We start from the raw sequence: 72,089 nt of genomic DNA, 5'->3' as shown, positions 1-72,089 counted from the left end.
TTCTAATACCTTGTTCACATTAGACTCGAAATATATTAAAAGTAGATTTGAAATCCATTTTTTATAAAGCAAATTATAGTTAAAATGTAGTTAAAGTGGATTTTGGAAGTGTAATGTGGATTTTGGAAGAGTATAGAATAAAAGTCTAATGAATCTTAAATAAAATTCTTATTTCAAATGAAATTCTATTGCATTTTTGGGAAAGTATACAAGCAAATGGGACTAAAGTCAACGGAAAAAGAACAGGCAAAAAATTAAATTCATGTTAGAATTTATTTCCGTTCTCAATATAAACATCGATCCACAAACACTCGCACACATCTTTAAGCAAACATTTAAGTAGTACCCGTACACCTGACTGAACATATGCTGCAAAATTTACTTCAAGTTTTTGAATGAGCTGACAAGTTTCTTTAATGAATTCTAAAATTTGACAAGATTCCGTCATCGCATTGAGGTGGGATGCTTGTAATATGTGTAAATTTGATAAGCTAAAGAAAACTAGTTCACCGCAAGTAAAATACGCTAGGGAGGATATGGCCATACGGAAGATAAGGAGATACGAAGTAAAGCCCTCATATCCTCTGGTATAACACACAATGTTAATATACTCGTACTCTCCCCTTCACACACACACACACACACATAAACACGCCACTTGTGCCAAGCGGAATGTTCGCGCCAACAAACATAAATCAATCAATTTTTAAGCTGTCAGAGTATCCTTCTTCTTGAGTTCGCATATATCCTTATACCTCGTGTATAAATCTGTAAATATGTGTTTAAAGATATGTTTGAATATTGGAGTGGAATGTGTCAGTCTGTGTGTGGTGGGGGGAGGTTGAGGAGTATTCCAACAGTTTTGTTGATTTAGCTGATTTGGCTGAACCAAAAGTTTTCCCAACACTGATGATACCCTTGGCAAGAAGCTCCTATACTGGGGATTTTTTAACATCAGCTTCTCTTTTACAATTTTCCTTTACTCTTTTTCTTTCGATCAAATCCCTGTTTTAAGTTTTTATTTCTGTTTTTTTTTTTTCAGTTTTTGCCCTATCATCGAGAATCACTTCTTGCAAAATGTTGAAGAATTTTCCACTTTTTCATATGCAAACTTATGAAATATTTTATTAAGCGTTAAATGGAAATAAATGAATTTTCAAAAATGAGAAGTGTATATCTCGTTGCATGTGAAACTTTCTAAATGTTGTGAGTTTTTGTTATCGCTTCATATATCGTTTATTGGTGAAGCGGGCGAAACAGATATTTATGGCTTATCAAAATTTTGTTCAATGTTGAAAGTTTGATAGCACAAAAAAAGTTTGCATCAATTTGGAGCAATCATTTTTTTTTTCTTAAGAGGAAAGTAAATTGTTTAGATTACTAATTACAATATATATATGTACTTCATAAATTTTCTATAAAACTAAAATTTTGGCAAAATTATCTCAAGAAACAAAATATTGGCAAAAATTTCTATAGAAATAAAATCTTGACAAAATTATCTAAAGAAATAAAATTTTGAGAAAATTTTCTATAGAAATAAAATTTTGATAAAATTATCTAGAAAAATAAAATTTTGAAAAAATTTTCTATAGAAATTTACTTTTGACGAAATTTGCTATTGAAATAAAACATTGGAAACAGTTTCAAAAGAAATAAAATGTTGACAAAATTTTCTATAAAAAAATTGACAAAATTTTCTATAGAAATAAAATTTTGAGAAAATTTTCTAAAGAAATAAAATTTTGTGAAAATTTTCTATTGAAATAAAATTTTGACAATTTTCTATAGAAATAAAAAGTTGCACACATTTTTTATGGAAATTAAATTTTGACCACATTTTGTATAGAAATACATTTTGAGAAAATTTTCTATAGAAATCTAATTTCGACGAAATTTTCTATCGAAATAAAATTTTGACTAAATTTTCTGTAGAAATAAAACATTGAGAAAATTTTCTATAGAAATAAAATTTTGACAAAATAAAAGAAATAATTTTTTTAGAAAATTTTCTATAGAAATAAAATTATGACAAAATTATCTACGGAAATAATTTCGACGAAATTTTCTATTGAAATAAAATGTTGACTAAATTTTCTGTAGAAATAAAACATTGAGGAAATTTTCTATAGAAATAAAATTTTGACAAAATAAAAGAAATAAATTTTTTAGAAAATTTTCTATAGAAATAAAATTATGACAAAATTATCTACGGAAATAAAATATTGCGAAATTTTTCTATAGAAATAAAATTTTGACAACATTTTCTATAGGAATACAAATTTGACAAAATTTTCTAAAGAAATACAATTTTGGCAAAAATTTCTATAGAAATAAAATTTTTTGACGAAATTTTCTCAAAATAAAATTTTGAGAAAAAATTTTATAGAAATAGAATTTGGACAAAATTTTCTATAGAAAGAACATTTTGACACGCTTTTCTATACAAATAAAATGTTGATAAAATTTTCTATGGAAACAAAATTTTAACAAAATTTACTATAGAAATAAAATATTGACAAAATTTTCTATAGAAAAAACATTTTGACAAAATTTACTATAGAAATAACATTTTGACAAAATTTTCTGTATAAATAAAATGTTGACATTTTCTATAGAAATAAAATTTTGAGAAAATTTTCAATAGAAATAAAATTTTGATAAAATTTTATATTGAAACAAAATTTTCTATAGAAAAAAAATTTTGAAAAAATTTTCAATAGAAATAAAATGTCGACAAAGTTGTCTATAGACAAAATTTTCTATAGAAATAAAATTTTGACAAATTTTCAATAGAAATAAAATTTTGATAAAATTTTATATTGAAACAAAATTTTCTATAGAAAAAAAATTTTGAAAAAATTTTCAATAGAAATAAAATGTCGACAAAATTGTCTATAGACAAAATTTGCTATAGAAATAAAATTTTGGCAAAATTTTTTATAGATAAAATTTTCTATAGAAATAAAATTTTGAAAGAATTTTCTATAGACAAAATTTTTTACAGAAATAAAATTTTGACAAAATTTTTTATAGACAAAATTTTCTATAGAAATAAAATTTTGACATAATTTTCTATAGACAAAATTTTTTATAGAAATAAAATGTCGACCAAATTGTCTATAGACAAAATTTTCTATAGAAATAAAATTTTGACAAAATGTTTCTATAGAAATAAAATGTTGACAAAACGTTCTATAGAAATAAAATTTTGACAAAACTTTTTATAGAAACACAATTTTTACAAAATTTTCTATTGAAATTAAATTTCGACAAAAATTTGATGAAAACCTTCCGCCCCGCACATCTCACAGTAGCAGTGCAGGATTAGATCAAGCCACGCTTCTTATGCTGAATCCATAAATAAGGAAGAGTCAAAACGAAATTAAACTCTTTTAGCCACTCAGGTCTTCCAAATGCAACATTTCTGTGACGAACCCGCTCCCCTGAGAGTATACCCCAGCTCGGCTATAAAAAGACAGGGAACTTCGTCTTTGAGCTAAATATAGAATCGGGTAGTATTCACTGATAAAAGAGAAGTTCACCACGTATGGTATAAAACTGGACTGAATAGTCTAAGAAAGCTAAAATAATTAACTGCCACTAGCCTAGGGCGTGTTACAAGACGACGATAAATTTTAGACATTTATATCCTTTTTCAATCTCCACTACATCTTTTACTGCAATATTCTAAATTTGGCGCTCTTCATTCCTAATCCAGGTTTCCTTATTTGTGACCGCAATTTTATACTCGCCCAGAAGAAAAGCTTAAAAAATTATTTCTATAGAAAATTTTGTGAAAATTTTATTTCAATAGAAAATTTTGTCAAAATTTTATTTCTATAGAAAATTTTGTAAAAATTTTATTTGTATAGAAAATTTTGTCAAAATTTTATTTCTATAGACAATTTTGCAAAATTTTATTTCTATAGAAAATTTTGCCAAAATTTTATATCTATAGAAAATGTTGTCAAAATTTTATTTCTATAGAAAATTTTGTTAATATTTTATTTCTATAGAAAATGTTGTAAAAATTTTATTTCTATAGAAAAATTTGTAAAAATTTTATTTCTATGGAAAATTTTGTAAAAAATTTATTTCTATAGAAAATTTTGTCAAAATTTTATTTCTATAGAAAATTTTGTCAAAATTTGATTTCTATAGACAATTTTGCAAAATTTTATTTCTATAGAAAATTTTGCCAAAATGTTATATCTATAGAAAATTTTGTCAAAATTTTATTTCTATTGAAAATTTTGTCAAAATTTTATTTCTATAGAAAATTTTTTCAAAATTTTATTTATATAGAAAAGTTTGTCAAAATTTTATTTCTATAGAAAATTTTGTAAAAATTTTATTTCTATAGAAAATTTTGTCAAAAATTTTATTTCAATAGAAAATTTGTCAAAATTGTATTTCTATAGACAATTTTGCAAAATTTTATTTCTATAGAAAATTTTGCCAAAATTTTATTTCTATAAACAATTTTGCAAAATTTTATTTCTATAGAAAATTTTGTCAAAATTTTATTTCTATAGAAAATTTTGTCAAAATTTTATTTCTATAGAAAATTTTGTCAAAATTTTATTTCTATAGAAAATTTTGTCAAAATTTTATTTCTATAGAAAATTTTGTAAAAAATTTATTTCTATAGAAAATTTTGTCAAAATTTTATTTCTATAGACAATTTTGCAAAATTTTATTTCTATAGACAATTTTGCAAAATTTTATATCTATAGAAAATTTTGCCAAAATTTTATATCTATAGAAAATTTTGTCAAAATTTTATTTCTATTGAAAATTTTGTCAAAATTTTATTTATATAGAAAAGTTTGTCAAAATTTTATTTCTATAGAAAATTTTGTCAACATTTTATTTCTATCGAAAATTTTGTCAACATTTTATTTCTATAGAAAATTTTGTAAAAATTTTATTTCTATAGAAAATTTTGTCAAAAATTTTATTTCAATAGAAAATTTGTCAAAATTGTATTTCTATAGACAATTTTGCAAAATTTTATTTCTATAGAAAATTTTGCCAAAATTTTATATCTATAGAAAATTTTGTCAAAATTTTATTTCTATAGAAAATTTTGTCAAAAGTTTATTTCTATAGAAAATTTTGTAAAAATAGAACATTTTTTCAAAACTTTATTTCCATAGAAAAATTTTGTTAAAACTTTATTTCCATAGAAAAAGTTTGTCAAAATTTTATATCTATAGAAATGTCAAAATTTTATATCTATAGAAAATTTTATCAAAATTTTATTTCTATAGAAATTTTTGTCAAAGTTTTATTTTTATAGAAAATTTTTTCAAGATTAGGGTTTTTCCCGGGAACGGGATCCCGGGAATTCCCGGCAATGTGGAATTTTTTCGCTCCCGCTTTCCCGGAATGAAGTGCGGGAATTCCCGAGAAATTTTCTTTACAATATTTTATCTAAAGGGTGGTTAAATTGTAAGGGCCGATGTTGAATGTGAACCACACCTAAACGCCAAGTTTTTTTCCGAATTTTATTTGACATTTCTCTATTTCTGACTTACTCAATTTGAACCATGGAGAGATACACAATCCAACAACGTGTTAAATGGTTCCAAGAAATGGCAACAGTGGATGATCAATTTTCGAAGAAAATCATCTTCAGTGATGAGGCACATTTTCACCTCAGTGGATTCGTCAATAAACAGAATTGCCGCATTTTGGCGAATGAGAATCCAAGAGTGATTGTAGAAAAACCAATGCACCCACAAAGAGTGACTGTTTGGTGCGGTTTATGGGCTGGCGGCATCATCGGGCCGTATTTTTTCCAAAATGAGGCCGGTCAGGCAGTTACTGTGAATGGTGTTCGCTATCGTGAGATGATAACGAACTTTTTATGGCCCGAATTGGAAGATATGGATGTGGACGATATGTGGTTTCAGCAGGACGGTGCCACTTGCCACACAGCTAACGAAACAATGGCTCTTTTGCACAACAAATTCAATGGCCGTGTTATCTCACGTAATGGCGATGTCAATTGGCCGCCAAGATCATGTGATTTGAAACCGTTGGACTTTTTTCTTTGGGGTTATTTGAAAGAAAAGGTGTACGTCGATAAGCCAGCAATAATTCAAGAGCTAAAGGATGAGATAATTCGGCACATTTACGGCATAGAACCTCCATTATGCCTCAGCGTCATCGAAAATTTGGACCATCGGATGAAGGTATGCCACCGAGGTCGCGGCGCCCATTTGGCCGATATTTTGTTTCATGCATAATTGAGTAATACCAATATATCGTAATAAAATAAAATTAACAATAATTTCTTAAATAGTTTGTGTTTTATTTAAAATCAACATAGGCCCTTGAAATTTTAACCATCCTTTATAATAGAGGGTTCTATATGGCAAATGACAGTTGAAATCTAGTTAAAGTGAATTTTGGAAGTGTAATGTGAACGACTATGGTACCAAGTAGTAGTAGTTGCTTTGTGGGACATAGAAAGTCGTATGTGCTAGCCCAGATTCTAACGGGCTCCAAATTGTTAGAAAGAAGATTGCACTTCCTAATTTATGATTGTCATATTTCTGTAAACCGACATTCCGATATATGTATAGACTGAGTAAAGCTTTAAAAACAACGGGACATTTTACAGTATTTAACCCACGTTTGCAATTGTATAATTTCAAAATTTCATAATTATTGCAAGGATGTTTTTATGAAATGTGGAAATTCTATCCTTTATTAAAATAGTTACTTTAATTTCAAATTTATACATCATACACATTAGGCTCGAAATCTATTAAAAGTGGATTTTAAATCCCTTATTTATAAGGCAAATGACAGTTGAAATCTAGTTTAAGTGGAAAATTTTCTCAAAGTTTTATTTCTACAGAAAATTTGGTCAAAATTTTATTTTTATAGAAAATTTTGTCAAAATTTTATATCTATAAAAATTTTTGTGAAAATTTAATTTCTATAGAAAATTTTGTCAAAATTTTATATATATAAAATTTTTTTTGAAAATTTTATTGCTATAGAAAATTTTGTAAAAATTTTATTTCTATAGAAAATTTAGTCAAAATTTTATTTCTATAGAAAATTTTGTCAAATTTTATTTCCATAGAAAATTTTATCAAAATTTTATTTTTATAGAAAATTTTGTCAAAATTTTATTTCTATAGAAACTTTTGTCGAAATTTTATTTCTATAGAAACTTTTGTCGAAATTTTATTTCTATAGAAAATTTTCTAAAAAATTTATTTCTATAGAAACTTTTCTAAAAAATTTATTTCAATAGAAAATATTCCCAAAAAAAAATTTTTTATCTATAGAAAATTTTGTCAAAATTTTATTTCTATAGAAAATTTTGTCAAAAATTTATTTCTATAGAAAATTTTCTAAAAATTTTATTTCTATAGAAAATTTTTTAAAAATTTTATTTCCATAGAAATTTTATATCTATAGAAAATTTTGTCAAAATTTTATTTCTATTTTATTTCTATTTTATATTTATTTTTATATTTTATCAAAATTTTATTTTTAAAGAAAATTTTGCAAAATTAATTTTCTATAGAAAATTTTGTCAGTTGAAATCTAGTTTAAGTGGATTTTGGTAGTGTAATTTGAATGAGGTATTACATGATAGTGTTTCGCTTTTGGAAATATTGACCGATATAGTGACCCCGTTTTACGATGGTGAAATCGAAATAAATTTCTTCCATCTCCAAACAGTTTTTTAATGTTACGAAAAATCCCACTATATTAATAATGTCATTCCGAAAACTATACCGAAAGAGACGGTTTTAACCATTGTAAAAAATTTTTGTATTACAAAATTTTTCGTATTTTAGTATGATTTATGGCTGATATAAGAGATCAACACAATATATATTGTTAGTTGTCCAGGCAGCGCCTTATAACCGTAGTTTTGGGCGATTTCTAATTTATTCAAATGTCTTAATGTATGCCATATCAAAGTAGGTTTCCCTTTGACCGGGATCCCGGGAAAAAATTACCGCTTTCCCGGGAATGGAAAAGACCGGGAAAAAGAAAATCTTGACTCAAGATTTATTTCTACCAACTGTAGCAACCGTGATAACAGCTGAAATCGTTGTTTTAATATTCACGATAGTTATACAATGCACGCTAAATTCATTGTCCAAAGTAGCACAGCTCATCATTATCAATGGCCATTTTGAACAGTCCTCACAAGGTATTCCAAATGAGACCATTATGGTTTTAGATGCACTACTTCTAAATGAGATTGTTCGATGGTCATTGGGCAAAATATGGACTCAGAAACAAGTGTAGTAATAGTAGCTGTGGTAGTGATAGCTTTGGGCCATTCTTATGCTTCGCCACCCCTGCCTGCACGTTGTGTTATTGTTGTATTGAAATTGAAGTTGGTTTAAGTTGATAACAATGTCCTTGGACAAAATGCCAACAAAGCAAAAAACGCATTGTTGTTAGTCCACCGGAAAATGAGGTTTTCGCCAAATCATTTGAACAACCTCAGTGATGGTGGTAATGGTGGCAAACTATTCTCCAAAATTGACCAATGGATATGTGTGAAAGTGTTTGTGTGTGTGTGTGTGTATGGCAAACTTCTTGCAACTTTTTTCCAGGATATTTCATTTTAAGCACTTAATTGAAAACATTTATACTGATTTTCACCTGCATTTACGTGGTTGAGTTGGCGTTCATTGGTTAGTTTTTATTTCCCCCATCCGACATTTCCATTCAAAAAATCCATAACATCGACCAATGACCATGTGTGAGCCATACATGCCAAACCGAATAGAAAATGAAAATGTTTTAATTTTCGTTTGTGAAATTAGTTGGCGCGCTTTGTTTCCATGTTGTTTTGCATGCAATTTTGAGGTTTCTTGGTTTGTGTGTAATTTTTTCTTTTTTTTGGAAGATTGCCATAGAACAAAGCTTTTGCATTGGATTGAATGGAATTTGATTATAAAAGCGGGGAATTGCGGATTTAAATAAGACATTCATTTAAATGTTTGTGCGGAACATGGTAATATTTGCAATTCTATGAGCAAAGTCATAAATTGTAAGCAAGGAATATATCAAGGATAGAAATAAAAAATCGAATTTAAATTCTACATAAATATTGAAACCCTTAAATTTATTAGAAAACAAAAAAGTAAAGTAGAAAGTCGGGCGGAGACGTCTATATCATACCCTCAACCACGGAATTAGTAAACGTAAGCATTTCTGGGGGTATATCATTGAAATATGTTTTGGATATAAACCGTATTTGCATATGTAAGAAAATTAAACGGTACGTGATTATGGGAACTTTATCTCAATCTGAACAGAGATGACTGAATGGGACCCAAAAGCCAATACTGGGCGCGGGAGACACATAAAGCAATGTGCGATACAACGGTCGGAAGGATGACGAAAATACTATGGGGTAATCACACACAAAAAAAAATCTAAGTCAATCACGAAATTAATTGATCCAATTAATTTTTATACCCTCCACCATAGGATGGGGGTATATTAACTCTGTCATTCCGTTTGTATCACATCGAAATATTGCTCTAAGACCCCATAAAGTATATATATTCTGGGTCGTGGTGAAATACTGAGTCGATCTGAGCATGTCCGTCCGTCCGTCTGTTGAAATCACGAACGAAACAAGCTATCGACTTGAAACTTGGCACAAGTAGTTGTTATTGATGTAGGTCGCATGGTATTGCAAATGAGCCATATCGGTCCACTTTTACGTATAGCCACCATCATAAGCGTAGGAAGGCCTCTGGGGAGGGGGCTTAGACCCCCCCAGAAAAAATTTAGCCCCCCCCAGAATTTGAAAACCTATTTACGATTTTACATTTTTATAAAAATTAAACAAGTATATACAACCGCACAAAGTTCCGCTAAAGACTTTCGTGCACAATCGAATTACTTGGGTTATGGTAGCAGTTGCCGATGGAAATGTTTGAAGTCTGATATTTATGAAATAGAGCTGTGATTGAACTTAGGGTTTAGTTGAATAACTAACAGCCTGTTTCTGTATGTCGAACGAGTTCAATCGATCGACTGAAATGCATAGAAACAGCTGTTTTTTGGTTATAAATTCAGCTATTTGTTTCCATTTTAGTCGATCCACAGAGCTCATTCGACATACATAAACAGGCTGTAAAGCTTCTTTAATTAAAAAGTAGTAATTGGTATTAAAACTATTCTTTCATAAATTAATATCTTAATAATGCTGCAAAAAAGAGGCGCCCAAAAAAGAAGTGAAAATGTTCTTTTTGGGTACGGAAGTGGTGCAAAATTGGCGGAGAAGCGATGAATGTAATAGGAACTCGTCATAGAACGAATGTCCACCGTTTCAACAGCCGTTACAATAAATTTGCATCACTTTTTACGGTGTGATCCATATCGTTGTGTGATATTTTCCCAAATAAATAATTTTTATACCCTTCACCACTACTGTGGTACAGGGTATAATAAGTTTGTGCATTTGTATGTAACGCCAAGAAGGAGTAATCATAGACCAACCTTTTAGTATACGGATCGGCTTAGAATTAAATTCTGAGTCGATTTAGCGATGTCCGTCTGTCTGTCTGTCTGTCCGTCTGTCTGTCCGTCTGTCTGTCCGTCTGTCTGTCTGTCTGTTGATGTATTTTTGTGTGCAAAGTACAGCTCGCAGTTTTAGTCCGATTGTCCTAAAATTTGGTATAGGGTCCTGTTTCGGCTCAAAGACGATCCCTATTGATTTTGGAAAAAATCGGTTCAGATTTAGATATAGCTGCCATATATATTTTTCACCGATCTGGTCATAATTGGCGTGTATATCAACCGATCTTCCTCAAATTCCGTACATCCGAATATTTTATGAGTCTCGAAAAACTTGCAAAATATCAGCAAAATCGGTTCAGATTTAGATATAGCTTCCATATATAGCTTTCGCCCGATTTACACTCATTTGCCCACAGAGGTCAATTTTTTGCTCCGATTTAGTTGAAATTTTGCAGTAGAATTAGCGTTGTAACTATGCGTGCTAAATTTGCTTGAAATCGGTTCAGATTTGGATATATCTCCCATATAAAGCTTTCGCCCGATTTACACTCATATGACCACAGAGGCCAATTTTTAACTCCAATTTAGTTGAAATTTTGCACAGGGAGTAGAATTAGCATTGTAGCTATGCGTGCCAAATTTGGTTGAAATCGGTTTAGATTTAGATATAGCTCCCATATATATGTTTTTCTGATTTCGACAAAAATGGCCAAAATACCAACATTTTCCTTGTAAAATCGCCACTGCTTAGTCGAAAAGTTGTAAAAATGACTCTAATTTTCCTAAACTTCTAATACATATATATCGAGCGATAAATCATAAATAAACTTTTTCGAAGTTTCCTTAAAATTGCTTCAGATTTAAACGTTTCCCATATTTTTTTACTAACATTGTGTTCCACCCTAGTGCATTAGCCTACTAAAATTTTGAGTCTATAGATTTTGTAGAAGTCTATCAAATTCTTCCAGATCGAGTGATATTTAAATGTACGTATTTGGGACAAGCCTTTATATATAGCCCCCAACACATTTGACGGATGTGATATGGTATCGAAAATTTAGATCTACAAAGTGGTGCAGGGTATAATATAGTCGGCCCCGCCCGACTTTAGACTTTCCTTACTGGTTATTTATTTGATTTTTGGTCGAACTTTTGTTAGAATTATATAAATATTTATAAAGACCTCGAGCTTCAAGAAACATTAATTTATAATAATTTTTAAATTTTTTTATGATTTTTAATGCATTCTAACGCTTGTTTGAATATTTTCAAAAATTATCAATTTTTCTATAATGGATTAACGTTTTTGTGGCAAAATTTGAATAATTTTTACCATTTTATTTATTCGTACTCTTTTTTTAAACTATTTGAAAAAAGAAAACATAAATTACGCATTAAAATATGAAAAAAAAACTTAAGTAAAAAACTTCCTGCGTAGTTAATATAATTAACTTCTTTGTGAGGACATTTTTGGAAGTGCTTTTAAAGTTGTGCCTTTAAAACAAATTCCAATTTTTATGCTGGGAAAAGTGTGGAACTACTTTTAGTTGCTTTATTATATATTATTTTGATGTCTATTTTTATACCCTCCATCATAGGATGGGGGTATATTAACTTTTTCATTCCGTTTGTAACACATCGAAATATTGCTCTAAGACCCCATAAAGCATGTCCGTCCGTCCGTCCGTCCGTCTTTTGAAATCACGCTAACTTCCGAACGAAACAAGCTATCGACTTGAAACTTGGCACAAGTAGTTGTTATCGATGTAGGTCGAATGGTATTGAAAATGGGCCATATTGGTCCACTTTTACGTATAGCCCCCATATAAAGGGACCCTCAGATTTGGCTTGTGGAGCCTCTAACAGAAGCATATTTCATCCGATCCGGCTGAAATTTGGTACATGGTGTTAGTATATGGTCTCTAACAACCACGCAAAAACTGGTCCATATCGGTCCATAGTTATATATAGCCCCCATATAAACCGATCCCCCGATTTGGCTTTCGGAGCCTCTAAAAGAAGCAAATTTCATCCGATCCGTCTGAAATTTTGGTACATTGTGTTAGTATATGGTATTTAACAACTATGGAAAAATTGGTCCACATCGGTCCATAATTATATATAGTCCCCATATAAACCGACCCCAGATTTGGCTTGTGGAGCCTCTAAGAGAAGCATATTTCATCCGATCCGGCTGAAATTTGGTACATGGTGTTAGTATATTGTATCTAACAATCATGCAAAAATTGGTCGACATCGGTCCATAATTATATATAGTCCCCATATAAACCGACCCCAGATTTGGCTTGCGGAGCCTCTAAGAGAAGCAAATTTCATCCGATCCGGCTGAAATTTGATAAATGGTGTTAGTATATGGTCTCTAACAATCGTGCAAAAATTGGTTCACATCGGTCCATAATTATATATAGCCCCCATATAAACCGATCTCCAGATTTAGGTTGCGGAGCCTCAAAGAGAAGCAAATTTCATCCGATCCGGCTGAAATTTGGTACATGATGTTGGTATATAGTCTCTAACAACCATGCAAAAACTGGTCCTCATCGGTCCATAATTATATATAGACCCCATATAAACCGATCTCCAGATTTGGTTTGCGAAACTTCAAAGAGAAGCAAATTGCATCCGATCCGGCTGAAATTTGGTACATGGTATTGGTATATGGTCTCTAACAACCGTGCAAAAATTGGTCCACATCGGTCCATAATTATATATAGCGCCCATATAAACCGATCCCCAGATTTGGTTTGCGAAGCCTCAAAGAGAAGCAAATTGCATCCGATCCGGCTGAAATTTGGTACATGATATTGGTATATGGTCTCTAACAACCGTGCAAAAATTGGTCCACATCGGTCCATAATTATATATAGCGCCCATATAAACCGATCTCAAGATTTGGGTTGCGGAGTCTCAAAGAGAAGCAAATTTCATCCGATCCGCCTGAAATTTGGTACATGATATTGGTATATGGTCTCTAACAACCATGCAAAAATTGGTCCGCATCGGTTCATAATTATATATAGCCCCCATATAAACCGATCCCCAAATTTGGCTTGCGAAGTCTCCAAGAGAAGCAAATTTCATCCAATCCGGTTGTAATTTGGAACATGGTGTTAGTATATGATCTTTAACAACCGTGGCAGAATTGGTCCATATCGGTCCATAATTATATATAGCCCCCATATAAAACGTTCTCCAGATTTGACCTCCGGAGCCTCTTGGAGGAGCAAAATTCATCCGATTCGGTTCAAATTAGGAACGTGGTGTTAGTATATGGTCGCTAACAACCATACCAAAATTGGTCCAATCACACAAAAATTGGTCCATATCGGTTCATAATCATGGTTGCAACTAGAGCCAAAAATAATCTACCAAAATTTTATTTCTATAGAAAATGATGTCAAAATGTTATTTCTAGAGAAAATTTTGTTAAAATTTTATTCGGTTCATAATAAAATTTTCATCATTGTCAGAATTTTATTTCTATAGAAAATTTTGTCAAAATTTTATTTCTATAGAAAATTTTGTTCAAATTTTATTCGGTTCATAATCATGGTTGCCACTCGAGCCAAAAATAATCTACCAAGATTTTATTTCTATAGAAAATTTTGTCAAAAGTTTATTTCTATTGAAAATTTTGTTAAAATTTTATTTCTGTAGAAATTTTTGTCAAAATTTTCTTTCTATAGAAAATTTTGTCAAAATTTTTATTTCTATAGAAAATTTTATTTCTATAGAAAATTTTGTTAAAATTTTAAAATTGTGTAAAAATTTTATGTCTACTTTGTCAAACTGAATTATATACGTATTGGATCGATCTTTTTTGACTTAATAAAAAATTAATAAAATTTGAGGTTTTAAGATACCTTGCCATCGGCAAGCGTTACCGCAACTTAAGTAATTCGATTCTGGATGGCAGTGTTTAGAAGAAGTTTCTACGCAATCCATGATGGAGGGTACATAAGCTTCGGCCTGGCCGAACTTACGGCCGTATATACTTGTTGTGATTGATTTTTGTTTCAATTAAAAAATTTGTTGAATAATTGAATATTTTTATATCCACCACCATAGAATGGTGATTGAGATATAATAAGTTTGTCATTCCGTTTGTAACGCATCGAAATATCGATTTCCGACTATATAAAGTATATATATTTTCTTGATCAGGGAGAAATTCTAAGACGATATAAGCATGTCCGTCTGTCTGTAATCATGCTACAGCCTTCAATAATGGTGCTATCGTCCTGAAATTTGGCACAGATTCGTTTTTTGTTTGCAGGCAGGTCAAGTTCGAAGATGGGCTATATCGGTCCAAGTTTTGATATAGTCCCCATATAAACCGACTTCCTGATTTGGGGTCTTGGGCTTATAAAAACTATAGTTTTTATCCAATTTGCCTGAAATTGAAAATCTAGAGGTATTTTGGGAACATAAAAAGGTGTGCCAAAAATGGTGCCCAACGGTCCATGTTTTGGTATAGCCGCCATATAGACCGATTTCCCGATTTTTATTCTTGGGCTTCTAGAAACTGTATTTTCTATCCGATTTGCCCGAAATTGAAAACCTGGAAGTACTTTGGACCTTAAAGAGGTGTGTCGGAAAAGGGGTGTATTGGTCCATGGTTTGGTATAGCCTCCATATAGACCGATCTCCCGATTTTACTTCTTGGGCTTCTAGAAACTGTATTTAATATCCGATTTGCCTAAAATTGGAAATCTAGAGGTATTTTGGCACCATTAAGAGGTGTGTCGAAAATGGTGCCCATCGGTCCATGTTTTGGTATTGCCGCCATATAGACCGATCTCCCGATTTTTATTCTTGGGCTTCTAAACTCCGTAGTTTTTATCCAATTTGCCTGAAATTGAAACTCTAGAGGTATTTTAGGACCATCAAAAGATGTGCCGAAAATGGTCCGTATCGGTCCATATTTGGGTATAGCCCCCATATAGACTGATCACTCGACTATACTTCTTGGGCTTCTAGAATTCGTAGTTTTTACCCAATTTGTCTGAAATTGGAATTCTTGAGGACCATTAAGGGAGCTACCGTGGTGCAATGGTTAGCATGCCCGCCTTGCATACACAAGGTCCTGGGTTCGATTCCTGCTTCTACCGAATACCAAAAAGTTTTTCAGCGGTGGATTATCCCACCTCAGTAATGCTGGTGACATTTCTGAGGCTTTCAAAGCTTCTCTAAGTGGTTTCACTGCAATGTGGAACGCCGTTCGGATTCGGCTATAAAAAGGAGGTCCCTTGTCATTGAGCTTAACATGTAATTGGGCAGCACTCAGTGATAAGAGAGAAGTTCACCAATGTGGTATCACAATTGACTGAATAGTCTAAGTGAGCCCGATACATAGGGCTGCCACCTAACATAACCTAACCTAACCTAACCTAACTTAAGAGGTGTGTCGAAAATGTTGAGTATTGGTCCATGTTACCTCCCGAAATTATTTCTAGGACTTTATTTTTATTTCTAGGACCGAATATGGTGTGTGTCGAACCATGTTTTGGCTCGACACACACCATAGACCGATCTCCCGATTTAACTCCTTCGGCTTCTAGAAACCGTAGTTTTTATCCGATTTGCTCGAAAATGTAAATATACTGGTATTGTAGACCCTCGCGTTTATTTTTCCGGTCCATTTGGTAAGGCATCGATATAGACCGATTTCTCTTCGTGAAAAAATATTTTCCTCCGGAATAAAATTTTAGACAACCGAAATTACCCTTTCGTATAAAGTATTTTCGTTTAGAGCAAATTGTCTCTAAGATTTGTGTCAAAAGGAAACTTTGCTTGTCTAAAATTTCGTTCCACAGAAAAGATAATTCTTTTTTCAGTGTATAGCAGGCGCACTGCTCATGAAAATGGCTTGCAACTGAAAGTACAATTTCCAGATTTTACTACTCGCAATCATTTAAATAATGACGGTAAAAATCTACAGATTTAAGATTTAAAATCAAGGCGTTATTTCATCATTTGCACGATATGCACGATTTTTCTAAAACTCAAACAAAAATGGTTCTTCCAAATCCAGAATCTGATCTAGTCTTCATAGGTAGAATCTTTTAATTTATCTTCGGGAAGCGTACTGGATGAACTAACGTGCTACGACGAAGAGTTTTCAAAGGCAACTATTATATTTGATTCATGGTGGTGGGTATTTAAGATTCGGCCCGGCCGAACATACTGCTGCATATACTTGTTTAAAACTTAATTAGGACTTTAATTGAAAAAAGCTTCGTGAAAATTTTTTCTGTGCAAGACAAGAAAAAGTCAGGAGAACTACTCAAGGAGAGTAAGACGATAGTCAGGTGGCTAGGTACCCGCGGGACCGGGCACCTAGAATTGAGAGCACATCTGTGTCGAATATGATTAACAGAGGATGATGAGACCTTGACGCCCTACTATTGTCAATGTCCTGCCTTTACTAAGCAAAGAATTAACCATAGTGGGGAAGAGGTGATACGGGACCCGTCCCAGCTTGGAGACGGGGAATTCGTTAAGGGCACAGAGTTCATGGAATAAAAGAAGGCTAATACAGTCTTGTATGTACGCTTTCCGAATGGGAGCACATCTGTGTCGAATATGATTAACAGAGGATGATGAGACCTTGACGCCCTACTATTGTCAATGTCCTGCCTTTACTAAGCAAAGAATTAACCATAGCGGGGAAGAGGTGATTCGGGACCCCTCCCAGCTTGGAGACGGGAAATTCGTTAAGGGCACAGAATTCATGGAATAAAAGAAGGGTAATATAGTCTTGTATGTAACATATGCTATCCGAATTAAAACGGGGAAACCTGGATCCGCTTTTAAACCAAACATACTCGTAAACGCTTCGGCAGCTAGTTTACTTCCGCATTAAATACTTTGGATTTTAACTTGCTTCCGCACTCAGTACGTTAGCAACATGCTTACATCCGCGAGAATTGCTTCGAATTTTAGCTTGCTTTTAGCGGCTTTTATGCCGTGGTTTACGTTCGCTTCTGCACTAAATGTTGGAGTTTTTATATTACAGCCACATGAATTCCTTACCCAAAAATGTTTCGGAAATGAAGTAGTGATTTACTTCCGCACTGTTTGCTAGTTTGCATCCGCAGTAAATTTTTGGTTTACTCCTGCGCCAATTCTTCGTCTTATAAATTGCTTCCGCATTGAGTTCTTGGTATTTAGCTTGCTCTAAGAACTTCCGCAACTGATTGCTTCGGTAAATAGATAGCCTCCGCACTATCTTCTTCGACAACTAACTTGCTTTAAGTATTTCTGCATTTATAATATTGTTTACTTCTTACAGAATTACTTCACATTGAGTAATTCAGCGTTTAGCTTGCTTCCGCAAAAAGTGCTTGCTTCCCCTCTAATCAATTTGGCATTTAAAACTAATTTCCTTGGAATTTAGATTGTTTCGTTATATTCGTTAAGGTCCGTTGCTTCCCAATATCTAACGTCGCCAGTGGAATTATAGATCTCGAAGTGTTCTGTTGTGTCGACGGCGTTTGACACCTCCTTGTGGGCTCCAAGTGTCGATTTCCATATTGTCTCGCGGATAGACCCCCAAACGTCCTGATAGCCTCTTCAAGTCTTGATTTGATAAGTCGTTCGAATAGTTTTCCAGCTTTGCGCAACATACACAATAATCTGTAGGACGATGGCGACGATTGGTCGCACTTGCTCGCTTGGTTGCCCTTGGACTCGAAGAATATAGAAATTGTATTGATATGGAATCACCAATATTGCCTATGATTTGAACTATAAATCGGAATACAAGCAACGAGTCGACAGTTGTGGCATTTTGGTACCTGAGATTGTCATCTCAGGAAAATGGCTTTCAAGCTAATGGCACAACTGCCCTTGACCCGTCAAACCCCAAACAAGGTTGGGAGAATGTTCTGTGTCATTTTATGTTATTTTTAAATTAACAATGCAGGTTCTAGTGATACGTAAACCAGATTTGTGTCCGACCTGGACATCCACTGCTTGCATAGGGACTCTGCTTACTCCAAAGAGCAACTGTATTATAGGACACAGATAACGGTTCCAAGTTGGGACCCATATTGTATGAATACCCCAACAAACAATGCAACCGGTGGGAGATAAGGAGCTAGCGTCAATCTTTAGAAGCAGCAGAAAAAGACTGTCGCCGGTTAAAACGACTAGTTGGTGTAAATACACCACGCGAGATTATAGTAGATCCCTGTACCAAGGAACGCGAAAATATTTAGTGTCATAAAAAGATAGTTTGAGCTCTATCTTCTTCTGATTGTTATAGCACGCTCTTTCACTCTCCCTTTCTCGTCACCTCTCTTAAAAACTTCCCTGGATCTTTCCGCATACATGGTTTCGGTAACTAGCTTGCTTCCGTATTAAGTGCTTCGGAACTTAGAATATGTTTTACTTCCGCTATAATTCTTCAACTTTTAGTTTGCTTCCGCACTAAATACTTCGGAAATTAGCTCGCTTCCGCATTTACCTTGCTTCCCCACTAAGTATTTTGGAATTATAGTTTTTTTCGAAAAAAATCTGTACTTACCTTGTTTGCACATTGATTGCTTTCACTATAACTGCTTCGGCAACTCAATTAGTTCCACTGCAATTTCTTCGGCTTTCATATTGATTTCGTTCTAAGAGCTTCGGCACTTAGCTTGCTTCCGCACTAGGCGCTTCAACACCTCTCTTGCCTAGACACGAATTGTTTAGGCTATCATCTTGCTTTTCCCCACTAAGTAGTACGTCATTTAGCTTGCTTCCGCACCTCTCGGATTTTAACTTGCTTCCGCACTAGTTTCTTGCACCCATTGCGTGCTTACGCACAGAGTGTTTTGACATTTAGATTAGTTTTAGCGTTTAGTTTGTTTCCGCACTAATCGACACATAGTTTCTTCCGCGTTAAGTGCTTCGACAGCTAGCTTTCAGGTTTCTGGTCTTATTACATACGCATCCGCACACAGTCCTTCGTTATTTATGGTAGTTTGCTTCGGTATTAATTACATCGGTATTTAGCTGACTTGTGCTCAAATTGCTTCGGAACTGAGCTTGCTTCGTACTAGTTGTTAGGGTACCCATCTTCACCACTAGCAATTTCTCCATCTTTGTTGCTTCCTCTTGCTACTGCACTAGCTTCTTCGACCTATTGCGTGCTTACGCACATAGTGTTTTGACATTTAGATTAGTTTTAGGGTTTAGGTTGCTTCCGCACTAATCGACATATAGTTTCTTCTCGTCAAGTGCTACGACAGCTAGCTTTCGGCTCGTTTAATTACTTACGCATCCGCACACAGTGCTTCGTTATTTATGGTAGTTTGCTTCGACATTAATTACATGGGCATTTAGCTGACTTGTGCACAAATTGCTTCGGGACTGAGCTTTCTTCGTACTGAGCTTGCTTCGCACTAGTCCTCACCACGAGGAGTTTTCCCATCTTTGTTGTTTCCGCACTCTACGATTTTAACTTGCTTCCGCACTAGTTTATTCGACCCATTGCGTGCTTACGCACAGAGTGTTTTGACATTTAGATTAGTTTTAGCGTTTAGTGTGCTTCCGCACTAACCGACACATAGTTTCTTCCGCGTCAAGTGGTACGACAGCTAGCTTTCAGGTTTCTGGTCTTATTATATACGCATCCGTACTCAGTGCTCCGTCATTTATGGTAGTTTGCTTCGGCATTAATTACATGGGTATTTAGCTGACTTGTGCACAAATTGCTTCGGAACTGAGCTTGCATCGTACTAGTTGTTAGGGTACCCATCTTCACCACTAGCAATTTCTCCATCTTTGTTGCTTCCTCTAAGATTTTAACTTGCTACTGCACTAGCTTCTTCGACCTATTGCGTGCTTACGCACAGAGTGTTTTGACCTTTAGATTAGTTTTAGTGTTTAGTTTGCTTCCGAACTAATCGACATACATATAGTTTCTTTCGCGTCAAGTGCTACGACAGCTAGCTTTCAGCTCGTTCAATTACTTACGCATCCGCACTCAGTGCTTCGTCATTTATGATAGTTTGCTTCGGCATTAATTACATCGGTATTTAGCTGACTTGTGCACAAATTGCTTCGGGACTGAGCTTGTTTCGTACTAGTTGTTAGGGTACCCATCTTCACCATGAGGAGTTTCTCCATCTTTGTTGCTTCCTCTAAGATTTTAACTTGCTTCCGCACTAGTTTCTTCGACCCATTTCATGCTTACGCACAGAGTGTTTTGACATATAGCTTAGTTTTAGCGTTTAGTTTGCTTCCGCACTAATCGACACATAGTTTCTTCCGCGTCAAGTGCTACGACAGCTAGCTTTCAGCTGGTTTAATTACTTACTTACGCATCCGCACTCAGTGCTTCGTCATTTATGGTAGTTTGCTTCGACATTAATTACATGGGCATTTAGCTGACTTGTGCACAAATTGCTTCGGGACTGAACTTGTTTTGTACTAGTTGTTTGAGTACCCATCTTCACCATGAGGAGTTTCTCCATCTTTGTTGCTTCCACACTCTACGATTTTAACTTGCTTCCGCACTAGTTTATTCGACCCATTGCATGCTTACGCACAGAGTGTTTTGACATTTAGCTTATTTTTAGCGTTTAGTTTGCTTCCGCACTAATCGACATATAGTTTCTTCCGCGTCAAGTGCTACGACAGCTAGCTTTCGGTTCGTTTAATTACTTACGCATCCGCACACAGTGCTTCGTCATTTATGGTAGTTTGCTTCGGCATTAATTACATGGTTATTTAGCTGACTTGTGCACAAATTGCTTCGGGACTGAGCTTGCTTCGTACTAGTTGTTAGGGCACCCATCTTCACCACTAGCAGTTTCTCCAACTTTGTCGCTTCCTCACCTTTATATCGGCAATTTGGAATCGATTATAGATTTATCTAATCCAACATTTAAACACTGCTTATAACATCCTGGTCCCCTTTGGTTGAACTAATATCGAATTTTCGGCCAAACGATTTTCACCAAAAAAAAAGTGGAAAAATAAGGGTTGCCTTTGTTAAACTTTCAAAAAAAATAAAATTTTCAAGCTTGCAAAACGACTTTTCCAAATTTTAAACATTCAACTTTATGATATTCATTACAATCCCTTTTATTTACTTCATTAAATAAAGTGATTCCTATGTGCTCATTTCAAGTAAGCAATATTACTTTCATAAAATTTCCTATGTAAAATATTTCAAACATTTGTGAAAATTATTCCTAATACCCATTTCACGGTGATGAAACCGCACTAAGCTTTCGTCAAGATTTTGTGAAGACACTCCCCCCTCCCCCCCTCACTTTCGTAACAGTGACATATCAGTGCAATCAAATTTCGCTTGCAGTAGTGCGAGTTGCTGAAATTAGAACAAATGTTTTCCATTCATTCCCTAAGTCCACGTCCATCTTATTTTCAATTTTAATTTGCTATCTGTCGTATTTGTGTCATTCATAAATCAGGCGCATACATCTGTGACAGTAGATACCAATGAGAGAAGAAAGATGTAGCACTACATACTTTGGTGGTATCTTGCGAACAATTTTCTAATTTAAAAATTTTCCCCCAATGGAAAAATTCCTCTAGATCCTGAACAATACGCTCTTTGCTCGTGCTTGCACACACATAGCTTCTTTGGCAAACAAATTTCATTTAAAATGTATTAAAACTAATAGAAATATATATTTGTTGGAAACATACTAGTGATGTCACACACAATACGCTAATGTTTGTATCTTTTGGCAGAAAGATGCAGAGAGAGAAATAAAAATGGAAGAAAAAACTTGTTCAGTAGCAAGCATTAATTTTCCAAAGATGGAAGGTTTTTAGTTTTTCTTCCCTTCAGTTAGTTAGGGTCTGCACTTCAATCAATGAACTCTTCCAGACAAACTGTGAGAACTTCGGGTCTGCAGTCCAACCACTTAGATTTTCGGATCTGCAACATCTTTTGTCTGCATCTGATATCTTAGGCCTGCAGTAAGATTTTCGAATCTGTAGTCCAACCACATAGATTTTCAGATCTGCAACATCGTTATTCTGAATCTGACATCTTCAGTCTGCAGTACGATTTTCGCATCTGTTGTTCAACCAATGAGGTCTTTGGGTCTGCCGTTCAATAAGTGCGATTTTCGGATCAATCGATTTCAATCAATGAGATAGGTATAGCTGATTAATTATTGAGCAAGGGTCTGCGATAAAGCCAACTCGAATTTAGAGTTGAATCACTGAGATCTTCGGAACTGCAGTTCAATGTCTGAAATACTCGGCTCTGTGGAATAACCACTGAAGTATTTGAATTTACAGATCAATCGCAGAGGTCTTGTGGTTAATACTTGTACCTAAAATCATCGGTTCTACTTTTCAACCGCTGACATTTTTGTATTACTGTTCATCCACTGAAGACTTCAGGTTTGTAGTTCAATCATTGAGAGCTTTGTTTCTGCAGCTCAATCACCCAGATCCTTCCACATTCAATCATTGAGAACTTCTTTGATATTCAGTCACAGAAATCTTCGGTTCTGCAGTTCAACCATTGAGCTCTTCTGGTTTCCAATGCAACCACCATTTATTCTGATCTACAATTCCACAACTGAGGTATTTAAATTTCTCAGAAATCCTGGGGTCTGATTGACATGTTCAGTTCAACATAGTGGTTGAACTCAATTTTGTTCAAGTTCAACCACTGAAATTTTCATTTCTGCAGCTCATTCACTCAGATCTCCTGATCTTTAACCATTGTGACCTTCGCAGATATTAAATCGCAAAGATCTTTGGATGTACAGATCAAACAGGGGGATTTTCGGTTCAAGAACATGGTTAGGTTGTAGAGGATGACATCAATTTTGTGTTGAATTGATGTCCACTTAGACCCATATAGGTCCATTGTGATTCCTCGATGTGATCTTTACATCTTCTTCCTTCCGATGCGGTCCCCTTTGGAATAATCCCAGAACATCCACCTGTCCGTTTTCTTTAAAAGAAATCTTGGAAAAATCATCCAGAGTACCTGATAAAGGTAAATATGTTCCTTAAGCTGCACTCCCGCAGATCAGTGAGAGCTTGGAAGTAAAAGGAGCCCACTATCTTGTTTCTTCTAAAGGATAATGCTGGACACTGACACAGGAAGTGGAACGAATCTTCCGTAATTTCCGAGTCCAGGCACCAGATACCATCATCTTTAAGGCCTATTCCTAACATGTGTGTTATGTCCTGTTGTGATGCCAATTAATGGCCGCAATTCCTCTCTGTTAATCGGCATTAATATTTCGAAGTTCCTTCCGTTCTTTTAGTCCCGTGCAACTTGGTTTGCTCGAAACCATCCGAAGAGACCAAGCGTCTTGGCCATAGTTCATCATATTTGAACTCTATTCTGCAATGATAAGAAGATAGTGGAGGAAAAACGTCCGCTAGGACAACATAGTGCTTGCGATTTTTGGATCTTCTGATCAATCTCTTAGATCATAATCATGGCTGATTAACTACTGAGCCAGGGTCTGTAATAGAGCCAGTGATTTTTTGAATCTAGAGTACAATCACTGAGATCATAGGAACTACCATTCAATCTCTGAGATACTCGCCCGTTCAGGACAACCCCTGAGATATTTGAATATACAGATCTAGGGCAGAGGTCTTGGGGTCTGTATTTTAATAATTGTATCTGCAGTCAAAATACTATGATCTTCCAGTTTGTAGTTCTTCTGGTCTTCAACAATTCATTCACTGAGGTCTTCAGGTTTGTCATTCAGCGACTCATATCTTCGGGTCTATAATTCAACAACTGAGTTTCTTGCATTTTTTTAATTCAATGACAATGATTTTCCGGTCACTGAGTGCAATTCAATATCTGAGATATTGGAGTCTGCATTTTTACCACTAAGAATGTCTGAAATTTGCTGGACTGCAGAAGAATCACTTTCGAATTTTGATCTAGAGATCTCCGAGTCCGATTTTCAAACACTGTACTAAGATCCTCGTTTAAAACACTGATATCTCCGGCTCTGCAGTTCAATCAATTCAGTTTTCTTATCTCCAACCATTGCGATCTTCGGTTCTACAGTCGAACCATTGAAATATTCGTACCTGAATAGATTTTCAGGTGTACAGTGCACACAAGGAGTTTCTATGAGTTCGATTTCGGGTTTTTACTGAAATTATCGTATCTGCTGTTCAATCGCTCAGATCTTCTTATCGTTGAGATTTTGGGTTCTACAGTTCAACCACTGAGATCTTCATCTTTGTAGATGAATCACTGAGACCTTCGTGAATGCATTTAGTGCAGTTCAACCATCACGAAGATTGAGATCTTAGGGGAAGGAATTAAACCAGTGAGATATGTTTGTCTGTTGTTCGATCTCTGTGCAGAGATCTCAACCTTTGTGATCTTAAGGTTTCAAAATCGGGCCTACAGTTCAACAACAAAGATTATTGGGTACATTTTTCAATCACAGTGATCTTCCGAGCATTGAGAGCAGTTCATTCTTTGAAATATATGGGTCTACATTTTCACCACTAAGAATTTTGGAATTGTAATCCGAACACTGATATTTTCGGTTTCATATTTCAGATCCCCCACTCAAATATGTCGAATTAACTGAGATCTTCAACTGGTGATATCTACAATCCTATAGTTCAATCATTGAAATATTCTGGATTCCAACTATTTAGATCTTCGGTTTCACAGTTTAATCACCGATTTCTTCGCATCTGATGTTCAATCACAAAAATGTTCGAGTGTGCCCTTCAAACATTGAGTTCTTTCGGTGCGCAGTTCAGCGTCCTCACCATAGAAATGTTTGTACCTTATGTTCGGACATTTTCTTCTTAAGATTTGTAGTTCATTTAATGCGTTCTTCAATTGTGCAGTTCAATTACTCGGATATTTCGATCTGCAGTTCAATCATTCAGACTTTCCAATTTTCAAGCATTGACATCTTGAGTCCGTAATTCAAACTCTAAGATATTTGGATATTTAATTCAGGCGCTATGATCTTCGGGACTGCATTTCAATTAATGAGAAATTCGACCTTGCAGTTCAATCAAATAAGGTCCGCAATTGAAATCTTGAGGTCTGCAGTTCAATCGCTTAAATCCTCCGATTAGCAATGCAATGACTATGTTTTTTTGTTATGCAGTTCATTCACAGGGATCTTCCGCCTTCAGTTCTGTCACTAAGATTTGTGGCTCTGAAATTGAATCGCTTAGATTTCTTCGCTTACAGTTCAATCATTGAGTTCTTCTGTTGATCAATTTAATCAGATCTTCCGATTTACTGTTCAACTATTTGGATCTTTAGATGTTCAGTTAGGATTAATGTGGCAGCTCGATTTATTTTCAGGTTCGTTTAGACTATTCAGTCCATGAGATGTTCAGTTCAGAACCTGCTGGTCATTCATAGAGATGACTGTCATACTGGAAACTTCTATCAAATCTGGAACTAATATCATATCCAAAATTATAACCATAACTGAAACAATTTCATACGTGAAAGTTCTCCAACGAAACCGTGTATTACCGAACCTGAAACTGCACATCTGATACTATAAACGATTACCAATGACCACAAGTGTCGAAGCTGAAGTTCTAGCTTTCAGTTACTTATCATCCATTTATTAAAAAACTTCTTATTATTACCGATCATCTGTGAAATGATGGATTCTCCAATCATGATTATTCGTCCTCTCTCCAATCATGCTTATTCGTCCTCTCTCCCCGTTTTTTTATTATAAGAAGAATTATATTATTATGTATCTTGAATCGTTATGAAATTCGGAACAGATCCTAGTTATTTTCCACAATGTACATTCCATCATCTGTGTTCTTCTTAACTATGTCTCCTGTTGCTGTGTATGAGTATGGGCAAAATTTCAATGTCCCTATAAGGATTCATGTTTATATGCATTGCTAGGGGTATGTGATATAGTCTGTGCCGTATGTTTGTGTAGAGGGGGAGGGGGCTTTGCATAATGTTGTCGGAGCATAATATAAAATATTAATTTTTCACATAGGTATGCCAAAACTAAGCCAACACAGCCACATACATGTATACGAAACGCACACACCGAGTTATTCACACAAATATGTGTACATGCATGTGCATAAATACACAAGCATATATATGTATATGGATATGAAGTTCTAGTTTCACCAAAATCACCATCACCACCACATTCAACCACAGCTGTTGACATGCAACTTGAAATGCAAATACAGAATGCAGCAATCACATACTCACAACAAATTGTCATCCTACATCCTACTGGTTGCTTGAAATGGGTTAATCGAAGTGAACTTCAAGATGTGGTATGTATATCAACGTGAGAGTGTTTAGTGAAGATTAATACTCAATATGGTATTTTCATTAGAAGTAAGCATATAAAACCCGATATGACTCATCTCGCTCAGCCAGATCTATACATAAGGCCATGGAAATTTGTAATAGCCATCGATGAAACCTGTATGGCTAGGCTCGTGTAGATTGGTATCTTGCATTTGCTTTCCACCACCTGGTATGTTATTTTCATTGAAAAATTTTATTTCTATAGAAAATTTTTTGAGAATTTTATTTCTATAGAAAATTTTCTCAAAATTTGATTTATATAGAAAATTTTTGTCAAAATTTTATTTGTATAAAAAATTTTCTCAAAATTTTATATCTACAGAAAATTTTGTCAAAATGTTATATCTATAGAAAATTTCATCAAAATGTTATATCTATAGAAAATTTTGTCCAAATTTTATTTCTATAGAAAACGTTGTCAAAATTTTATTGTTTTAGAAAATTTTGTCAAAATTTTATTTCTATAGAAAATTTTGTCAAAATTTTATTTCTATAGAAAATTTTCTCAAAATTGTATTTCTATAGAAAATTTTCTCAAAATTTTATTTCTATAGAAAATTTTTTCAAAATTTTATATCTACAGAAAATTTCATCAAAATGTTATAGCTATAGAAAATTTTGTCAAAATTTTATTTCTTTAGAAAATTTTGTCAAAATTTTATTTCTAAAGAAAAATTTACTATAGAAAATTTTCTTAAAATTTTATTTCTATCGAAAATTTTCTCAAAAGTTTATTTCTATAGAAAAATTTGTCAACATTTTATTTCTTTAGAAAATTTTGTCTAAATTTTATTTCTTTAGACAATTTTGTCAAAATTTTATTTCTATAGAAAATTTTGTGGAAATTTTATTTCGTTTTGTTTTGTTATTGTTGGTTTATTCTTAACCCTTCTGTGCGTGATGAGGTCCCGCTGGACCTTTTTGATTTTTATTCATACAGAACTTTATCTTTTATATGAATTTCAGCTTGATGGTTTATGACTTCTTGTACTGAAGTGTTTTAAGTTGAAAACTTTAAATTTTTATGTGATTGAATCATTAAATCGGTTTTGTAGGTATTTGAAAAAGTTTAGTGCGATTCTGCGTGATGAGGTCCAATGGGACCTATTACTAATTACATTAGTGGTTTTAGCACAGTTTAAAGAGCAGTGTAAAGATATTGCGATTTTCGTATTTGGAACAATTAATAACACTAACATCCATTCAGAAAATAACGTTATTTGGAAGAATTTGTCATTTTTGAAGTTTCTATTGGTTTCGTTGCTTGGTAGTATATAATTTTATATCTTCCGTTGATATATCCAATATAGTGAGAGTAAAAGTGCAAAAAAAAGTAATTTGAACTTCATGGAAATCGTGGTCGAAATAAGTTTTTATATTTCTATACATTTTCTAGACCTATCGGCTCCTGGAATTTGGCAAGATGTGTCTCAATTTGGACCAAGTTTGAAACAACCACTGTGCACATAATACTGCGAGTAAAACGAACGCCACTAAAAAAATCGTATTGTTTTTCCTTCAAAAATCCAGTTTGCTAAGAACATTCAACTACAAAAACAATATATTGTTGCTTGGTACGTATAAGGATACTTATAGGTACCACGCCTGCGTCAAACATCAGGGCCACTAGTATACTAATCAAAAATTTTAACATGATCTGTATCCTATTAAAAATTAAATAAAACTCTATATTTACAACCAAATGTTTATATATGTAATTTGTGCATTATAGAAGAGTCCACCTACAGTAAATGATCGAAAAACATCGTAGGGATAACCTCTCTACCATCCTTTTTTATTGTAGGTCCCACGGGACTTCATCACGCTGGTATCACATCCAGTGTTATCACATACACAAGGGTTAAATCATTTTGTTGTTTTTGATTTCAGCTTAAAACTATGCATTGACTAAACTGCAAGTGTAACTTAACCCTCTAATGCCCAAGCCCGCCTTTAGGCGGTCTTCATTTAATAAGGAAGCTTTTAGTAAAACACACTTTAAGACAACAATAATGGGCAAAATAAAAAGAAACCTTAGTTAAAACTGTTCAAGAGGCTTTGCAGCATATACTGAATGTTATCGTATAATTTTTTTTGTATAGGTTTCTTGCTTTCGTGTCGTTAACATTGAAAATTTAATCAGCTGGCAAAAAATTTGGGGCATTAGAGGGTTAACCAACAGAGGAAAATAATGTTTGTCAAATTTATTTGGGCAAAGCCTTACAGACCGCATGATGGCTAGATGGACGCACGTTTCGGAATTACCACATTCTTCATCAGCATCCTCTACTTGCAGCAAAACTATCAACAAATTATCAGAATAAATTCAGGCAGTTCAATAAACCCAAAGTGCACCGCACTTGAACCTTCCGAAAAAAGGTTTATGAAACGTGCGTCCATCCAACCATCTTGCAGTCTATAGGGCTTTGCCAAAATAAATTTGACAAACATTCTTTTCCTCTATTGGTTAAGCTACACTTGTAGTTTAGCCAATGCATGGTTTTAAGCTGAAATCAAAAACAACAAATTTTATATCTAAAGAAAATTTTCTCAAAAATTTATTTCTATAGAAAAATTATTCAACATTTTATTTCTTTAGAAAATTTTGTCAAAATTTTATTTCTATAGAAAATTTTGTCGAAATTTTATTACTTTAGAAAAATTTGTCAAAATTTTATTTCTTTAGAAAATTTTGTCAAAATTTTATTTCTATAGAAAATGTTCTCAAAATTTTATCTACATAGAAAATTTTGTCAAAATTTTATTTCTATAGAAATTTTTGTCAAGATTTTATTTTTTAGAAAATTTTGTCAACATTTTATTTTTTAGAAAATTTTAACAACATTTTATTTTTTAGAAGATGTTGTCAATAAGGTTTATGAAACGTGCGTCCATCCAACCATCTTGCAGTCTATAGGGCTTTGCCAAAATAAATTTGACAAACATTCTTTTCCTCTATTGGTTAAGCTACACTTGTAGTTTAGCCAATGCATGGTTTTAAACTGAAATCAAAAACAACAAATTTTATATCTAAAGAAAATTTTCTCAAAAATTTATTTCACAGAAAAAAAAGTGTCTTGTAAGTTTATGGACCATTTTGACTTCCACATAGTTCAACAAATTTACTGTAATATAGTTCATTTTTCGTAACCACAACGAAAATTAACTTAGCTAAAGCAAAACTTATAAAAATTCAGTAAATGTTTTTTAGTTCACTAACTACGAAATGGGAAGGATTTTTCCTTAAATAAATTTCTAATACAGTAGTTAATGCATCGTTGATTCTATTATAAAAATACATAGGCAATATAAAAATCTTACTACGAAATGTGGACAATTTACTAAGACAAAATTTTGTATGGAAAAAATTTTTTTTAGTAAAATTTAACTTAACGACATTACCGATTCGTACGTTGGTTACCTACAGATTATTTCCCTTTTTATTATATGTTGGAGTGTTTTTAATCACATTGAAAATTTTAGTTAAAATAGAATAAAAATTATTTAATATAATCCTTGACAGGTGTATATAATTTTTATAGATTCCTCATAGATTTGGTATATATTTTACCTTAACTTATAGATAGAATTCCTACTAATCAATAAACGTGCTACTGGAAAATGTGAGTGCATCATGCGAGGGAGTTTTTAGAGACATTTTGTGTATATCTCGTATGATTGTTTGTATTTGTTATTGCGTCATTTATGCTGTTGTTGGTTGTTTTGATTCTAGAGACAATGGAATGTTCCTTGTGTGTTGTTGGTATCTTTTGTGGTGAGAGTTGTTTTTTTGCAATAGCAAGATCAGAAAGGGATCGTGTGTGTGTGTGGAGTTGTTTTTCTTTACGGCAGGTATGTATCCCTTATGACTATTTGTGTCTTTGAGTTTTATTGTTGCATTCAGTTATGTTGATGCATTTATGAAGTGCGCACGTGGATTTAATTTTGCAAAATTGTACGTGCGGTATTGGTGTTATTAATGAAAATACATTTATTTCGAAACATTTTAGAAACTGAGAAGTGAATGATGTGATGTTAGAGGAATCAAAAACGCTTTTTATTGATAAAAAACAAATAACAGATTAAGGAACTGTATATTTCTGTTAATATGTTAGTTTAAAATTAGTGCGGATTTTAAATTGATTTACATAAAAAATATACAACATGAGTGGTAATAGGATGATTTATATTTATTCTATATCTGGATCACAGGTTGAGAAGCAACCATTTTTTTGAATCTATATTTTTTATGTTACAGCAATTCCTACAGGTGAGTACTAAGTTCGAGTTTAGCCGCTAAAATTAAAAATAAATCACTAAGCAAAGTATAAAATTATACGTCTTCGATACAAATTTAAATATAACTTGATGAAGAATAGCCCAAATCAAGTTTTTTATAAAGATTATTTTTATACCCTCCATCATAGGATGGGGGTATATTAACTTTGTCATTCCGTTTGTAACACATCGAAATATTGCTCTAAGACCCCATAAAGTATATATATTCTGGGTCGTGGTGAAATTCTGAGACGATCTAAGCATGTCCGTCCGTCCGTCCGTCTGTTGAAATCACGCTAACTTCCGAACGAAACAAGCTATCGACTTGAAACTTGACACAAGTAGTTGTTATCGATGTAGGTCGGATGGTATTGAAAATGGGCCATATCGGTCCACTTTTACGTATAGCCCCCATATAAAGGGACCCTCAGATTTGGCTTGTGGAGCCTCTAACGAAAGCATATTTCATCCGATCCGCCTGACATTTGGTATATGGTGTTGGTATATGGTCTCTAACTACCATGCAAAAGTTGGTCTACATCGGTCCGTAATTATATATAGCCCCCATATAAACCGATCCCCAGATTTGGCTTGCGAAGCCTAAAAGTAAAGTAAATTTCATCCGATCCGGTTGAAATTTGGTACATGGTGTTGGTATATGGTCTCTAACAACCATGCAAAAATTGGTCCACATCGGTCCATAATTATATATAGCCCCTCTATAAACCGATCCCCAGATTTGGCTTGCGAAGCCTAAAAGAGAAGCAAATTTCATCAGATCCGGCTGAAATTTGGTACATGGTGTTGGTATAAGGTCTCCAACAACCGTGCAAAAATTGGTCCATATCGGTCCTTAATTACATATAGCCCCCACATCAGGCTGAAATTTGGTACATGGTGTTGGTATATGGTCTCTAACAATCATGCAAAAATTGGTCCACATCGGTCTATAATTATATATAGCCCGCATATAAACCGATCCCCAGATTTGGCTTGCGGAGCCTCAAAGAGAAGCAAATTTCATCCGATCAGGCTGAAATTTGATACATGGTGTTGGTATATGGTCTCTAACAACCATGCAAAAATTGGTCCACATCGGTCCATAATTATATATAGCCCCCTTATAAACCGATCCCCAGATTTGGCTTGCTAAGTCTCCAAGAGAAGCAAATTTCATCCAATCCGGTTGTAATTTGGAACATGGTGTTAGTATATGATCTTTAACAACCGTGCCACAATTGGTCCATATCGGTCCATAATTATATATAGCCCCCATATAAAACGTTCTCCAGGTTTGACCTCCGGAGCATCTTGGAGGAGCAAAATTCATTCGATCCGGTTCAAATTAGGAACGTGGTGTAAGTATATGGTCACTAACAACCATACCAAAATAGGTCCAATCACACACAAAATGGTCCATATCGGTTCATAATCATGGTTGCCACTAGAGCCAAAAATAATCTACCAAAATTTTATTTCTATAGAAAATTTTGTCAAAATTTTATTTCTATAGAAAATTTTGTCAAAATTTTATTTCTAGAGAAAATTTTGTTAAAATTTTATTCGGTTCATAATAAAATTTTCATCATTGTCAAAATTTTATTTCTGTAGAAAATTTTGTCAAAATTTTATTTCTACAGAAAATTTTTTTCAAATTTTATTCGGTTCATAATCATGGTTGCTACTCAAGCCAAAAATAATCTACCAAGATTTTATTTCTATAGAAAATTTTGTCAAAAGTTTATTTCTATAGAAATTTTTGTCAAAATTTTATTTTTGTAGAAATTTTGTGAAAATTTTCTTTCTATAGAAAATTTTGGGAAAATTTTTATTTCTATAGAAAATTTTGTGAAAATTTTATTTCTATAGACAATTTTATTAAAATTTTATTTCTGTAGAAAATTTTGTCAAAATTTTATGTCTACTTTGTCAAACTGAATTATATACGTATTGGATCGATCTTTTTTGATTTAATATATACCACGTATGGACTTACATACAATTTAGAAGATGGTGTTAGGAGGTTTTAAGATACCTTGCCATCGGCAAGCGTTACCGCAACTTAAGTAATTCGATTGTGGATGACAGTGTTTAGAAGAAGTTTCTACGCAATCCATGATTGAGGGTACATAAGTTTCGGCCTGGCAGAACTTACGGCCGTATATACTTGTTTATAATGGATTATTAAAGAAAACTTATCATGGAAATTGCAATTGTAGCCGCTAAACTCGAACTTAATATCCACCTTAAATACTAAATGCTATACTGACAAGTGAAAATTATGTCTAATTTTATAATATTTTTTATTTCAAATATATTCTGAGAATAATTTCAATAACGTCCCATTTGTCCATGGATATGATTCCAATAATGTACCTACTGGATGGATTTTTCAATGTGGTAAGTTTTTCTATAAACGGTATTTTGTCCGTTTTTAATAAAACCAAAATTTCAATTTATTAAAAATTATTTTTTTCATTTGCAGGTAGACAGGTCTCGTAATGGTAATTTTTTGAATATTCTTACTGTTTAATACTAATTAAGCTGATATCCTTATTGACTCTAGGAAATACTCTTGAAAACCGTAAGTTAGAGATCAATATGAACGATAGAATTACTTAATTAATAATAGTTTTCTTATATTTTGTATAACTTTGCAGTTTCAGATGCTTATAAGCCAAATCCGCCCAACAAAAGTTAGCCAAAATCGATGAAATTGGACAATTCAATTGAATATAGCAACTTATGCCACATATATCTTTCATATGAATAGAAAACATGGAAATTTAAATTAATTAGTTTAGTCCTAATAACATAGAATATTACTCTTTTGAAGAAGCAATTACTAACTACCGACAAGTAAATGCGTCCAACGTACTAATAAAAATATTTCCTTTATTGTATATCATAAGCCATAGTTTTGTGTAATATAATAATAATTCTTTGAAATAAAATACTGGTGGTTATAGAAAATTGACTTGTTTTGTACGAAAAATTTCTTAGTTGTATACAGGCTTTTTGTACTTTTGATTCCTCAATTTCTCTACTTTTTTGAAAATTATACCGACAAACAGTTTATTTCAAACCAATTTCTTAATACAGGTTTCCCAAAAAATTGTTAATTTTTCCGGATAGCAGGAATATTTTGAATGAGTTTAACTATATTCTTCCCACAGCATAGTAATAATGAACTAAAATACGATGTAATACATGAACTAATTTATAAGAAAATCATGAACTTATCTAGATGAAAAAAATCTTTGGCGCCAAATCATGGTCATTCTTACTATGGGTTAGTTCATTTTTCATAAAAAATAGTAAACTTTTTTTTCGGTGTTCTATAGAAAAATTTGTCAACATTTTATTTCTTTAGAAAATTTTGTCAAACTTTTATTTCTATAGAAAATTTTGCCGAATTTTATTTCTTTAGAAAATTTTGTCAAATTTTAGTTCTATACAATATTGTATTTATTTATTTATTTATTAAACTTGTAGTAAATATAAGAATAATAGAGAAAAATCTAGCATTAGCTACTTAGGCTATCAGCTATACAAAATTTTAACAACATTTTATTTTTTAGAAATTTTTTTTCAAAATTTTATTTGGAAATAAAAATAAAAGAAAAACATCATATCTATGTTTTTTAATCGACCTATAGCCGAAACTATGAAAAATAGTTCTTAAATATAGAAATTTTTGTCAAAATTTTTTTGATATAGAAAATCTTGTGAAAACTTTATTTCGATAGAAAATTTTGTCAAAATTTTATTTCTTTTGGAAATTTGTAAAGATTTTATTTCTATAGAAAATTTTATTTCCATAGAAAATTTTGTCAAAATTGTATTGCTATTGAAAAATTTGTCAAAATTTTATTTCTATAGAAAATTTTGTCAATATTTTTTTTTATATAGAAATTTTTCAAAATTTTGTTTTTATAGGAAATTTTGCCAAAATTTCCTTTCTATAGAACATTTGGTCAACATTCTATTTCTATAGTAAATTTTGTCAAAATGTTATTCCCATAAAAATTTTGTCAAATATTTATTTCTACTTGCCAAAATTGTATTTCTATAAAAAATTGTGTCATCATTCTATTTCTGTGGAAAATTTTGCCAATATTCTATTTCTAGAGAAAATTTTGTCAAAATTTTATTTTTATAGAAAATGTTATCAAAATTTTATTTTTATAAAATATTTTATAAAAATTTTATTTTTAAAGAAGTTTTTGTTAAAATATTTTATTTATAGACTCTTTTTCAAAACTTTATTTCAATAAATTTTTTTTGTTCAAAATTTTATTTCACTAGAAAATTTGTTTCAAAATTTCATTTCTATAAAAAAATTTTCCAAAATTTTATTTCTAATAAAAATTTTTCAAAACTTTATTTCTATAGAAAATTTTGTCAAAATTTTATTTATATAGAAATTTGTCAACATTTTATTTCTATAGGATTATTTGCCAAAATTTTATTTCTATAGAACATTTTGGCAACATTTTATTTCTATAGTAAATATTGTCAAAATGTTATTCCCATAAAAAATTTTTCAAATATTCATTTCTATAGAAGACTAGCGTAACCCGGCTCGTTTTGCTGCGCCTTCCGAAGCGTATTTGTAGGAACATTGTGCGTTAACTTAGTCAACCATATCCTTCGTGCTGAAAACAAATTCGAAAAGATTTGAATTCTTTCAAACAAATCGGACTACTTGCTTTTTCAAATACGGCTGATATGCATATGTCAGAACACCAAAACTTTTTTTCCGTGCACCCTACGACCCCCCGAAATACAATTTATTGTGCTGTGTCGTCATTTGAAGTCCAATCGAAAAGAAACGCATATCGTTATTCGTGGTTGATCAGGGGCTATATTTCGTGCATTGGTCATTTTTGACTCCGACGTCAAATTTGATTTTTAATTTTTTTATTTCGCTTCGTATACCACTATGATGCCCATTTATGATAACCATTATAAAGATCTTAACAAAATATGAAACTTTTGCTTTTGAAGTATATACTTATATTCATAAACAAAAAAGTTACAGAGATTTTAAAAAGTCAATAGGTCACCCTACACACCACCAAATAGTTTTTGCTGTCATGATCGTTATGCTGCTTACACATTGGCTGCATTTCTGCCTTTCAACATCTGACTACGACGTAATTTCAAATGACGACACAGCTCAATAAATTGTATTTCGGGAGGTCGTAGGGTGCACGGAAAAAAAAGTTTTGGTGTTCTGAAATTGTCTTCGAATATGCTACAAAACTTGGGGGTGACCGCATCAACTTTTTTCCTTTAGGCCGTGACCCTATCTATTGGACAATCTTCTATATGTCTTGTGAATTTTAAGTGTGGTTTGTCAAGGAAAGGTATCTTTCTCCTCAACATATCTGAAAATTAAGTACTATATTATAATAACATACAAAGAATTACTGTTTCCCATCCAATAAATCGGAAAAAGCAAAAGTAGTAAACATTTTTACTACATTAACATTTGCTAAAATGTTGGAAAATGATGCACCCTCTACGTTGGCTGTCAATTTCATGTAAATTTAAGTTCTTTACTAAAAAGAAGTCTGGCAGAAGCCTGTGCAAAAATCATAAAATTATGTACCGAGTTCCCATTTGGCAATGGTCCCTATAAATTCTATCGAAGTAAATCGACAAAGTTTTTTTCACTTTTCCTCTTCCCCAACCAGATATCAGAAAATCGTGTACTATTTTGAAAATCATGTATTAATTTAATCACATCCTCCCACGTTCCCTGTAAATTTCAAGTAGATCGGAGATGTTTAAATTTTGCTCTATTGTTTTAAAGGGACGTCACTTTCCCCCACAGCCATTGTAAATTTCAAGAAAACTTAAGAATTTTTTTTTGCAGTTTTAGAAGAGGACCTCCTCCCCTACCAAATATCGAAAAGTGATGTAGCGTATCTTTTGTAAACGTCCCAGAAAATGTCAAGCAAATTAAAAGCCTGAAGGGACGAACTCTCTTCCGTCCAAATATCACAAAATCAGATATCAACTATTAATATCGTAACCTTTCCCCAGTCCTCTGTAAATTTCAAGTAACTCGGCAAAGTTTAATTGTTTCTCTGTATGTACTTAGGAGAAGCAGATGTCTCCATATGCCCTTTTATTTTTATTAAAAAATCAGGAACCTGATATAAATTTCATAACCTCACCCACTTTTTCCGGAAATTTTCAGTTGGGGGAGTTTAGTTTTGTTTTCACTGTACTTTTAAAAAAAGTAGGGCAAACGGGGTGGTCCCCCTCCCCGACCAAATATCGAAAAATAATGTAGCGGATTTTTGTCTAGATGCCAACCACAACATTCAATGAAAATTTCAAGCAAATCGGACAACTTTGGTCCAATTTTCAAAAAGTACGACAAAGGGGAGGTCCCCCTCCGCGACCAGGCGTCAAAAAATGAGGTACCCTATTTTCACCACATGAACGCCCTCTACGATCTCTGAAAGTTTCAAGTAAATCGGTTCAGCCTCGGAACATACAAACAAACAATCAAACAAACATAGATTGAATTTTATATATATATATATAGATAGATTTTGCCAAAATTTTATTTTATACAAAACTTTGCCACAATTGTATTTCTATAGAAAATTTTGTCATCATTTTAGTTCTGTATAAAATTTTGCCAATATTCTATTTCTAGAGAAATTTTTGTCAACATTTTATTTTTATAGAAAATGTTGTCAAGATTTTATTTTTATAGACTGTTTTTTGTAAAATTGTTAGTTTTATATCAGTTTTTGTTAAAATATTATACTTATAGAAATTTTTTTCAAAATTTTATTTCAATAGAATTGTTTTTTTTTTTTTTCAAAATTTTATTTCACTAGAAAACTTGTTTCAAAATTTATTTCTATAAAAAAATTTTTCCATTATTTTATTTCTAAAGAAAATTTTTGCAAAATCTTATTTCTTTAGAAAATTTTCTCAAAATTTTATTTCTATAGAAAATTTTCTCAAAATTTTCTTTCTATAGAAAAATTTGTCAATATTCCATTTTTATAGAAAATTTTATTTCTGTAGAAAATATTGTCAAAATTTAATTTCTGTAGAAAATATTATCAAAATCTTATTTCTGTAGAAAATTACCCTAAAATGTTATTTTTATAGAAAATTTTGTCAAAATGTTATTGCTATAGAAAATTTTGTCAAAATTCCTTTGCTATAGAAAATTTTGTCAAAATTCCTTTCCTATAAAAAATTTTGTCAACATTTTATTTCTATATGTAGATAATTTGGCAAAATTTAATTTTTTCGGGAATGAAAATTTAAAATTTATTCAAAATTTAAAATTTATTTCTATAAAAAATTTTTCCAAAATTTTATTTCTAAAGAAAATTTTTTTCGAAATCTTATTTCTATAGAAAATTTTCTCAGAATTTTATTTCTATAGAAAATTTTCTCAAAATTTTATTTCTATAGAAAAATTTTTCAAAATTCCATTTTTATAGAAAAATTTATATCTGTAGAAAATTTTGTCAAAATTTTATTTCTGTAGAAAATTTCGCTAAAATGTTATTTCTATAGAAAATTTTGTCAAAATTTTATTGCTATAGAAAATTTTGTGAAAACTTTATTGCTATAGAAAATTTTGTCAAAACTTTATTGCTATAGAAAATTTTGTCAACTTTTTATTTCTATATGTAGATAATTTGGCAAAATTTACTTTTTCGGGAATGAAATAGTTATGCACCAATTTCATAACCCTAATAACTTCATGACGCATTAACTCAAACCTAGTAAATATCATTTGCTATTATGTATGCATGATGCATAAACGTTCGTAGCCTTTCTAACAATACAAATATTACATTGCTCAAATGAAATAGATGAAGAACTTTTAATTACGCCATAGCTAAAGTGAATTCACCAAGGCGATGCGAACACAAAAAATCTCAGCAATGTAACGCAAGCAAGAGGCACTCCAAGCAAAAAGAAAAACATCCACAAATGCACTGATCCTAAAATTCAAAGAAAGTGTCTAGAGGTGATGGCACAACAGAAGTGTCGTAATATAGTGTGTTGGAAAATTCTTTGTGGGCCGGTGGGGGTGGTGAGGAAAACAGAAATACATTTTAATTTCAACCAAAAAATCTAACCAACCAACCAACCAATGGTAATAAGGATGACAACACCAAGAATCTTTTATTGCATGGCATACCATCTGCATTTGCCATTTTGGTGAGTGTCTTTGTAATAAAGCTTTCAGCGTAACTACGCTAAAGGAACTACTCATTAGTTTGGTTTTCTATAGCCAGAGTTGGGAAAGGGGATTAGAGATATCATTGGAGGCCTTAATATATCGGTGAGTGCATAACACTAGAGAGTAATTAAATAAGAAAGTCAAATACCTGATGGTGACCATAGGGTCGGACAAGTAAATGCACTCAAAAAAAGTTTACTTGGATCCAAAGATTTTGATCTTCCCTTAAAGATTTTGGTATTGATTCCGAGCCAAAGAAGCGACTTCTTTAAAATAAAGAAATTTTTTTAACGACCTATCTAGCTTTAAATCTAGGAACAATAAAAGTAAAATTGGAATACACATCTCTTTTGTCAAATTTTCATTCTCTTATCGCGTTTTATTAATAAAGGTACTCACATACAAAAAAATGCCACTTTAAAAATTCAAATTATAACGAATGCTTGAAAGTAAAAAATGCTTTCTTAATTCCAAAAAAAAATTTAAACCAAAGACGCTAAATCCTCAAAATAAGTCTTAGCCTATATTTTAAGCGTTTTTATCTTAAATCTAAAGTTTCAATATTTCAGTTAATTTAAGGACAATTTCTTTAAATCAAAAATGTGTTTCTTTACTTTAAGGAAAATTAGCCTTAATTCAAAGACACGCAACTTTAACGGAGGGACACAAATTTACAAAATGTGTTCCCTAAATTTAATGAAAAAAAATTTTTGAAGCAAAGATTATAAACTTTATTTTAACTAAAATTTCATTATTTTAAAGAAATTTGTCTTTAATATTTTGTAAATGTCGCATCCCAAAAATTAGGTTACGCAATCTTTAATATCACATAAATATTTTTTTCAGTGTGACGGTAAATAAAATGTGTTTGAACCACTACCACAAGTCCCTTAGCGTTTAAATTTGAATAAATCTTCTAATTTGGAGAGATAGTTGGTGAAATGGCGGGTGCCGCAAAACCCCATGGTCCTCTATATTGGGTGGACATAGCTGTTGAGTGTGACATTCTGACGACAATAAGAATGTCCTGGGAGAATGGAAGCCCCAGAAAAGATACCACAGGTGTATAACTACTACATCGATACATCCAAGATGGGTGAAAAGACGGGACTGGGCTATATGTGGATAACACAAACACTGAGATCCTATTCAGATTAACGAGCCACAGCTAAGGTTGCCATTCGAGCAAAAAATTATATACCAACATTTGGATAAAATTTTACCACAAAACCTACCAAATAAAAAAAAAAAATGTTATTTTTTAATTGTCTATGGAAAACTTTATTTCCAAAGAATGTTTTAACAACATTTTATTTCTATAGAAAATTTTCTCAAAATTTTATTTCTATAGAAAACTTTGTGGCCATTTTATTACAACTATTTTTTTAATTTTATTTCTATAGAAAATTTTATCAAAATTTTATCCCTATAGAAAATTTTTTCAAAATTTTAATTCTATAGAAAATTTTGTAAAAATTTATTTCTATAGAAAATTTTGTCAAAATTTTATTTCTATAAAAATTTTTGTCAAAATTTTATTTCTATAGAAAATTTTGTCGAAATTTAATTTTTATAGAAGAATGTTCTTAACATTTTATTTTTATAGAAACTTTTCTCAAATTTTGTTGGTACACAAAAATTCAAAATTTTATTTCTATAGAATTTTTTTTTTTAATTATATTTCAATAAAAAATTTTGCAAACTTTTATTTCTATAGCAATAATATTGTCAAAATTTTTATGTCGAAAGAAAATTTTTGCAAAATTTTATTTCTATAGAAAATCAAAATTGTATTTTTGTAAAAAATTTTCACAAAATTTTATTTTTATAGAAGAATTTTCTCAACATTTTATTTCTATAGAATTTTTTCTCAAATTGTGTTAGTACAAAAAATGTTGTCAAAATTTTATATCTATAGAAAATTCTTGCAAAATATTGTTTCTATAGAAATAATGTTGTCATTTTTTTTTAGAAAATTTTCGCAAAGTTTCATTTTTTATAGAAGAATTTTCTCAACATTTTATTTCTATAGAAATTTTTCTCAATTTTTTTAGTACAAAATTTTATTTCTATAGAAATTTTTCTCAATATTTTATTTCTATAAAAAATTTTATTCCTATAGAAAATCAAAATTTTAGTTCTATAGAAAATTTCCTCAAAATTGTATTTCTATAGAAAATTTTGAACAAAGTCTTATTTTCTCAAAAATTTTTTTCTATAGGACATTTTTTCAACATTTTATTTCTGTAGAAGATTTTGTCCAAAATTTAATTTCTATAGAAAATTTGTCAAAATTTTACAGAAGTTCGGTGAAACGATGTTGGCTGATGCTATATGGACTGAAGACCTACTCAAGGAGAGTAGGACGATAATCAGGAGAAAATTTTATTTCCATATAAATTTTTTGCAAATTTGTATTTCTATGGAAAATTTTCTCAAAATTTTATTTGTATAGAAAATTTTCTTGATTTTTTAGAAAATTTTCGCAAAAATTTATTTTTATAGAAAAAATTTCTCAACATTTCATTTCTGTAGAAAATTTTCACAAAATTTTGTTAGTCAAAATTTTATTACTTTTATAGAAAATTTTGTCAAAATTTTATTTCTATAGAAAATTGTGTCAAAATTTTATTTCTATAGAAAATTTAGTCAAAATTTTATTTCTATAGAAAATTTTGTCAAAATGTTATAGAAGTTCAATAACACGATGTTGACCGATGCAACCCATATAAGAAAACGAGTGAAGTATGACAATAATCAGGAGAACCTTGGGAAAAAGGGCTCCTAGAATTGAGGGCACATTTGTGCCGAATAGTAGCACGAGAGAATGGTAGGACATGTTTTGAGGATTATGAGACCTGGGAACTCTACTTTGTCACACTCCCGTATTTACGATATTTCCATATAAATTTTTTGCAAATTTGTATTTCTATGGAAAATTTTCTCAAAATTTTATTTGTATAGAAAATTTTCTTGATTTTTTAGAAAATTTTCGCAAAAATTTATTTTTATAGAAAAAATTTCTCAACATTTCATTTCTGTAGAAAATTTTCACAAAATTTTGTTAGCACAAAAAATGTTGCCAAAATTTTATTTCTATAATTTTTTTTTTTTAATTTTATTTTTATATTGTCAAAATTGTATTTCTATAGAAAAGTTCGTTAAAATTTTAGCAAAATTTTATTTTTAATTCGTCTATTCCCTCAACATTTTTTTCTATAGAAACTTGTCTCAAAAAATTTTGTCAAAAAAAAATTTTTGTCAAAACTTTATTTCTATAGAAAATTTTTGCCAAACTTTATTTCTATAGAAATAATGTTTTCAAAATTTTATTTCTATAGAAAATCAAAATTTTAGTTCGATAGAAAATTTTCTCAAAATTTTACTTCTATAGAAAATTTTGTCAAAATTATATTTCTATAGAAATTTTTCTCAAAATTCTACTTCTATATAAAAATTTTGTAACCATTTTATTAACACAAAAATTATTTTCAAAATTTTATTTTTTTTCTCAAAATTTTTGAAAAACTTTATTTTTATAGAAAATTGTTCTCAATATTTTATTTTGTAGAAATTTTTCACAAAAAACACAAATTATTTTGTCAAAATTTTATTTTTATAGATTTTTTTTAAATTTTATTTATATAGAAAATTTTGTCAAAAATTTTATTTTTGTTGCAAAATTTGTCAAGATTTGATTTTTGTAGAAAATTTTGTTTCTATAGAAAATTGTGTCAAAAAAATTTTCTGGAAATTTGATTTTTCAGAAAATTTTCACAAAATTTTATTTTTACAGAAAAAATTTCTCAACATTTTATTTCTGTAGAAATTTTTACAAAATTTTGTTAGCACAAAAAATGTTGTCAAAATTCTATTTCTATAGAATTTTTTGTTTTAAATTTTATTTTTATAAAGAATTTTGTCAAAATTTTATTTTTGTAGAAAAGTAAAAAAAAAATAATTTCTGTAGAAAATTTTGTTACCATTTTATTTCTACCAAAATGTCTTTTCAAAATTTTATTTCTAAAGAAAATATGCTCAAAATTTTATTTCTCTAATTTTTTTTTTCAAAATTTTAATTCTATAGAAAATTTTGTCAAAATTTATTTCTATAGAAAAATTTGTCAAAATTTTAATTCTATAGAACACTTGTGTTTTATAGAAAAGTTTGTAAAAATTTTCGCAAAATTTTATTTTGCGAATTTTCTCAACATTTTATTTCTATAGAAAATTTTCTCAAATTTTGTTAGTACAAAAAATGTTGTCAAAACTTTATTTCTATAGAAAATTTGTTCAAAATTTTAACATTAACATTATTTCTATAGAAAATTTTTGTAAAACTTTATTTCTATAGAAATAATGTTGTCAAAATTTTATTTCTATAGAAAATCCAAATTTTAGTTCGATAGAAAATTTTCTCAAAATTGTACTTCATAGAAAATTTTGTCAAAATTTTACTTTTGTAGAAAATTTTCTCAAAATTCTATTTCTATATAAAAATTTTGTAACCATTTATTAACACAAAATTTTTTTCAAAATTTTATTTTTTTCCCAACATTTTTGCAAAACTTTATTTCTACAGAAATAATGTTGTCATAATTTTATTTCTACAGAAAATCAAAATTTTAGTTCGATAGAAAATTTTCTCAAAATTGTACTTCTATAGAAAATTTTGTCAAAATTTTATTTTTGTAGAAAATTTTATTTCTATAGAAAATTTTCTCAAAATTGTATTTCTATAAAAAAATTTTGTAATTTTACTAACACAACACTTTTTTCAAAATTTTATTTGTTTTTTCTCAAAATGTTTGCTGAACTTTATTTCTATAGAAATAATGTTGTCAAAACTTTATTTATATAGAAAATCAAAATTTTAGTTCCGTAGAAAATTTTCTCAAAATTGCACTTCTATAGAAAATTTTGTCAAAATTTTATTTTTGTAGAACATTTTCTCAAAATTTTATTTCTATATAAAAATTTTGTAACCATTTATTAACACAAAATTTTTTTCAAAATTTTATTTGTTTTTTCTCAAAATGTTTGCTGAACTTTATTTCTATAGAAATAATGTTGTCAAAATTTTTTTTATATAGAAAATCAAAATTTTAGTTCCGTAGAAAATTTTCTCAAAATTGCACTTCTATAGAAAATTTTGTCAAAATTTTATTTTTGTAGAAAATTTTCTCAAAATTTTATTTCTATAAAAAATTTTCTCAAAATTCTATTTCTATAAAAACTTTCGTAAAATTTTGTAATTTTATTAACACATTTTTTTTTCAAATTTTTATTTGTTTTTTTCTCAAAATTGTTGCAAAACTTTATTTGTATAGATATAATGTTGTCAAAATTGTATTTCTATAGAAAATCAAAATTTTAGTTCGATAGAAAATTTTCTCAAAATATTACTTCTATAGAAAATTTTGTCAAAATTTTATTTCTATAGAAAATTGTGTCACCCTATTGTTTCTATGGAAAATATTGTCAAAATTTTATTTCTATAGAAAGTTTTGTAAAAATTTTATTTTTATAGAAAATTTTGTTAAGATTTTATTTTTGTAGAAAATTTTGTCAAAATTTAATTTTTGTAGAAAATTTTCTCAAAATTCTATTTCTATATAAAAATTTTGTAACCATTTTATTAACACAATTTTTTTTCAAAATTTTATTTTTTCTCAAAATTTTTGCAAAACTTTATTTCTACAGAAATAATGTTGTCAAAATTTTATTTCTATAGAAAATCAAAATTTTAGTTCGATAGAAAATTTTCTCCAAATATTACTTTTATAGAAAATTTTGTCAAAATTTTATTTCTATAGAAAATTGTGTCAAAATTTTATTTCTATAGAAAATTTAGTCAAAATTTTATTACTTTTATAGAAAATTTTGTCAAAATTTTATTTCTATAGAAAATTGTGTCAAAATTTTATTTCTATAGAAAATTTAGTCAAAATTTTATTTCTATAGAAAATTTTGTCAAAATGTTATAGAAGTTCAATAACACGATGTTGACCGATGCAACCCATATAAGAAAACGAGTGAAGTATGACAATAATCAGGAGAACCTTGGGAAAAAGGGCTCCTAGAATTGAGGGCACATTTGTGCCGAATAGTAGCACGAGAGAATGGTAGGACATGTTTTGAGGATTATGAGACCTGGGAACTCTACTTTGTCACACTCCCGTATTTACGATATGGCAATGAGTAACCCATATCGATGAAGAGGTTCTTCGGGGCTTGGAAACAGGGACTAGAAACAAGGCTTTCCATCCGAAAACCCTTATAAAAGTCCCCACTTCACACCAACTTGACTTTTATGTGGGTTTGCAAATATGCGGTAAAACAAAACAAATCAGTAATGAAACACTGGTGCTCTTTTCAATGAATCCCACAATTGCGAGTGAGTTGCTGACAAATGTTGTTTTGTTCCATTTGAAGAATGAAAATAGCTCTCAGCTGCAAAATCGCAAAAATATATCATGTCTGACAAATGCATCCTGCAGAACACAATCACCTATCCCAACTATGGAAAAAAAGGCAATCTCCATCATTAACATTTTATTATTTGGATATGGTTGGTGTTCACGTTGACAATAAGAAAGTCTGAAATTCCCCCAAAGGATTTGTATAACCTGCTTATTCATTGGTAAATATATTTATTTGGTATTTAAGTGTGCTTGTGGTGTTATAATGAAACGATAAAAAAATGCAAACATTTTCACCATACGGTTTGGATTGTGTTAAAGGATTTCGTTTTTGGATCGCCTAGAGTAGACCCGTTACAACCAAAACAATTAAAATTTCTTATGTAAATTTCAAAAAAAAAAAAAAAAATTAATTGAATCAAGTAATTTTTTATAGACGTCGGAGATTGATATGTTTGAAGTAATTTCAATACAGTTTTAATTTGATGATATATTTAAATTACATTTTGATTGGATAGTTTATTCTAGGGGACGCATTTTTGTATTACACAATTAATTTCCAAACTGATAGTATCTATTACCAACGTCAATTAAAAAATTAATTGACCTTATTAAAAATATAATTGATCTATCAAAATCCTCTGATTGATTTCTGTTTTGATTAAAAAATTAAATGAATCAATTAACATTTTAATCGAATATCTTATTGCGTTGAATGAAAAATTTTAATTAAAAAAAAAATAAATAAATAAATTCAATCAAAAATTTATTGTTTTATTTTTTTTCAAATTTTATTATTTTTTTTTTTAATTACATTAATATTAGAGAATTTTTTTCGGTGTATATATTTATATAACATTTTTTCTTCCCCCAAACATTCTCGAAGTTCAGGCATTCTTGCAAGATTTTAATCCCAAACTTCTGCTTGTCACACACACACACTTTATTATGGACTTTTAATAGGAATTCCTTAGTTATTCCTAGTATTTCCTGTATTTTGACATCAATTCGAAAATTATCTCTTCTGGTTTCTGCATGATGGAAACCACTACAAAATATTGTCCAAAAGCAGCAAAACAATTAATTAAAGTTTTCCTAATGTCTATAAAACATGGCAGGCTGGCTGGCTGGTTGAGTGGTTGGTTGGTTGGTTCGTTGGCAAACAGTAAGCCTTCCAAATGAGCTCTGGCCAGGGCTGCCAATTTATCCGATTTATCGTAATTACGACGATTTTTTACCCAAAACATAGAAAATGCCGATTTTCCGATTTTTGCCCCAAAAATGATGACATTAGATCCGTTCAAAATTTTTGACTAGAAACAGTTCGTTTACATATTTAGAGCCAGTAGAAAAGAGAATGCATTTGACAGTTGTCAGATAGAGAAATTGCAAGTTTTTGCTAGAGATTTCATACACATAGGAACAATACCTCTTTTTACATCTACAGTATTAGTATCACTGTTGCCACTCGTACAAAAAATAATCAACCAAACTTTGAAGAAAATTTTACCAAAAATCTACTAACTTAAAAAAAAAAAAAACAAGTAAGGAAAGTCTAAAGTCGGGCGGGGCCGACTATATTATACCCTGCACCACTTTGTAGATCTAAATTTTCGATACCATATCACTTCCGTCAAATGTGTTGGGTGCTATATATAAAGGTTTGTCCCAAATACATACATTTAAATATCACTCGATTTGGACAGAATTTGATAGACTTTTACAAAATCTATAGACTCAAAATTTAAGTTGGCAATGCACTAGGGTGGAACACATTTCACAAATTTCAACCAAATTGGGGTAAAACTCTGGCTTCTGGGACCGTATTAGTCCATATCGGGCGAAAGATATATATGGGACCTATATGTAAATCTGAACCGATTTCTTCCAAAATCAATAGGGTTCTATTCTGAGCCAAAACACATACTTGTGCCAAATTTGAAGTCGATTGGACTAAAACTGCGACCTACAAACTTTGATTACAAAAATGTGTTCACGGACAGACGGACATGGCTATATCGACTCAGGAGCCCACCCTGAGCATTTTTGCTCAAAGACACCCTGTGTCTATCTCGTTTCCTTTTGGGTGCTGCAAACATATGCACTAACTTCCCAGCAAAAAAATTTGGAATTCCTTACAAAGGCACAAATTTAAAATCACTTCCAGAAGATGCACTCCCAATGATGTTTTTTATTTTAACTACCCAGGAAGTTCTTTTAATTCAATTTTTTATAACTTGTTTTTTTTCATACTTTTAATGGGTAATTTTAACTTTTTTGTTTCAATTAGGTTAAAAACAGAGTAAGGATTCATAAAATGGTACAAATCATTTAAATTTTGTCGAAAAAAAATGCTGAATCCAATCTGAAAAAATTGTGAATTTTTGAAAATATTTGAGGTCAAACGTTTCCGACAAGCGTTAGAATCCATTAAAAATAATAAAAATTATTTATTTGACAAAATATCACAGAATTTTTTAATTTACACCCAAAACATTGAATTCGGATCACACCTTTTTTTGCTGGGTTATAATACCCTGTTCCACAGTGTATAAATATTTTGAAGTTGTTGATGAAAATTTTGTGGTTATTATATACAAAACTGTTGTTTTATTCGAAAGAAATGTTTTATATTGAATTTGTAGAAAATTTTGTCAAATATTTATTTCTATAGAAAATTTGTCAAGATTTTATTTCTATAACAAATTTTGTCAAAATTTTATTTCTATAGAAAATTTTGTCAAATATTTATTTCTATAGAAAATTTTGTCAAAATTTTATTTCTACACCAAATTTTTTAAAAATTTTATTTCTATAGAAAATATTGTCAAAATTTTATTTCTATAGAAAATTTTATTTCTATAGAAAATTTTGTCAAAATTTTATTTCTATAGAAAATTTTGTCAACATTTTATTTCTATAGACAATTTTGTCAACATTTCATTTCTATAGACAATTTTTTTCAAAAGTTTATTTCTATAGAAAATTTTGTCAACATTTCATTTCAATAGAAAATTTTGTCAAAATTTTATTTCACAGAAAAATTTTGTCAAAATTTTATTTCTATAGAAAATGTTGTCAACATTTTATTTCTATAGAAAATTTTGCTAAAATTTTATATTTATAGAAAATATTATTTTTATAGAATTTTTTCTCAACATTTTATTTCTATTGAAAATTTTGTCAAAATTTTATTTCTATAGAAAATGGCAAAATTTCTTTTTATTTCTATAAAAAAATTGTCAAAATTTAATTTCTATAGAAAATTGTATTTCCATAGAAGATTTTGTCAAAATTTGATTTGTGTGGAAAATTTTCGCAAAATTTTATTTTTATAGAAAAAATTTCTCAACATTTTATTGCAGTAGAAAATTTTCACAAAATTTTGTTAGCACAAAAACTGTTGTCAAAATTTTATTTCTATAAAAAATTTTGCCAAAATTTTATTTCTATAGACAAGTTTGTCAAAATTATATTTCTATAGAAAATTTTGCTAAGATTTTATATCTATAGAAAATGTTATTTTTATACAATTTGTTCTCAACATTTTATTTCTATAGAAAATTTTGTCAAAAATTTATTTCTATAGAAAATTTTGCCAACATTTTATTTCTATAAAAAAATTTTGTCAAAATTTAATTTCTATAGAAAATTGTATTTCTATAGAAAATTTGTCAAAATGTTATTTCTATAGAAATTTTTGTCAAAATTTTATTTCTACAGAAAATTTTTTCAAGATTTTATTTCTATAGAAAATTTTGTCAAAATGTTATTCCTATAGAGATTTTATTTCTATAGAAAATTTGTCAAAATTTTATTTCTATAGAAAATTTTGTCAAAATTTTATTTCTATAGAAAATTTTGTCAAAATTTTATTTCTATAGAAAATTTTGTCAAAATTTTATTTCTATAGAAAATGTTGTCAACATTTTATTTCTATAGACAATTTTGTTAACACTTTATTTTTATAGAAAATTTTGTCAAAATTTTATTCCTATAGAAAATTTTGTCAAAATGTTATTTCTATAAAAAATTTTGTCAAAATTTTATTCCCAAAAAAAATTGTCAAAATTTAATTTCTGTCAAAATTTTATAGCAGTAGAAAATGCTATTTTTATAGAATTTTTTCTCAACATTTTATTTCTATAGAAAATTTTGTCAAAATTTTATTTCTATGGAAAATTTTGCTAAAATTTTATTTCTATAAAAAAAAAATTTACAAAATTTTATTTCTATAGAAAATTGTATTTCTATAGAAGATTTTGTCAAAATTTGATTTTTGTAGAAAATTTTCGCAAAATTTTATTTTTATAGAAAAATTTTCTCAACATTTTATTTCAGTAGAAAGTTATCACAAAAACTGTTGTCAAAATTTTATTTCTATAGAAATTTTTGTTAAATTTTATTTCTATAGAGAATTTTGTCAAAATTTTATTTTTGTAGGAATTTTTGTCAAAATTTTATTTCTATAAAAAATTTTTGATCAAAATCTTATTTCTATATAAAGTTGTGTAAAAATTTTATTTCTATAGAAAATTTTGTCAAAATTTTATTTCTATAAAAAATTTTGTCCAAAATTGTATTTCTATAGCAAATAGTGGCAAAACTTTATTTCTATAGAAAATTTTGTCAAAATTTAATTTTTATAAAAAAATTTGTCAAAATTTAATTTTTATAAAAAAATTTTGTCAAAATTTTATTTTTGTAAAAAATGTTGTCAAAATTTTATTTTCATAGAAAATTTTGTCAAAATTTCATTTATGTAGAAATGTTATAGAAGTTCAATAAAACGATGTTGACCGATGCAACCCATATAAGAAAACGACTGAAGACTTACTCGAAGAGAGTTGGGCGATAATCAGGGAAACCTTTAGAAAATGGGCTCCTAGAATTGAAAGCACATTTGTGCCGAATGGGAACAGCAGAGAATGGTGCATGTAGGACGTGGTTTGAGGATTATGAGGCCAGGGAACACTTCTTTGTCACTCTCCTGTATTTACGGTATGGCAAGTAACCCATATACTGCGTGGCTTAGCTGGGAAACATCGACTGGAAACAAGGCTTTCTATCCGAAAAACCTTATCAAAGAACATTTTGCCAAAATTTTATTTCTATAGAAAATTTTGTTAACATTTTATTTCTATTGAAAATTTTGCTAAAATTTTATTTCTATAGAAAATTTTGTCAAAATTTTATTTCTATAGAAAATTTTGCTAAAATTTTATTTTTATAGAAAATTTTGCTAAAATTTTATGTCTATAGAAAATGTTATTTTTATAGAATTTTTTTCTCAACATTTTATTTCTTTAGACAATTTTGTCAAATTTTTATTTCTATAGAAAATTTTTTCAAAGTTTTATTTCTGTATTTATTCTATAAAAAATGATGTTAAAATTTAATATCTATAGAAAATTGTATTTCTATAGACGATTGTGTCAAAATTTGATTTTTTGTAGAAAATTTTCGCAAAGCTTTATTTTTATAGAAAAATTTTCTCAACATTTTATTTCAGTAGAAAATTTTCACAAAATTTTATTAGCACAAAAACTGTTGTCAAAATTTTATTTCTATAGAAAATTTTGCTAAAATTTTATTGGTATGAAAAACTTTCCCGAAGCTCTTTATCTGTAGATTTTTTTTTTACATTTCTGTAGAACGTTCTTGAAAAAATGTATTTCTATAGAACATTTTTGACAATTTTTTATGTAGTAAATTCTTGCTAAATTTTATTTATATGAAAATTGTTGCAAAATTTTATTCCTAAGAAAATTTTTGCAAAGTTGCATTTTTATAAAAAATGTCATCGAAAATTTATTTAAGAGAAAATTTTGTCAATTCTTTTGTTTCTATAGAAAAAAGTTATATTGTCAAATTTTGGAAAATCGGGAAAAACATACGTAAATATGATGATTTTTATTTTTAAATAAAAGTCTTACTGAATTAGTAACTATATATTAAAAAATCAATTTAATTATTATTTTAGTTATTATGCTATTTTTATACAAAACTGAATTCATTATGCTTTTGTTGTGGAAATGCATAGTTATGCATGTTCATATTCTGTTCTTTACATGAAATAAATACTTTTGGTTTTAACCAAAAATTCCGTTAGTTTTTAATATTATTTTGCTGATTTTTTTAATGATTTTTAAAATGGAAGTGACAATTATGACGATTTCTTCGGAAAATGTGACGATTTTTCTTCAAATTTTATTGGCAGCCCTGACTCTGGCAATAACATCATTTGACCTTTTCTCTCTCTCCCTCTCTCATTCTCTTTTACTTTGCCGCTCAATCTCCGTAAATTATTTCCCAACAAAAATGACCAACAACAGACCAAAATCTTTAGCTATAGAACTATGGATAACATTTTCCAGAATTGTTGATTTAATTTCTAGAGTTTTTCTCAGTTGCAGTTGCAGTTTCTGAGTTTGAGTTTATTTTTATTCCTTCAGTCACTGGTTGTTCATTTAGTGGATGCGTTTAAAAATAGCAGATTAAGATAAATGAGGTTAATTAATAAATGAGTCCAGAACAACTTTGCATTAGGACATGATTTTCATTTTTTTTTTTTTTCAAGAGTAAAGTAGATAAGTGGAATTAATTAAAAGTACTCACAAAAATAAAACTTTCATACTAAATACCAATAAATGCATACGAAAGGATTTTTATACCCTCCATCATAGGATGGGGGTATATTAACTTTGTCATTCCGTTTGTAACACATCGAAATATTGCTCTAAGACCCCATAAAGTATATATATTCTGGGTCGTGGTGAAATTATGAGTCGATCTAAGCATGTCCGTCCGTCTGTTGAAATCACGCTAACTTCCGAACGAAACAAGCTATCGACTTGAAACTTGGCACAAGTAGTTGTTATCAATGTAAGTCGGATGGTATTGAAAATGGGCCATATCGGTCCACTTTTACGTATAGCCTCCATATAAAGGGACCCTCAGATTTGGCTTGTGGAGCCTCTAACAGAAGCATATTTCATCCGATCCGGCCGAAATTTGGTATATGGTCTCTAACAACCATGAAAAATTGGTCCACATCGGTCCATTATTATATATAGCCCCCATATAAACCGATCCCCAGATATGGTTTGCGGAGCCTAAAAGAGAAGCAAATTTCATCCAATCCGGCTGAAATTTGGTACATGGTGTTGGTATATGGTCTCTAACAACCATGCAAAAATTGGTTCACATCGGTCCATAATTATATATAGCCCCCATATAAACCGATCCCCAGATTTGGCTTGCGGAGCCTCAAAGAGAAGAAAATTTCATCTGATCCGGCTGAAATTTGGTACATGATGGTGGTATATGGTCTCTAACAACCATGCAAAAATTGGTCCACATCGGTCCATAATTATATATACCCCATATAAACCGATCTCCAGATTTGGCTTGCGAAGCCTCAAAGAGAAGCAAATTGCATCCGATCCGGCTGAAATTTGGTACATGGTATTGGTATATGGTCTCTAACAACCATGCAAAAATTGGTCCACATGGGTTCATAATTATATATAGCCCCATATAAACCGATCCCCAGATTTGGCTTGCGAAGTCTCCAAGAGAAGCAAATTTCGTCCAATCCGGTTGTAATTTGCAACATGGTGTAAGTATATGATCTTTAACAAACGTGCCAGAATTGGTCCATATCGGTCCATAATTATATATAGCCCCCATATAAAACATTCTCCAGATTTGAACTCCGGAGCCTCTTGGAGGAGCAAAATTCATCCGATCCGGTTCAAATTAGGAACGTGGTGTTAGTATATGGTCGCTAACAACCATACCAAAATTGGTCCAATCACACAAAAATTGGTCCATATCGATTCATAATCATGGTTGCCACTAGAGCCAAAAATAATCTACCAACATTTTATTTCTATAGAAATTTTATTTCTATAGAAAATTTTGTCAAAATTTTATTTCTATAGAAAATTTTGTCAAAATTTTATTTCTAGAGAAAAGTTTGTTAAAATTTTATTCGGTTCATAATAAAATTTTCATCATTGTCAAAATTTTATTTCTATAGAAAATTTTGTCAAAATTTTATTTCTATAGAAAATTTTGTTCAAATTTTATTCGGTTCATAATCATGGTTGCCACTCGAGCCAAAAATAATCTACCAAGAGTTTATTTCTATAGAAAATTTTGTCAAAAGTTTATTTCTATAGAAAATTTTGTTAAAATTTTATTTCTGTAGAAAATTTTGTCAAAATTTTATGTCTACTTTGTCAAACTGAATTATATACGTATTGGATCGATCTTTTTTGATTTAATATATACCACGTATGGACTTACATACAATTTAGAAGATGGGGTTAGGAGGTTTTAAGATACCTTGCCATCGGTAAGCGTTACCGCAACTTAAGTAATTCGATTGTGGATGGCAGTGTTTAGATGAAGTTTCTACGCAATCCATGATGGAGGGTACATAAGCTTCGGCCTGGCCGAACTTACGGCCGTATACACTTGTTAAGATTTTGTATGTGAATCCTTTAAAATTGGGACACTCCTATAAGTGGACACCATTCAAAACGGGGTAAATTTGTGTACGATCTTTGCTATAGTATTACATTAAATTCAGGCGACGGTGGGTGGTCTCGGCAAATCGGACAAAGTAAAAGTAGTAAATAATTTTACCAAATTAACATTTGCTAAATGTTGGAAAATGATGCACCCTCTACGCTAGCTGCCAATTTCATGTAAATTTAAGTTCCTTACTAAAAAAAAAGTCTGACAGAAGCCTTTGCAAAAATCATCAAATTATGTACCGAGTTCCCATTTACGGACAACCCTCTACTTTCAATTTAAAAAAAAAAACGGACCAAAGGGAACCCTTTCCCCACCTTCGCTCCACTCCGACCTGATGTCGGACTATCACGTACTCTATGTTATATTAATTTCACAATTAACTCAATGGTCCCTATAAATTCTATCTAAGTAAATCGACAAAGTTTTTTTTTTTAAATTTTCTCCTCCCCCAACCAGATATCGAAAAATCATATACTAATTTAAAAATCATGTATAAATTTAATCACCTCCTCTCACGTTCCCTGTAAATTTCAAATAGATCGGAGATGTTGAAATTTTGCTGTATTGTTTTAAAGGGACGTCACTTTCCCCGATACAATATCGACAATCACCGTAGTGAATAGCACCCCTAACCTTCCCTGAAAATTCTTGAAACTTTCCTTCAAGGGTGGGAGCAAGAAAGGTTGCCTCTTCGTTCATAACCTTCCCCCACTGCCTCTGTAAATTTCAAGAAAACTTAAGAATTTTTTTTTGCAGTTTTAGAGGAGGACCTCCTCTCTGACCAAATATCGAAAAGTGATGTAGCGTATCTTTTGTAAACGTCACAGAAAATGTCAAGCAAATTATAAGCCTAAAGGGGCGGCCTCTTTTCCGTCCAAATATCACAAAATCAGGTATCAACTATTAATATCGTAACCTCTCCCCAGTCCTCTGTAAATTTCAAGTAACTCGGTAAAGTTTAATTGTTTCTCTGTATGTACTTAAGAGAAGCGGTTGTCTCCCTATGCCTTTTTATTTTTATTAAAATAAATTTCATAACCTCACCCATTTTTCCCGTAAAATTTCAGTCGGAAGAGTTTAGTTTTGTTTTCACTGTACTTTAAAAAAAAGTCGGCAAAGGGGTGGTCTCCCTCCCCGACCAAATATCGAAAAATAATGTAGCGGATTTTTGTCTAGATGCCAACCCCAACATTCTATGAAAATTTCAAGTAAATCGCATAATTTTGTTCCAAGTTTCAAAAAGTAGGGCAGTGGGGAGGTCCCCCTCCCCGACCACATATGAAATCATCAGGTACTCCATATTAATTCCATAACCTCACCGCATGTTCTCTGTAAATCACAGATAATTTAGAGAATTTTAGTTTTTTCACTGTACTTTAAAAAAAGTCGAACAAAGGGGAGGTCCTCCTCCACCACCAAATATCGAAATGTAAAGTAGTGGATCTTTGTGTAGATGCCAACCCCAACCTTCAATGAAAATTTCAAGCAAATTGGTCAACTTTGGTCCAATTTTCAAAAAGTCCGACAAAGGGGAGGTCCCCTTCCGCGACCAGGTGTCAAAAAATGAGGTACCCTATTATCACATACAAACAAACAAACAAACATAACATAGATTGAATTTTATATATATAGATATATATTCTTGATCAGGGATAATTTCTAAGACGATATAACCATATCCGTCTGTCTGTTGTAATCACGCTACAGCTTTCAACAATAGTTATATCGTCCTGCAATTTGGTACAGATTCGTTTTTTTTTTTTTGTGCAGGCAAGTCAAATTCGAAGATGGGTTCAGGTTTTGATATAGCCCCCATATTCACCGACCCCCCGATTTAGGGTTTTAGGCTTCTAGAAGCCGTATTTTCCATTGACTGAAATTTGAACTCTAGAGGTATTTTAGGAATAGGTTCCCGAAAATGGTGTATCGGTCCAAGTTTTGGTATAGCCCCCATATAGACGGATCTCCTGATTTTATTTCTTGGGCATCTAGAACCTGTATTTGCTACCAGATTTGGATGAAATTGAAAATGTAGAGGTATTTTAGGACCACATATAGGTGTGCCGATAATGGGATGTATCGGTCCATATTTTCGTATAGCTCCCATATAGACCGGTCTCCCAATTTTACTTCTTGGGCGTCTAGAAACTGTATTTTCAATCCGATTTGCCCAAAATTTTGAAATCTTGAGGTATTTTAGGACCACAAATAGTTGTGCCGCAAATAGTGTCAATCGGTCCAAGTTTTGGTATAGCCCCCATATAGTCGGATATCCAGATTTTACTTCTTCGGCGCCTAGAAACTATATTTGCTATCAGAGTTGCCTGAAATTGGAAATCTAGAGGTATTTTAGGACCACAAATAGGTGTCCCGAAAATGGGGTGTATCGGTCCAAGTTTTGGTATAGCCCCCATATAGACGGATCTACCGATTTTATTTTTTGGACATCTAGAACTTGTATTTGCTACTAGAATTGGATGAAATTGAAAATCTAGAGGTATTTTATGACCACATATAGGTGTGCCGATAATGGGGTGTATCGGTCCATATTTTCATATAGCTCCCATATAGACCGATCTCCCGATTTTACTTCTTGGGGGCCTAGAAACGGTATTTTCAATCCGATTTACCAGAATTTTGAAATCTGGAGGTATTTTAGGACCACAAATAGGTGTGCCGCAAATAGTGTCAATCGGTCCAAGTTTTGGTATAGCCCCCATAAGTCGGATGTCCAGATTTTACTTCTTCGGCGCCTAGAAACTATATTTGCTATCAGAGTTGCCTGAAATTGGAAATCTAGAGGTATTTTTGGACCACAAATAGGTGTCCCGAAAATGGGGTGTATCGGTCCAAGTTTTGGTATAGCCCCCATATAGACGGATCTACCGATTTTATTTTTTGGACATCTAGAAACTGTATTTTCTATCCGATTTGCCTGAAATTGGAAATCTATAGGTATTTTAGGACCACACATAGGTGTGCCGATAATGGGGTGTATCGGTTCATGTTTAGTATAGCCCCCATATAGACCGATCTCACGATTTTACTTCTTGGGCACATAGAAACTGTATTTTTAATCCGATTTACCAGAATTTTGAAATCTAGAGGTATTTTAGGACCACAAATAGGTGTGCCGCAAATAGTATCAATCGGTCAAAGTTTTGGTATAGCCCATATTTAGTCGGATCTCCAGATTTTAGTTCTTGGGCGCCTAGAAACTAGAGGTATTTTAGGACCACATATAGGTGTGCCGATAATGGGGTGTATCGGTTCATGTTTTGGTATAGCCCCCACATAGACCGATCTCCCGATTTTATTTCTTGGGCGCCTATAAACCGTATTTTCAATCCGATTTGCCACAAATTTGAAATCTAAAGGTTTTTTAGGACCATAAATAGGTTTTCAGATAAATGTGTGCATCGTTTCATGGTTTGGTATAGCTCTCATATAGACCGATCTCCCGACTTTACTTCTTGCACACAAAAAAAAATTTTTCTTATTCAATCACGAAATTAATTGATCCAATTAATTTTTTAATTAAAATGTCTTTAATCACAGAAAGGATAGTATCAATTAAAAAATTAATTGAAGGTCAATTAAAAAATTAATTGATACTATTAATTGTTGTGATTGATTTTTGCTTCAATTAAACAACTTGTTGATTCAATTAAATTTTTAATTGAATATTTTTCAAACTCAATCTAGACTTAGGAGAATACCTGTCATCAAACCCCACTGAAGTTCTATATATTATCAAGTAACCCGCTATTACGAAGAGTTTTCAAAGGAAACTATTATATTTGATTCATGGTGGTGGGTATTTAAAATTTGGCCCGGCCGAACTTACTGCAGTTTATACTTGTTTTTACGGACGTTGTGTTCCCCCCAGGGTATTAGCCGAAATAAATTTTAAGTCTATAGATTTTGTAGAAGTCTAACATAATACGTTTGGGGTGATCATAATCCTTCTGTGCGTGTACTAAGAAAATAATAAAAAACAAGTATATACGGCCGTAAGTTCGGCCAGGCCGAAGCTTATGTACCCTCCACCATGGATTGATTGTAGAAACTTCTACTGAAGCCGATGGCAAGGTATCTTAAAACTTCCTAACAACGTAATATATACCACATAGTCCATACGTGGTATATATTAAACTACAAAAGGGCCGATAAAATACGTATATAATTAAGTTTAAAGTTTCTATAGAAATAAAATTTTGACAAAATAAAATGTTGACAACATTTTCTATAGAAGTAAAATTTTGACAAAATTTTCTATAGAAATAAAATTTGGAAAAAAATTTCTATAGAAATAAAATATTGACAAAATTTTCTATAGAAATAAAATTTTGACAAAATTTTCTATAGAAATAAAGTTTGACAAAATTTTCTATAGAAATAACATTTTGACAATGTTTTGTATAAAAATAAAATTTTGGTAGATTATTTTTGGCTCGAGTGGCAACCATGATTATGAACCGATATGGACCAATTTTTGTGTGATTGGGGATCGGCTATATAAAACTATAGACCGATATGGACCAATTTTGGTATGGTTATTAGCGGCCTTATACTAACACCACGTTGCAAATTTCAACCGGATCGGATGAATTTTGCTACTCCAAGAGGCTCCAGAGATCAAATCTGGGGAAAGGTTTATATGGGGGCTATATATAATTATGGACCGATATGGACCAATTCTTGCGTGTTTGTTAGAGACCACATTCTAACACCATGTTCCAAATTTCAACCGGATCGGATGAATTTTGCTCCTCCAAGAGGCTCCGGAGGACAAATCTGGGGATCTATTTATATGGGGGCTATATATAGTTATGGACCGATATGGACCAATTCTGGCATGGTTATTAGAGACCATATATTAACACCACGTACCAAATTTCAACCGGATCGGATGAATTTTGTTCCTCTAAGATGCTCCGGAGGTCAAATCTGGGGATCGGCTTATATGGGGGCTATATATAATTATGGGTCGATATGGACCAATTTTTGCATGGTCATTAGAGAACATATACCAACACCATGTACCAAATTTCAGCCGGATCGGATGAAATTTGCTTCTCTTAGAGGCTCCGCAAGCCAAATCGGGGGATCGGTTTATATGGGGGCTATATATAATTATGGACCGATATGGACCAAGTGTTGCATGATTGTACGAGACTATATAATAATACAATGTACCAAATTTCAGCCTGATCGGATGAAATATGCTTCTCTTAGAGCAATCGCAAGCCAAATTTGGGGGTCCGTTTATATGGGGGCTATACGTAAAAGTGCACCGATATGGACCAATTCTTGCGTGTTTGTTAGAGACCACATTCTAACGCCATGTTCTAAATTTCAACCGGATCGGATGAATTTTGCTCCTCCAAGAGGCTCCGGAGGACAAATCTGGGGATCTATTTATATGGGGGCTATATATAATTATGGACCGATATGGACCAATTCTTGCATGGTTGTTAGAGACCATATATTAACACCACGTACCAAATTTCAACGGGTTGGATGAATTTTGCTCCTCTAAGAGGCTCCGGAGGTCAAATCTGGGGATCGGCTTATATGGGGGCTACATATAATTATGGGTCGATGTGGACCAATTTTTCCATGGTCATTAGGGAACATATATCAACACCATGTACCAAATTTCAGCCGGATCGGATGAAATTTGCTTCTCTTAGAGGCTCCGCAAGCCAAATCGGGGGATCGGTTTATATGGGGGCTATATATAATCATGGACCAATTGTTGTATGATTGTACGAGACCATATAATAATACAATGTACCAAATTTCAGCCTGATCGGATGAAATTTGCTTCTCTTAGAGCAATCGCAAGCCAAATTTGGGGGTCCGTTTATATGGGGGCTATACGTAAAAGTGCACCGATATGGACAAATTTTTGCATGGTTGTTGGAGACCATATAGTAACACCGTGTACCAAATTTCAGCCTGATCGGATGAAGTTTCCTTCTTTTAGAGCAATCGCAAGCCAAATTTGGGGGTCCGTTTAATGGGGGCTATACGTAAAAGTGGACCGATATGGACCAATTTATGCATGGTTGTTAGAGACCATATACTAACACCATGTAGAGGCTCCGCAAGCCAAATCGGGGGATCGATTTATATGGGGGTTATATATAATTATGACCGGTATGGGCCAATTTTTGAATGGTTGTTAGAGACCATATACTAACTCCACGTACCAAATTTCAACCGGATCGGATGAATTTTGCTCTTCCAAGGGGCTCCATCCGACCTACATCAATAACAACTACTTGTGCCAAGTTTCATGTCGATAGCGTGTTTCGTTCGGAAGTTATCGTGATTTCAACAGACGGACGGACGGACATGCTCAGATCGACTGATAATTTCACCACGACCCACAATATATACTTTATGGAGTCTTAGAGCAATATTTCGATCTGTTACAAACGGAATGACAAAGTTAATATACCCCCATCCTATGGTGGAGGGTATATCAATAAATCTTTTTCCCCAATACAATTTTTTTTAGGTGTAACTAAAATTTTGTAAATATTTTTTAAAGGGTGATTTGTTAAGAGCTTGATAACTTTTTTTTAAAAAAAAACGCATAAAATTTGCAAAATCTCATCGGTTCTTTATTTGAAACGTTAGATTGGTCCATGACATTTACTTTTTGAAGATAATTTCATTTAAATGTTGACCGCGGCTGCATCTTAGGTGGTCCATTCGGAATGTCCAATTTTGGGCAACTTTTTCGAGCATTTCGGCCGGAATAGCCCGAATTTCTTCGGAAATGTTGTCTTCCAAAGCTGGAATAGTTGCTGGCTTATTTCTGTAGACTTTAGACTTGACGTAGCCCCACAAAAAATAGTCTAAAGGCGTCAAATCGCATGATCTTGGTGGCCAACTTACCGGTCCATTTCTTGAGATGAATTGTTCTCCGAAGTTTTCCCTCAAAATGGCCATAGAATCGCGAGCTGTGTGGCATGTAGCGCCATCTTGTTGAAACCACATGTCAACCAAGTTCAGTTCTTCCATTTTTGGCAACAAAAAGTTTGTTAGCATCGAACGATAGCGATCGCCATTCACCGTAACGTTGCGTCCAACAGCATCTTTGAAAAAATACGGTCCAATGATTCCACCAGCGTACAAACCGCACCAAACAGTGCATTTTTCGGGATGCATGGGCAGTTCTTGAACGGCTTCTGGTTGCTCTTCACTCCAAATGCGGCAATTTTGCTTATTTACGTAGCCATTCAACCAGAAATGAGCCTCATCGCTGAACAAAATTTGTCGATAAAAAAGCGGATTTTCTGCCAACTTTTCTAGGACCCATTCACTGAAAATTCGACGTTGTGGCAGATCGTTCGGCTATTCATGATGAAATGTCAAAGCATACTGAGCATCTTTCTCTTTGACACCATGTCTGAAATCCCACGTGATCTGTCAAATACTAATGCATGAAAATCCTAACCTCAAAAGAATCACCCTTTAATATTTTCTAAATCTATTGAGACAAGCTCAAAATCTATAGAATTTTTGTGACTGGCATTCACTAAGATCACTATGAGTATTCCCTGCATATCCTTGTCTGTCCCCCATTAGACCTGTTCTGGATTTTTCTTGTAAAGACTTGCCTTCCTTCATATGCCTGTAGAGTTTTTTTTCCTTTACCCTAAATGCTTAGGAATTTAATCAAAACTTCATTCATGTGCATCTGAATGTTATGTGAGAGGAGATATTCATTTAAAGCGCATACAGGTGGTGTCATGTGGAAAGCCAAAGCTTGAAATGTCAGGAAAAAAAACAGAAAGGTTCTCAACAGCAAAGTTTAGTAAGAGGGTGGGTTCAGAAGTCTTAGAGATTGGGCCCTAATTCTGAAAGGAAAAGTTAAACACGATTCCATCTATTGTAGAGCATATCGAATATTCACAACAGCAGACAGATATTCCAGCACAGATATTCCCAAATTCCCATTATTCAGAAAATTGACCTCACAACCCTCGTTAAAATCCTCGGAAAAACTATCCAGAAAGTACAAATACAAATTTTTGTTTGAGCGAAAAAAAGACAAGGGATTCTAAACAAGCGAGTTGAAACGTGGCACCAACGATGACACTCTCAAAGCCATTTTTGATGGAATTTTGGTGAGCACTCGTTTTTTTTTCTTGCATTCCTTTTGGGTTATACAAGGAAGCGCTCATCTAGTTCAGATAACAAAATTCATTTTTTTTTGGTGTTTGGTCTCTTCACTGGGGGATTGACTGAGTGCATCCAGATTGATTTTTAGCAAAGCGGTTGTTTTTTTAACTTTTGCTTACTTGCCCCGATATTCATAAAACCATGCGTCACTCAATGTAAAGGAGTAGAATATTGGTATTACCATTGGCATATGCTATCATATGGCCATTTGCATTGATATGGGTGCAAAAAAAAAAAAAAAGTTCATCTATTGTATTTCAGGATTTCCCTTTAGTTTTTTTTTTTGCTTCAAAAACATGTTTTATAAAAATTGGTCCTTACTTACACAAAGACTAGGTTAACAAAGAAAATGTTTATCCACTAGATGGCCAAGTGGCATAAAGCAAATGGGTGTGCTTTCTGATAGAATGGAATGTTTTTCGAAAGAGATTTTAATAAATTCAGGATATGCCGGAGGTGTTTTTTTAAAATAATAAACATAAATGGGGAGGGCTTAGGAGGCAGGTTTTCAGGACAGCCTATCTTCGGTGTAGTGGTTGCCATTTGTTATAGACAGCGTTACTGTTGTGCTACTTTAGTGCCAAATTTACCACTTTTTCCAGGGACGACATTATTGTGCCAATTTTTTGACTATGTAATATTTTTGACGATGTAATTCTATCATTATTCCTGTTCAATTTTATTTTCCAATTTAAAAAACAAACGTGACTTAAAAATCTCAATTTTGTCAATATTTTATTTCTATAGAAAATTTTGTCAAAATTTTATTTTTATAGAAAATTTTGTCACAATTTTATTTCTATAGGAAATTTTGTTGAAATTTTATTTCTTTAGAACATTTTGTCAAAATTTTATTTCTATAGAAAATGTTGTCAATTTCTTATTTCCATACAAAACTTTGTCAAAATTTTATATACATAGAAAAATTTTGTCAACACTTTATTTCCACTGAAAATTTTGTAAAAATTTTCCATATATAAAAAGTTTGTCAAAGTTTTATTTCTATAGCAAAATTTTGTCAAAATTTTATTTCTATACAAAATTTTGTTAAAATTTTATTTCTATAGAAAAATTTTGTCTAAATTTTATATCCATAGAATTTTGTCACAATTTTATTTCCATATATAAAAAGTTTGTCAAAGTTTTATTTCTATAGAAAAATTTTGTCAAAATTTTATTTCTGTAGAAAAGTTTGTTAAAATTTTATTTCTATAGAAAAATTTTGTCTAAATTTTATATCCATAGAAAAATTTTGTCAAAATTTTATTTCTATAGAAAATTTTGTCAAAATTTTATTTCCATACAAAATTTTGTCAAAATTTTATTTCTATAGAAAATTTTGTCAACATTTTATTTCTGTAGAAAATTTTGTCAAATTTTATTTCTATAGAAAAATTTTGTTAAAATTTTATTTCTATAGAACAATTTTGTCAAAATTTTATTTCTGTAGAAAATTTTGTTAATTTTTTATTTCGATAGAAAAATGTTGTCAATATTTTATTTCTATAGAAAATTTTATCAATATTTTATATATACAGAAAATTTTGTCAAAATTGTATTGCTGTAGAAAATTTTGCCAAAATTTTATTTTTATAGAAAATTTTGTCAACATTTTATTTCTAATGTAAATTTTGTCAAAGTTGTATTTCTATAGAAAAATTTTGTCAAAATTTTATATCTATAGAAAAATTTAGTCAGAATGTCATCTCTATAAAAATTTTTGTCAAAATTTTATTTCTATAGAAAATTTTGTCAAAATTTTATTTCTATAGAAAATTTTGTCAAAATTTTATTTCTATAGAAAATTTTGTCAACATTTTATTACTATAGAAAATTTTGTCAAAATTTTATTCCTATAGAAAATTTTGTCAAAATTTTATTTCTATAGAAAATTTTGTTAAAATTTTATTTCTATTGAAAATTTTGTCACAATTTTATTTCTATAGCAAATTCTGTCAAAATTTTATTTTCACAGAAAATTTTGTCAAAATTTTATTTCTATAGAAAGTTTTGCCAAATTTTATTTTTATAGAAAATTTTGTCAAAATTTATTTCTATAGAAAATTTTGTTACAACTTTATTTCTATAGAAAATTTTGTCAAAATTTTATTTATACAAGAAATTTTGTCAAAATTTTGTTACTATAGAAAATTTTGTTACAACTTTATTTCTATAAAAAATTTTGTCAAAATTTTATTTCCACATAAAATTTTGTCAAATTTTATTTCTATAGAAAATTTTGTCAAAATTTTATTTCTATAGGAAATTTTGGCAAAATTTTATTTCTATAGAAAATTTTGCCAGAAAAATGTTGTCAACATTTTATTTCTGTAGAAAATTTTGTTAATTTTTTATTTCGACAGAAAAATGTTGTCAATATTTTATTTCTATAGAAAATTTTATCAAAATTTTATATATACAGAAAATTTTGTCAAAATTGTATTGCTGTAGAAAATTTTGCCAAAATTTTATTTCTATAGAAAATTTTGTCAACATTTTATTTCTAATGTAAATTTTGTCAACATTTTATTTCTAATGTAAATTTTGTCAAAATTGTATTTGTATAGAAAAATTTTGTCAAAATTTTATATCTATAGAAAAATTTTGTCAGAATGTTATCTCTATAAAAATTTTTGTCAACATTTTATTTCTGTAGAAAATGTTGTCAAATTTTATTTCTATAAAAAATTTTGTCAAAATTTTATTTCTGTAGAAAAATTTTGTCAATATTTTATTTCTATAGAAAATTTTATCAAAATTTTATATCTACAGAAAATTTTGTCAAAATTTTATTGCTATTTTGGCAAAATTTTATTTCTATAAAAAATTTTGTCAACATTTTATTTCTATAGAAAAATTTTGTCAAAATTTTATATAGAACAAGTGAGGAAAGTCTAAAGTCGGGCGGGGCCGACCATATTTTACCCTTCACCACTTTGTAGATCCACATTTTCGATAACATATCAAGTCCGTCAAATGTATTGGATGTTATATATAAAGATTATGTTTCGATATACATATATTTAAATCTGACTCGATCTGTACTAAATTTGTTAGACTTCTGTAGACTTAAAATTTAAATCGGCTGTGGTGGAGCAAAATGTTAGTAAAAATCAATATGGGAAACATTTAAATCTGAAGCAATTTGTAGGTAAAATTTCAAAAGTGTATCTATGATTTATCGGTTGATAGATACGTATTAGAAATATAGGAAAATTGGAGTCATTTTTACAAATTTTCGTATTAGCAGTGGCGATTATACAAGGAAAATGTGGGTATTTTTGCCAATTTTGCCGAAATCACAAAAACATATATATGGGAGCTATATCTAAATCTGAACCGATTTCGACCAACCTTGGCATTCACAGCTATAATATTAATTATAATCCCTGTGCAAAATTTCACTTAAATCGGATTACAAATTTGACCTCTGGGATCAATGAGTCTAAATCGGACGAAAAATATATATGGGAGCTATACAAATCTGAATCGATTTAAACCAAAATCGGTATGTACATCGAGAATAAAAACTGTACTCCCTGTCAAAATTTAAAGCAAATCAGGGCAAAACTTTTACTTCTGGGGCCATATAAGTGTATATCGGGAGAAAATATATATGGGAGCTATATCTGAATCTGAACCGATTTCAAACAAATTCTGCACACTTTACGACACTATCACCTGTACTCTTTGTGCAAAATTTAAGGCACATCAGGCTTAAATCCTGGCTTCTGGGGCCATATAAGTCCATATCGGGCGATTTCTTTCAAAATCAATAGGCTTCTATACTGAGCCAAAACACATACTTGTAACAAATGTGAAATGGACTAAAACTGCGACCTAGACTTTGATTACAAAAATGTGTTCACGGACAGACGGACATGATTATATCGACTCAGGACTCACCCTGAGCATTTTTGCCAAAGACACCATGTGTCTATCTCGTCTCCTTCTGTGTGTTGCAAACATATGCACTATGCACCCTGTTCCACAATGTAGCGCAGGATATAAAAATGTTGTCACCAATATATTTCCACGGAAAATTTTGTCAAAATTTTATTTCTATAGAAAATTTTGTCAAAATTTTATTTCTATAGAAAATGTTACAAATTTATTTCTATAGAAAATTTTGTCAAAATTTTATTTCCACAGAAAATTTTGTCAAATTTTATTTCTATAGAAAATTTTGTCAAAATTTTATTTCTACAGAAAAATTTTGTTAAAATTTAATTTTTATAAAAAAATTTTGTCTAAATTTTATATTCATAGAAAAATTTTGTCAAAATCTTATTTCTATATACAATTTTGTCAAATTTTTATATCCATAGAAAAATTTTGTTAAAATTTTATTTCTATAGAAACTTTTGTCAAAATTTTATTTCTAAAAAAACTTGTCAAAATTTTATTTCTGTAGAAAAATTTTGTCAATATTTCATTTCTATAGAAAATTTTGTTACAACTTTATTTCTATAGAAAATTTTGTCAAAATTTTATTTCCACAGAAAATTTTGTCAACTTTTATTTCTATAGAAAATTTTGTCAAAATTTTATTTCTATAAAAAATTTTGTAAAATATTATTTCTATAGAAAAAAATTGTCAAAATTTTTTTCTATAGAAAATTTTGTCCAAATTAAAAAACTAATTAAAATTAAAAATTAATTGGATCACTCAATTTCGTGTTTGAATCCAGAAAACATTTTTTTGTGTGTGGTACTCACCTTGAAACTGAAAATCGCAAGTAATGATCTGTAAGGAAATGAAAAATAATAATTTTTTGTTTAATGTAGATTTAAGTTTAAATTAGGTGTAATTCAATTCTTCATGAAACGATGGTCTGTTAAATCGATTTTAGGTTTTAAGTAATAGTAGGTAATAAAGAATAGTCGAAAAAAACAACGTGGACTATAGTCCTCGACTATAGTCGAAGAAGTAGAAGTAGAAAGCTCAAGAGTATCGGTAAACAAGGAAAAACAAGAAGGTCATATGAACTCCAAAGATAGATGATCTAGCCATAGGTGAGAATTATGCCAAATATTATGGCAGATGTCTCAAGCTCGTCCTCCCTCACCCAGCTAAGGAAAAAGATAGGCAGTACTGAGATAATGTATGCATTTAGTCCATTAGAGGTAGGGTTCTAAACATTGCACCTGTTAACCGATTTCGGAAACCGGATTGTAAAAAAACGGTATATTGCTTAATCGCAAAATCCGGCTTTTGAACATTTAGTTTACTATATTTTATGTAAATTTCTATCTACTTTGTCATATTTATCTTCCGAAAGTGGAAATTGTATAAAATTTCTCATTTTTCGATACAAGAAATGTTAGAAGAAATGAAGAAAAAATGCAGAGCATAGCTCAAAATCCCACCTAGAAGTCATATGGTTTTAAAATTCCGGTAGATGTATCACCAAGCTCTGACTCTGAAGAATATGGCGTCTACATAAGTCACCACAGTTAAAAAAACGGAAAGGTCAAGAGAAGAGTTTAAATAACGAAGGATATAAGTCGAATTTGTATTAAAAGAAAAATGCGAAAAGCCTGTGTATAGTCAGGCTTGTATAGTGATTTTCTTTTTAATAACTTGATTTTCATCTCCATCGTATGAAAACTGTTAAAATGTGTAATTCAATGTTTTTCATATTCCATTGGAAATTTTGTATTCAACAAAGGTATTTCATTTCGAAGTAAAAGACAACATTTTTTCTGGGTGTATCTTTCGTTACCGTTTTCCTTTCTTCACATTTGTAAAACGGCTATGGCCATTTCACTACGCTTACTAGACACAAAATTAAACTGAAAACACTTTCGTTCAATACCAACGTTCTCATAAATATTCATATATATCTCGGTTTTTGGATATTTTTTTTCTTGCTCTTTCTTCATTTTCAATTAGAACTTCCAAACAAGTGCTATATGGGATTGCAAGGAATGTGAACATTAGAGTACAGAGGGATATCTTGATTGGAGATTTAATGAAATTTGAATTTCATATTTGCAACCGTCGGATCTCTGCAGAATTAATTGAATGGTGTTTTTTCGTTTTATTATAATTATTATTTTTTTGGAAAAAGTTAAGAATTTTGTAGATAGCATTACAGGTAGTTTAAATAGATTATTTATGTCCATAGTGGTATTGAGGAAAGATATTTTTTTATCCACCATAAACTGTGAATAAAGATTAATTACCATGTTTTTCGAATTCAGGGTCTTTTTTTATGATATTCCTAAGACTAGCTTTTACTAAAAAGTAAAATTTCTAAAGGAAAATCAATTACATCCATTTGTCGATAATAGCAAATCATGTTGGTATTATCCTATTTTAAAGTTTAGCATAAGACCAAACAATTAACAATTCAAGTTTTATTTGTATAGAAAATTTTGTCAAAATGTTATATCCATTGGAAATTTCTTCAAAATTTTATTTCTATAGAAAATTTTGTCAAAATTTTATTTCTATAGAAAATTTTGTCAAAATTTTATTTCTATAGAAAATTTTGACAAAATTTTATTTTTATAGAAAATTTTATCAAAATATTATATTATATTAAATTTTGTCAAAATTTTATTTCCATTGGAAATTTCTTCAAAATTTTATTTCTATAGAAAATTTTATCAAAATGTTGTTTCCATGAAAATGATGTCAACTTTTTATTCCTATAGAAAAGTGTGTCAAAATTGTATTTCCATAGAAAATTTGGTCAAAATTTTATTTCCATAAAAAAATTTGGTCAAAATTTTTTTCTAAAGAAAATTTTGACTAAATTTTATTTCTATAGAAAATTTTGCCAACATTTTATTTCCATAGAAAATTTTGTCAAAATTTTATTTCTAAAACAAAATTTTGTCAAAATTTTATTTCTGTAGAAAATTTGTTAAAGTGTTATTTCTGTAGAAATAAATGTTGTTTCCAAGAAAATGTTGTCAACTTTTTATGTCTATAGAAAAGTGTGTGAAAATTATTTTTCCCATAGAAAATTCGGTCAAAATTTTTTTCTAAAGAAAATTTTGAGTAAATTTTATTTCTATAGAAAATTTTTCTAAAATTTTTTATCTATAGAAAATGTTGCCAAAATTTTATTTCTGTACAAAATTTTGCCAACATTTTATTTCCATAGAAAATTTTGACAAAATTTTATTTTTGTGGAAAATTTTGTTAAAATTTTTTTTCTATAGAAAATTTTTTAAAAATTTTATTTCTATAGAAAGTTTTGTCAAAATCTTATTTTTTATAGGAAACTGTGTTAAAATTTTATTTCCATAGAAAATTTTGTCAACATTTTATTCCTACAAAATTTTATTTCTATAGAAAATTTTATTAAAATTTTATTAAAATGTTATTTCTATAGAAAATTTTATTAAAATTTTATTTTTATAAAAAATTTTGTAAAACTTTTATTTCTATAGAAAATTTGTTAAAGTTTTATTTTTGAAGAAAATGTTGTCAAAATTTAATTACTATAGAAAATTTCGTCAAAATTTTATTTCCATGGAAAATTTTGTTAAAATTTTATTTCCATGGAAAATTTTTCCAAAATTTTATTTCCATGGAAAATTTTGTCAAAATTTTATTTCTATTGGAAATTTGGAAATTTTATCAAAATTCGTTGCTATAGAAAATTTTGTCAAAATTTTATTTGTATAGAAAATTTTTTCAAAATTTTATTTGTATAGAAAAAATTTTCAAAATTTTATTTCTATAGAAAATTTAGTCAAAATTTTATTTCTATAGAAAATGTTGTCAACATTTTATTTCTATAGAAAATTTTGACAAAATTTTATTTCTAAAGATAATGTTGAGAAAATTTTATTTCTATAGAAAATTTTATTTCTTAGAAAATTTTGTCAAAATTTTATTTTTATAGAAAATTTTGTCAAAATGTTATTTCTATAGAAAATTTTTCCAAAATTTTATTGCAATAGAAAATTTTGTCAAAATTTTATTTCTATAGGAAAGTGTCTCAAAATTTTATTTCCATAGAAAATTTTGTCAAAATTTTTATTTCTATAGAAAATTGTGTCAAAATTTTATTTCCATAGAAAATTTGGTCAAAATTTTATTTCTAACGAAAATTTTGACAAAATTTTATTTCTATAGAAAATTTTGTCAAAATTTTATTTCCATAGAAAATTTGGTCAAAATTTTATTGCTATAGAAAATTTTTCCAAAATTTTATTTCTATAGAAGATTTTGTCAAAATTTTATTTCTAGAAAAAATTTTGTAAAAATTTTATTTCTATAGAAAATTTTATCAAAATTTTATTTCCATAAAAAATTTTGTCAAAATTTTTATTTCTATAGAAAAGTGTGTCAAAATTTTATCTTTTTAATAGAAAATTTGGTCAAAATTTTATTTCTATAGAAAATTTTGTCAAAATTTTATCTCTAGAAAATTTTATCAAAATTTTGTTTCCAAGAAAATGTTGTCAACTTTTTATTTCTATAGAAAATTTTGTCAAAATCTTATTTTTTATAGGAAACTGTGTTAAAATTTCATTTCCATAGAAAATTTTGTCAACATTTTATTCCTACAAAATTTTATTTCTATAGAAAATGTTATTAAAATTTTATTTTTATAAAAAAATTTGTAAAACATTTATTTCTATAGAAAATTTATTAATGTTTTTTTCTGTAGAAAATGTTGTCAAAATTTAATTTCTCTAGCAAATTTTGTCAAAATTTTATTTTCATGGAAACTTTTGACAAAATTTTATTTCCATGGAAAATTTTGTCAAAATTTTATTTTTATTGGAAATTTGGAAATTTTGTCAAAATTTTATTGCTACAGAAAATTTTGTCAAAATTTTATTTCTATAGAAAATTTTATCAAAATTTTATTTCCATTAAAAATTTTGTCAAAATTTTTATTTCTATAGAAAATTGTGTCAAAATTTTATTTCCTTAGAAAATTTGGTCAAAATTTTATTTCTAACGAAAATTTTGACAAAATTTTATTTCTATACAAAATTTTGTCAAAATTTTATTTCCATAGAAAATTTGGTCAAAATTTTATTGCTATAGAAAATTTTTCCAAAATTTTATTTCTATAGAAGATTTTGTCAAAATTTTATTTCTATAGAAAATTTTGTCAAAATTTTATTTCTATAGAAAATTTTATCAAAATTTTATTTCCATAAAAAATTTTGTCAAAATTTTTATTTCTATAGAAAAGTGTGTCAAAATTTTATCTTTTTAATAGAAAATTTGGTCAAAATTTTATCTTTTTAATAGAAAATTTGGTCAAAATTTTATTTCTATAGAAAATTTTGTCAAAATTTTATTGCTATAGAAAATTTTTCCAAAATTTTATTTCTATAAAAAAATGTTGTCAAAATTTCATTTCTATGGAAAATTTTGTGAAAATTTTATTTCTATAGAAGATTTTGTTAAAATTTTATTTCTATAGAAGATTTTGCCAACATTTTATTTCTATAGAAAATTTTGTCAAAATTGTATTTCTATAGAAAATTTTGTCAAAATTTTAGTTCTATAGAAAATTTTGTCCAGATTAATTAAAATTTGAAGTTTTACTATGTTCTGTGTATGATA

General features: G+C 30.3%; 1 long non-coding RNA gene across 1 annotated transcript; it reads left to right on the top strand.

Moving 5' to 3' along the window:
• The first annotated feature begins 33,417 nt into the window (after positions 1 to 33,417).
• LOC142240156 (uncharacterized) lies at positions 33,418 to 33,898 on the top strand. The gene is made up of 3 exons (XR_012723180.1): positions 33,418 to 33,529; positions 33,615 to 33,713; positions 33,796 to 33,898. It is a non-coding gene; the product is annotated as an uncharacterized LOC142240156 (long non-coding RNA).
• The last annotated feature ends 38,191 nt before the right edge of the window (positions 33,899 to 72,089 follow it).

The sequence above is a fragment of the Haematobia irritans genome, chromosome 1 (genome assembly GCF_050003625.1).
Source record: "Haematobia irritans isolate KBUSLIRL chromosome 1, ASM5000362v1, whole genome shotgun sequence".
Taxonomy (NCBI): Eukaryota; Metazoa; Arthropoda; class Insecta; order Diptera; family Muscidae; genus Haematobia; species Haematobia irritans.
Note: the sequence above shows the minus strand (reverse complement) of the source record. Positions and strands in the feature narration are given on the sequence as shown.